The sequence below is a fragment of the Vicia villosa genome, linkage group LG7 (assembly GCF_029867415.1).
Source record: "Vicia villosa cultivar HV-30 ecotype Madison, WI linkage group LG7, Vvil1.0, whole genome shotgun sequence".
Classification (NCBI taxonomy): domain Eukaryota; kingdom Viridiplantae; phylum Streptophyta; class Magnoliopsida; order Fabales; family Fabaceae; genus Vicia; species Vicia villosa.
In genome coordinates, this window is record NC_081186.1 from 114,886,000 (window position 1) to 114,958,088 (window position 72,089).

At 33.7% G+C, this 72,089-nt stretch overlaps 2 protein-coding genes across 2 annotated transcripts; both read right to left on the bottom strand.

Moving 5' to 3' along the window:
* Positions 1-3,721: 3,721 nt before the first annotated feature.
* LOC131620026 (protein FAR1-RELATED SEQUENCE 5-like) lies at positions 3,722-22,313 on the bottom strand. Its single transcript, XM_058891052.1, has 7 exons — positions 22,225-22,313; positions 19,757-21,884; positions 19,487-19,567; positions 19,225-19,392; positions 19,041-19,132; positions 4,087-4,264; positions 3,722-3,964 (listed from the first exon to the last, which is right to left on the bottom strand). Exons 2-7 carry the CDS (start codon positions 21,875-21,877, stop codon positions 3,722-3,724), a joined length of 2,883 nt encoding a protein of 960 aa, XP_058747035.1. The 5' UTR covers positions 21,878-21,884; positions 22,225-22,313.
* Positions 22,314-39,143: 16,830 nt separating this feature from the next.
* On the bottom strand, positions 39,144-42,741 carry LOC131616649 (remorin-like). The gene is made up of 5 exons (XM_058888030.1): positions 42,415-42,741; positions 40,559-40,606; positions 40,130-40,217; positions 39,753-39,834; positions 39,144-39,502 (listed from the first exon to the last, which is right to left on the bottom strand). The coding sequence occupies exons 1-5, from the start codon at positions 42,605-42,607 to the stop codon at positions 39,308-39,310; spliced, it is 606 nt and encodes a 201-aa protein (XP_058744013.1). The 5' UTR covers positions 42,608-42,741; the 3' UTR covers positions 39,144-39,307.
* Positions 42,742-72,089: the final 29,348 nt, after the last annotated feature.

Genomic DNA, 72,089 nt, shown 5'->3' on the forward strand with positions numbered 1-72,089 from the left:
TAATTTAATAGTGAATATGGTTAATTATGATGTTTTTTAGGCATGGCGATGTTGTAGTTTGTTCATTTGGGATGATGAACTTGATGGTCGACCTCCATATAATCGGAAAATAACCATGGATGCAAGAAATGTAATTCTGGATTCGCACGACGCATCAACACACAGTGGGTCAATATGTTGCAGCTGCTCAGAGCTTTTGAAGGATTTGCATTGCATTGTTAAAGAACTTCGAGACAAGACAGGAGAGCAGATGGAGATGAAACTGCAAAATGAAGGGAAAATGTCCAAGATTTTTAAGACTTTGTTTTTATTTTCTTGGATTATTATTGTCATTGCATATTTTAAAATGTCTGATTAATTTATCTAATGTAATTTCTGGAACAATAACCTAATCTATGGTTTTTAATTTCTAGGTTTATGTTTAAGTTACCAATGTTCTAACTTATTTATTATTTTTTAAGAAAAGAAAACTGATAATGAAAAATGAATACCTGTGTTTGTTTTTAATAAGAAAATGATAATCTTGATTAATTTTAAGTATTTAATATATTGAAAAAACATATCACGCCTATGACAAAGGATTCGATATATCATTACTTGGTAAATCGTAACATTGCAACTTTTCATCTGACCAAAGATTTGGTATATCATTAGTTGGTAAAGGTAACATTGCATGCAAACTGTTCGGTTCTTCCACTTTCTTTCTTTTGCATTCTCTCTCACCGTTTAACTGTTGTTCTTTGCGCAACATCCACTCCAACAACAACACTGGATTTCAGACGACATCATGTCTTCTTCAAATAGGTTAGTATCTGTTCTCTTCGTTTTTAACTCATCTCTGCTTTTCTGATATCCAAATCGAAAGGGTTTTAGGATTCATGTAACATGTGTTTTGTTTATGCCATACAATGTAGCGCAATTTTGTTGATTTAAATGTTATAGATTTTACAAATTTTAGGGTTTTTGGTACACATTTACGGTTTATGTAATTTGTGTTTGTTTATGCCATTGAATACCGCGCAAATTTGTTGATTTAAATATCATAGATTTTACATACTTTAGGGTTTTTGATACAATCTTCAGGATTTTATAAACAATTTTGTTGCATGTTATAATGTTGCAGAGCTGAAAAACTCAATCTTCAACATTTTGACGAAAAGAAACTTCAACAGATGTACCTATGTCATAAGTTGTATCTGAAAAAACGATTGCTCCAGAAAAAAAACATCAGGAAAATGTATAGCTACGAAGAATTTTGTAAACAGTTGGTAGAAGTGTGTAATCTTCGAGCAAAATACGGACTTGATCCACCAAAGGAACCTGCCAAGGAGCTCATTCAAAGTGCTCTAGTCAATACTGGTGTTGATGCAAGAAAAAGTTACCATGCATCTGTTTACAGAGCCTCTCTCCAAAATGCTGCATCCAGGAGGTAACTCTGAAGTGTGTTTTATGAATATGAACATGTATTTTACCATAAAAACCTGTATGATTAGAGAGCAAGTAAGATAATAACGTTTCTTTACTTCATTGGACCATTTGTAGGAGTAATAAACATAGTAAGGTGTCGGGAATAGCGAAGGGAAAGGGTGTAGCTGGCGAGGGGGTTTCCCGACAACGCTGTGTGCAAGAGGTTACCAGTTCTACGATCAACGACAGGCTCTCCGTGGAGGTGGAAGTGTGTAATCTTCGAGCAAAATACAGACTTGATCCACTAAAGGAACCTGCCAAGGAGCTCATTCAAAGTGCTCCAGTTAATACTGGTGTTGATTCAAGAAAAAGCTACCATGCATCTGTTTACAGAGCCTCTCTCCAAAATGCTGCATCCAGGAGGTAACTCTGAAGTGTGTTTTATGAATATGAACATGTATTTTACCATAAAAACCTGTATGATTAGGGAGCAAGTATGATACTAACGTTTCTTTACTTGATTGGACCATGTGTAGGAGTAATAAACATAGTAAGGTGTCGGGAAAAGCGAAGGGAAAGGGTGTAGCTGGCGAGGGGGTTTCCGGACAACGTTGTGTGCAAGAGGTTACCAGTTCTACGATCAACGACAAGCTCTCCGTGGAGAAAGGAAAGAATAAACTTTGGCAGAGCGAAGATAGGTTAATTCGTCCGACCCAAGGTGTGGTGATCGATGAGGGCATGGAAGGCAAACGCAAGAGAGGAGGTCATCGCGAAGTTGATGCCGGAGGTAACGGCAAACTAAAGGGTAAGGCTGTAGGTTCTTCCGAAGCCCCCGACACTCAAAGCGTCGACTATGAATTCACAAGTATATCATCCGACAACAATAGGTAAATATATTTTGAACGTATATTATATTGAAATAAGTTGCTTCGATGTTGAGTTGGAAGTTTCTAAACAAAGTTTATATGATGTTTTGGCTTTGGTACAGGGTGTACACTCCGATCATTGTGAATCAGGATGAAGAGTATTGGGTTAGAGAAGTGTTTGATGCAAAGAAGATGCGCAAGAATGTGATGGTATGTCCTGTTTTTATTTGATTTCCTATAACAGCAGAAGTCAGTTGTTAATTTTAAAGAACCTGACATTCGGTGAAAACCTTTGCAGCAATTTCCAGCAAATGTGATTGATAGCTGCCTTCTCCGCCAATTTTCAAACATTGTTTTACTTGACTGTGATAAGGGTGAACCATACTACTGTGAGATAAAGAAGAGGGAAGAGAAGAAGGAGACATATCTGTGTGGGGCGTGGTTTGATTACGTAAGGAAAGCTGATTTGAAGGTCGGTGACAAACTCCATTTTGTCATCCGATACCCACCGGTGGAGGAAATATTGGTATATGTTGAGCGTAGGGCTGCAACCCTATAGGGGCACCAAGGAGGATCAAAGTTGCAATGGTTTTTTTGAAAGATTCTATTTGTAATATTATAATTTTATATTGTAAACAGTGATGGAAGTTTATTAAGTTTTATTTATAATGTTCCAGATACAATGTTAGTTGTGAAGTGAAGTATATTGGGTATTTTGTATGTGTTTGTTAAGTTTTAATGTAAGTGATTGTTATTGCTGGGAAATTTTATGGTTGACCCCAGTTTATTAAGATTGGGCCCTTTTTGTGGTTGTATTAATCATAGCACATTCTGTTGTTTATCTGCATGATTTATATACTTTTTATATCAAAAAGTATTTGTACGGAGTAAGGATCCATGCAAAAACCCATGCAATGCTCAAAATTCAGGGGGTGCAAAAATGAAAAAGCATGAATTATTGGTATGTTAACATAGTTGTTTTGCAACAACACACAATCATGATACAATATGCAAAGTATTTTCCGGATTAAGGTTTCTGTTACTAATGACCTAATTTGTGGTTGCTGTTGTTCACCTTTCTGTTACTAATGATCTAATTTATGGTTTTCTTGTTGTTGTTGTTTATGCTTTTGTTACTAATGACCTTATTTATCAGAAAACAAATTATTCATTTATAGAAAAAAGAAACTTCTCATCTGAAATATTTGTAGTGAGTAAATTGCTAACTGAATGATGCAAAATGCTAAGATTTAATTTAATATTATACACAAGCAATACAATAATTCATTGCACTACAAAAGTACATTATGAAACTCGACATTTGATTCATTCCAACACCAAAACAGACAACATCAAAACAAACTACATACCAACTACTTAACAAAACATCAAAGAAAATTACTTTCCATCTTCAACCAAATTTAATTATACGCCTAAAATTATTCGTATTACATCATAAAACGAACAAACATTCTTGTAGGAGGATCTGCCACAGTGCACTCAAGAACATCACCAGCCCTCAGACGAGTTGCTTTAACATACTCATACCAACCTAAGCAAAGATATCTCTCCCCTGGCCTCCTACCAGTCTTCAACACACATGGGTAAATAGCATCGGTATGAACATCGACAATGTCTATCTCAGTTTGCAACGGCAATAACCAATTGTCAGCAACATTAGATGGAAAGTGCTGCATTTTAAATATGTTTCATAGCACAAAATCATTATCAATACATGCTTCAATATAACATACCAACATGTCGATTAAAATAACCGGTCCAGATTACTTATGAAAACATTTTTTCCTCTTACACAAGCAGCAGTGACACGATAATTGAATGAAATGCCATTTTCTTCGACCACGGGATCACCAAAATTTTCATCCATCTCTTCTTCACCTTCATCACTTTCAATGTCACTGAGATCGACATTCTGTTCAACCTCATCGTAAACGTAATTACCTAAATACTCAGCCCATTGCTCATCCATCCTTCAAAAAGATAAACATGCAACTATTAAAATTACAAAGCAAACAATGAAATTATATGTAAACGCAAATATGTAAGCAAATGATAAACATAATTACGTATCACTTGAAGTTGTTAGAACAAGATTTGTTCTTATCAATTATCTTAGTTTTGATGATAACAATAATATGAATTTTGCTTAAGATAATATGGTACTCTAATCCAATGCAATTTCCCTTTCAGGAAATATATATAAAGAGTACGCATAATTCAGCGCTCAGAAGTTGTGTCTCAAATGGTTCAGCATGCAACATCAGAACATGGTCTGGCAAGACATCAGAAGATGGTCGAAGCAGAATCAGAACATGGGTCTATGGAAGCATCAGAAGAACATGAGATCAGAAGCACTGAAGATCAGAAGATGGTATCACGCTAAGAAGCACTTCAAGATCAGAAGATCAGAAGATGCTATGCACCAAGCTGTTTTGACTCTGATGATATTCAAACGTCGTATTCACAAACATCAGATCAGAAGGAAGTACACGTGGCAGACTACGCTGACTGACAAAAGGAACGTTAAAGCTACTAAAGGCTACGTCAGTAGACACAACGTGAACAAGGCTCGAGGTAGTTGACAAAAGCGTATAACATTAAATGCGATGCTGTACGGAACACGCAAAGCATTAAATGCATTCAACGGTCATCTTCTCAACGCCTATAAATATGAAGTTCTGATGAGAAGCAAGGTTACCAATTCTTAACAACTCTGAACGAAAATAAACTTGCTGAAACGCTATTCAATCAAAGCTCAGAATCTTCATCAAAGCTCACTACATTGCTGTTGTAATATCTTAGTGAGATTAAGCTTAAACGATTAAGAGAAATATCACAGTTGTGATTATCGCTTTTAAGAAGCATTTGTAATACTCTTAGAATTACATTAAGTTGTAAGGAACTAGAGTGATCAGTGTGATCAGTATACTCTAGGAAGTCTTAGCAGTTGGCTGAGCAGTTTGTAACTAGAGTGATCGTGTTGATCAGAATACTCTAGAGAAGTCTTAGGAGTGAACTAAGCCTAGAGTGATCGTGTTGATCAGTAGACTCTAGAAAAGTCTTAGAGGGTATCTAAGCAGTTGTTCCTGGAGTGATCAGTGTGTGATCAGAAGACTCTGGAAGACTTAGTTGCGGACTAAGTGGAAAACCATTGTAATCCGTGCGATTAGTGGATTAAATCCTCAGGTTGGGGTAAATCATCTCTGCGGGGGTGGACTGGAGTAGCTTCGTTAACAGCGAACCAGGATAAAAATAATTGTGCAATTTATTTTTATCGTCCAAGATTTAAAGTCACACTTATTCATTCCCCCCCTTTCTAAGTGTTTTTCTATCCTTCAATTGGCATCAGAGCGCCGGTTCTAAGGTGCAAGCACTTAACCGTGTTTAGAAGAGATTCAGGAAGAGAAAAACGCTTCAGTAGAAGATGGTTGATGAAAGTGAAAAGTCTACACCTACACCTGCATCTACATCTGGCTCTGCTGAGCAATACAACGGTAACAATGGTTATACTAGACCGCCGGTATTTGATGGTGAAAACTTTGAATACTGGAAAGATAAACTGGAAAGTTACTTTCTGGGTCTAGATGGTGATCTATGGGATCTTCTGATGGATGGTTACAAACATCCAGTAAATGCCAGTGGCGTAAAGCTGTCAAGGCAAGAAATGAATGATGATCAGAAGAAGCTTTTCAGGAATCATCATAAATGTAGAACTGTTTTGCTGAATGCTATCTCTCATGCTGAGTATGAGAAGATATCTAACAGGGAAACGGCCTATGACATATATGAGTCCTTGAAAATGACTCATGAAGGAAATGCTCAAGTCAAGGAGACTAAAGCTCTAGCTTTAATCCAGAAGTATGAAGCCTTCAAGATGGAGGATGATGAAGACATTGAAAAGATGTTTTCAAGATTTCAAACTCTTACTGCTGGATTGAGAGTTCTTGACAAGGGATACACCAAGGCTGATCACGTAAAGAAGATCATCAGAAGCTTACCCAGAAGATGGGGTCCTATGGTGACTGCATTCAAGATTGCAAAGAATCTGAATGAAGTTTCTCTGGAAGAGCTTATCAGCGCCTTGAGAAGTCATGAAATAGAGCTGGACGCAAATGAGCCTCAAAACAAAGGTAAGTCTATTGCATTAAAATCAAATATCAAGAAATGCACTAACGCTTTTCAGGCTAGAGAAGAAGATCCTGAAGAATCAGAATCTGAAGAAGAAGATGAACTGTCCATGATTTCCAGAAGGGTAAATCAACTCTGGAAGAGCAAGCAAAGGAAGTTCAGAGGCTTCAGAAGTTCAAAGAAATTTGAACGTGGAGAATCTTCTGATGAAAGAAGATTTGACAAGAAGAAGGTCATGTGCTATGAATGCAATGAGCCTGGACACTACAAGAATGAATGTCCAAATCTTCAGAAGGAAAGTCCCAAGAAAAAGTTTCATAAGAAGAAAGGTCTTATGGCAACCTGGGATGAGTCAGAAGATGATTCAGAAGATGAGCAGGCCAACTGTGCGCTGATGGCGACAGAAGATGACGGATCAGAATCTACATCAGAATCAGATTCTGAAGAGGTATTTTCTGAACTTACTAGAGATGAGTTAGTTTCCGGTCTAACTGAACTTCTGGAACTCAAGTCTCAAATTAGTCTCAAATACAAAAAGTTGAAAAAGCAATTTGAATTTGAAACAAAGAAGCTTGAGTTGGAGAATTCTGAATTGAAAGATAAACTTTTAAAATTATCCAATGATGTTGGATCTCCTTCTAATTCAGAAAAATCCACTCCTAGCCTAAACCATATTCTGAAAGAATATGATTTAAGTTTCAGGAAGTTCTTATCTAGAAGTATTGGCAGAAGTCAGCTAGCTTCTATGATATATGCTGTGTCTGGAAACAAAAGAGTCGGCATTGGTTTTGAGGGTGAAACCCCATACAAACTTGAACCTGTTGATGAAATGAAAATTACATACAAGCCATTGTATGATCAGTTCAAGTATGGCCACTCTCATGATATTAGGCACACTTCACATGCACAAAGTTTTCACATAACACACACCAAAAAGCATGTGACACAACCAAGGAAATATCATGAAACTCATATTAAAAATTATCATGCTATTCCTCCTATTGCTTATAATGTCAAACCCAAGTTCAATCAGAACTTGAAAAAATCTAACAAGAAAGGACCCAAGAAAATGTGGGTACCTAAGGATAAGATTATTCCTATTGCAGATATCCTTGGCTGCAAGAAGGACAAAGCACAACATGTCATGGTACCTGGACTCTGGATGCTCACGACACATGACAGGAAGAAGGTCTATGTTCCAAGACCTGGTGCTTAAGTCTGGAGGAGGAGTCAAGTTTGGAGGAGATCAGAAGGGCAAGATAATTGGCTCTGGAACTATAAAGTCTGGTAACTCTCCTTCCATTCCTAATGTACTTCTTGTAGAAGGATTAACTCATAACCTCTTATCTATCAGTCAATTAAGTGACAATGGTTATGATATAATCTTCAATCAAAAGTCTTGCAAGGCTGTAAATCAGAAGGATGGCTCAATCCTATTTACAGGCAAGAGGAAGAACAACATTTATAAGACAGATCTGCAAGATCTTATGAGTCAGAAGGTGACTTGTCTTATGTCTGTTTCTGAAGAGCAGTGGGTCTGGCACAGGAGATTAGGTCATGCTAGTTTGAGAAAGATCTCTCAGATTAACAAACTGAATCTTGTCAGAGGACTCCCTAATCTGAAATTCAAATCAGATGCTCTTTGTGAAGCATGTCAGAAGGGTGTTGAGGCGGTAAAGCGGCAAGCAACAAAAATTAGGAAGTATTACTCCGGGAAAAATTATCGTCTCCACAGGGATCAGTGCATTGAACTGCCGTTCAACAGTTTCCATAGTTATGAGTTTGGATTGAATTTGTTAAAGATAAAAAATGGAAAAGTAAATATTAACACAAAAAGAATTCATTCTTTAGAGAGAAGAAACTATCAATTATTGCATATAATCTACTCTTCACAAACTTAAACTTATTGACCGAATATACTCAACTTGTAACCTATCAATATTACCACATGTCAACAACACAACCCACAACATTATCTAAGTGACGATCTCTCAGACACCTAAACAACACATGAGAAATCCGAGCTTCCCGTAAATGTCGATCTCTCAGACAAACACGACCACTCAGACGCATTAAGCACTGACACTAAGTGATTATCAACCTAATCCATCTCTGCAATTAAGTTAATAGAAAATCATCCTAGATAAGCATTAGAGCCCTACATCTCTATAGCAACTCAAACACATAGCCACAAAGCAATAATCTAAGACAATAATCCATAAAAATATGAAAGCAAGATTTATATAACATAATAGTCAACAAATATACATGAGATCATAGTAGATCTACACAAAACCCACAAATGAAACCACAAAGAGAAGAAAAGAAGAAAAACCCAAAAATCTCCCGGTTTGTCGGCTCCGATTGATGAAGGATTCAACCCCGGATCATCCATTTGACAGCTCCAATGTGTTTTCTAGCATCTTTCCACTCAAAAAATGCTATTGGATGGATTGGAGCTCTAAAATATCCAACCATCACCTAAAAAATGATTTCCAACAGCTTTATTGCGTTTTCTGCCGACACTGCTTCGCCCGGCGACTAAAATGGTTCGCCCGGCGACTCCAGGCAGTAGCAAATCACATTTTTGGGCCAGTCGGGCTCGCCCGGCGAGCCTAATCCTTCGCCCGGCGAGTGACACCAGTAGCAGAAAAATTCTGCACTGTTTCGGCCATAACTTGAGAACCGTAACTCCGATTTGCGCCCGGTTCGAAGCGTTGGAAAGCTTATTCCATGCTCTATCCAATAATGAATGAATATCAACTAAATTGATGATTTATTTTTATTTGATTTTGAGATTTATTCGACGATTCGTTGGTTCCGTCGCTCAAAATTGTGCGTTTTGAAGCCGTGTCTTTGGCACTTTATTGCTCGTGCTCCAAAAGCGACTCGATATCTACAAAATGAATAGAAAAATATAAAATGGTATATGAATGAATAAAAACTCAATTAAATCCTATTTATACATATTTATACAAAAAGCGGGGAATTATTCAGAGAATATAATACAAAAGAATTGATAAGTGCCACAAAACAATAGTAAAATAACGAATTTCTGGCACTCAACACTCTCCCCAACTTTATACTTGTTTGTCCTCAAACAAGAAACAACCAACTCAAAGAAACGAAAGCGATCAACCAAAGAATCACAAATCGACAAGTTTTGAAAAACGGAAACAAATGTATGGCTCAAATGAAAAATGGTACACACAAAGTAAACACTTACCACTAAACTACGACGATAACATAAACATGAAACAAACGCAAAGTACAAATAATATACCAAACATTCTAAAACAATACTAGTTCAAAAATGAATCACACCTAGCAAAATGAAATCATCGGTAGATGACAAACACACAAAATAAGGTAATCTCACTCATCCACAATCTTGCAAACAAAAGACTAAATTATGCAGTCATCCAAAAATTATGTTAAAAACACAAATGCAAGAATCACAAGGACTTTACAAGGTTGTAATGTGGCTTGGTTAACAAACAAGGGATAATTCCTAAGGCTAATCGAAACAAAATTTTGCCCAAACCTAAGGGAGTGATCAACTCACAAAAGTTCAAACACAAAATTCAAATCAAACTTCCTCATCAACCCACATTTCACACCAAAGCACCATACTTATTTGCACAATTATTCAAACTCTTTTTTTTTCTTTTTCAAAACTTTTCTCTTTTTTCTTTCTTTTTCTTTTCACTTTTTTTTTCACATATTTTTTTTCTTCTTTTCTTTCAACCTCATAGCAATCAACCAATAAGTACACAATCATTCTCTCCCCAACTTGAATTCAACCATAATATCAAAGTGTGAATACTCCCTACTTTCTAAGGCAAGGCAAAAAAATCAAACCAAAAACCATGGGTGAGGGTTCAAGAAAACAAAGAAATCAACATCCATACAAAACTAAGAACCAAACACTCATAGACAAGCATTTAGCAAAAACAACATGGACATTGACAAAAAGCTCAAAGGGGTTACTAATGATCACACACTCACAAGGTGAATTGATAATTTGGCCAAGGTAGTTGTGCTCAAAATGAAACAAAAATGCCTTGATCACTTTCTTACATTTATACAATCAACACGAACAAAAGATTTAACATAATAAAATCCAGTTAAAACAAGAGTTGTGGTCTCCAGCATATGTGAACAATGGAAAGCTACCTCACAAAAAGGTGGGGACTAAAGTGATTCACAAACGAACAAGTATACAAAAGAATGAATGACATAGAAATTGTAAAAAGCCTAAGTAACATGAATATGCTAAAGTCTAGAAAGCGATAAAAACATACCTTGAATGTGTACAAAACTTTAACAAAATCATTACCATACATTTGCAAGTCGAATCGATCAAACTTGACAAATCACCTAAATATCCTCAAGCTATTCACAACAAGCTCAAAGACGAACACAAACGTGAACACAATTAATATACATATACTAAAAGACCGGATGAAATTGTCTAAACAAATTTAAAAGTGAAGATATAAAATTTAAGAACTGGTCCGATCTAAATTTGTTTAGACAATTGCATCACACTACCTAAACTAAACCCAAACTAAAAAGAATAAACATGCTTGTTTTACGTCGTAAGCTCGACGCCTGTTATTAAAGAAAGCTCCTTCAAGTTACTTCCGTCCGGCTATTCCTAACAACACACAAGCAAACGTGAAAAGAACAAACAATGATATAACAAATTCACAACTATAAGTATAAATATAAACAAGTAAGACTATACAAAATGTGCGATATATACAAAACTCAAAACAAAAGAAACTATTGCGATGCAAGTTCAATAAAACACCAATCCCCGGCAACGGCGCCATTTTGTTGAGGCGGTAAAGCGGCAAGCAACAAAAATTAGGAAGTATTACTCCGGGAAAAATTATCGTCTCCACAGGGATCAGTGCATTGAACTGCCGTTCAACAGTTTCCATAGTTATGAGTTTGGATTGAATTTGTTAAAGATAAAAAATGGAAAAGTAAATATTAACACAAAAAGAATTCATTCTTTAGAGAGAAGAAACTATCAATTATTGCATATAATCTACTCTTCACAAACTTAAACTTATTGACCGAATATACTCAACTTGTAACCTATCAATATTACCACATGTCAACAACACAACCCACAACATTATCTAAGTGACGATCTCTCAGACACCTAAACAACACATGAGAAATCCGAGCTTCCCGTAAATGTCGATCTCTCAGACAAACACGACCACTCAGACGCATTAAGCACTGACACTAAGTGATTATCAACCTAATCCATCTCTGCAATTAAGTTAATAGAAAATCATCCTAGATAAGCATTAGAGCCCTACATCTCTATAGCAACTCAAACACATAGCCACAAAGCAATAATCTAAGACAATAATCCATAAAAATATGAAAGCAAGATTTATATAACATAATAGTCAACAAATATACATGAGATCATAGTAGATCTACACAAAACCCACAAATGAAACCACAAAGAGAAGAAAAGAAGAAAAACCCAAAAATCTCCCGGTTTGTCGGCTCCGATTGATGAAGGATTCAACCCCGGATCATCCATTTGACAGCTCCAATGTGTTTTCTAGCATCTTTCCACTCAAAAAATGCTATTGGATGGATTGGAGCTCTAAAATATCCAACCATCACCTAAAAAATGATTTCCAACAGCTTTATTGCGTTTTCTGCCGACACTGCTTCGCCCGGCGACTAAAATGGTTCGCCCGGCGACTCCAGGCAGTAGCAAATCACATTTTTGGGCCAGTCGGGCTCGCCCGGCGAGCCTAATCCTTCGCCCGGCGAGTGACACCAGTAGCAGAAAAATTCTGCACTGTTTCGGCCATAACTTGAGAACCGTAACTCCGATTTGCGCCCGGTTCGAAGCGTTGGAAAGCTTATTCCATGCTCTATCCAATAATGAATGAATATCAACTAAATTGATGATTTATTTTTATTTGATTTTGAGATTTATTCGACGATTCGTTGGTTCCGTCGCTCAAAATTGTGCGTTTTGAAGCCGTGTCTTTGGCACTTTATTGCTCGTGCTCCAAAAGCGACTCGATATCTACAAAATGAATAGAAAAATATAAAATGGTATATGAATGAATAAAAACTCAATTAAATCCTATTTATACATATTTATACAAAAAGCGGGGAATTATTCAGAGAATATAATACAAAAGAATTGATAAGTGCCACAAAACAATAGTAAAATAACGAATTTCTGGCACTCAACAAAGGGCAAGTTCTCCAAACCTGCATTCAAGTCTAAGAATGTTGTTTCTACCTCAAGGCCATTAGAACTCTTGCACATTGATCTGTTTGGACCAGTCAAAACAGCATCTGTCAGAGGAAAGAAATATGGATTAGTCATCGTAGATGATTATAGTCGCTGGACGTGGGTAAAATTCTTGAAACACAAGGATGAGACTCATTCAGTGTTCTTTGATTTCTGCATTCAGATTCAATCTGAAAAAGAGTGTAAAATCATAAAGGTCAGAAGTGATCATGGTGGTGAATTTGAGAACAGATCCTTTGAAGAGTTCTTCAAAGAAAATGGTATTGCCCATGATTTCTCTTGTCCTAGAACTCCACAGCAAAATGGAGTTGTAGAGCGAAAGAATAGGACTCTGCAAGAAATGGCCAGAACCATGATCAATGAAACCAATATGGCTAAGCATTTCTGGGCAGAAGCAATAAACACTGCATGCTATATTCAGAATAGAATCTCTATCAGACCTATTCTAAATTAGACTCCCTATGAATTGTGGAAGAATAGAAAGCCCAACATTTCATATTTCCATCCTTTTGGATGTGTATGCTTTATTCTGAACACTAAAGATCATCTTGGTAAATTTGATTCCAAAGCACAGAAATGTTTTCTTCTTGGATATTCTGAACGCTCAAAAGGCTACAGAGTATACAATACTGAAACATTGGTTGTAGAAGAATCAATCAATATCAGGTTTGATGATAAGCTTGGTTCTGAAAAACCAAAGCAGTTTGATAATTTTGCAGGTTATGATATTGATATATCAGAAGTTGTTGAGCCAAGAAGCAACGCATCAGAAGCAGAGCTTCTCAGAAGCAAAGAATCGGAAGATCAAGTATCAGCTTCTCTGGAGAATCTAAGCATTTCTGAAGAACCATCTGTCAGAAGATCATCCAGACTCATCTCTGGTCATTCAGAAGATGTCATTCTTGGAAAGAAGGATGATCCAATCAGAACAAGAGCATTCCTTAAGAACAATGCAGACTGTCAATTAGGTCTTGTATCTTTGATCGAGCCAACTTCTGTTGATCATGCTCTAGAAGATCCAGACTGGATAATTGCTATGCAAGAAGAACTGAATCAGTTTACAAGGAATGATGTTTGGGATCTTGTTCCTAGACCAGATGGATTCAATATAATTGGTACAAAATGGGTCTTCAGAAACAAGCTCAGTGAGAAAGGTGAAGTGGTAAGAAACAAAGCCAGATTGGTGGCTCAGGGTTATAGTCAGCAAGAAGGGATTGACTATACAGAAACCTTTGCACCAGTGGCCAGGTTAGAATCTATTCGTCTATTAATTTCTTTTGCCACTCAACATAACATCACTCTCTATCAAATGGATGTTAAGAGTGCCTTCTTAAATGGTTATATAGATGAAGAAGTTTATGTCCATCAACCTCCTGGTTTTGAAGACTCTATGTCTCCGAATCATGTGTTTAAACTAAAGAAATCATTATATGGATTGAAGCAAGCTCCCAGAGCTTGGTATGAACGCTTAAGTTCTTTCCTTCTAGATAATGGTTTCACTAGAGGAAAAGTGGACACTACTCTCTTTTGTAAAACCTTTGAAAAGGATATTTTAATCTGTCAAATATATGTAGATGATATTATTTTTGGAACATCTAATGCTACACTTGGAAAGGAGTTTGCTAAGTCTATGCAGGCTGAGTTTGAAATGAGCATGATGGGAGAACTCAAGTATTTCCTTGGAATACAAATAAATCAAACATCAGAAGGAACGTATGTTCACCAAACCAAGTATGTGAAGGAACTTCTGAAGAAGTTTAATCTTCTGGACTGCAAAGAAGCCAAAACTCCTATGCATCCAACATGCATCCTAGGTAAGGATGAGGTAAGTAAGAAGGTAGATCAGAAGTTATACAGAGGTATGATTGGATCTCTTCTATATTTGACTGCTTCTAGACCTGACATTCTGTTCAGTGTTTGTTTGTGTGCTAGATTCCAATCAGATCCTAGAGAATCTCATTTAACTGCTGTTAAGAGAATTCTAAGGTATCTGAAAGGTACTACTAATGTTGGTTTAGTTTACAGAAAATCTAAAGAATACAACTTAGTAGGATTCTGTGATGCTGATTATGCTGGAGACAGAATTGAAAGAAAAAGTACTTCAGGAAGTTGCCAATTTCTTGGAAGTCATTTGATCTCCTGGTACAGCAAGAAGCAAGCAACTATTGCTCTATCAACGACAGAAGCAGAATATGTCGCTGCTGCTGGCTGTAGTACGCAGATGCTCTGGATGAAGAGTCAGTTGGAAGATTATCAGATATATGAGAGTAACATTCCTATATTCTGTGATAATACTTCTGCTATATGTTTATCTAAGAATCCTATTCTTCATTCAAAAGCTAAACATATTGAGATTAAACATCATTTCATAAGGGACTATGTTCAGAAGGGTGTTATTTCTTTAAACTTTGTTGATACAGACCATCAATGGGCTGATATCTTTACAAAACCCCTGGCTGAAGATAGGTTTAAGTTCATTCTGAAGAACATCAGTATGGATTTATGCCCAGAATGAGAAGATGAGAAGTTCTCATGTATGAGTATCTTCTGAAATGAAAATGGATTATTTTTTTTATATCAGAAGTTCTGATTGAAATCTTTTAGAAATTATGATTCGGTTATTACTAACGTTTCATTGTCTAAGTTGATTCAGAACCTCTTTTAAAGCAAAACAGCTGTTACGTTTTATCTCGGGATGGTAAACCTGTCGTTACTATTCATGGATAAACGTGCGTGCAGTTGAAGGGACACCGACCATAGGTAACTGTGCTAGTCACCTCATTTGTCTTTATTATCTCTCCTCACGTCACGTAACATTAAATGCTTTTCATCATTCGTTTCATTTTATTTTCTTTTAAATACTCTTCAAAATGGTTTTTGGTTTCCTATCTCTTTGTTTTCCTTTTAAAAGTTTTTTTTCTTCTCTCTCTCTCTCTCGTTTTTCATTTCTTCTCTCAAAACCTAGCGTTCACCCTAAGCCTGTTGAAGCTCCATGACTCAAAGGCGACAGATCTCTGTGCATCTCGGGATGGCTCTTCTAATACCGCTCAAGTCAGACTCCTCTTTGATGGTGTTATCAACTTTCATCCAAAGACAGAAGACTTTCTTGAGTTATGGGAGGAGGTTAAGAATGATATTCTTGACTTCTATGTTGAGGGAAAGCCCCGTTTGCAACATTAGCTCTCTGTCTGTGAACTGTCCCTCACTTCCTCCTTGGTTCTGGGATCTCTCCTACAGTGGAGGTTTCAGTCTGGAAGACAAGAAGTCCTCCGGGATTCTTGATGGGTTGACACAGAGCGTGTCTAGCTAGGGTTCTGTTTTTAATTTTTGTAGTGATTTCCTCCTTGGAAATTCTTTTTTGTATTTGCTAGGAATGTTTCTCATCTTGTTAAACATAGGAACCTTTTGTAATATCTTTTGATTATCAATGAAAAAGTTTCTCTGTGTTTTACATTCCAGTAAATGTTTTCTTTTGTCGTTTTATGCATCTGAATCTTTTTAAATATTCTTTTTGATGATATGACAAAAAGGGGGAGAAGATAAATGATAAATGATTTGATTAAATCTATCAGTTGCTGGGTAAAGCTCCCACACATTCACTAACAAGAACTGCAAGTTCTATATGGTTTAAGTGTTTTGCAGGTACAGAGAAGTGAAGTGAATCTTCAGAAGCAAACACTAGAAGCAAAACCATAAGAAGCGTTATTCTGTAAAAGGAATAAGCTCTTGGAAACTGAAGCAAGCTGAGTGCTGTCAAGCTTCAGAGATCAGAAGCAAGAAAGAAGAATGAATCAGAAGCACTGATAATAGAATTTGAATATCATTGTCTATCTTGTTCTGACAAAATTCTATTTGCTCTGATACATATAATGTTATGGCTCTGATACATTATTTGCTCTGATACATTATTTCAGCCTATATGGCTCTGATACATATAATGTGTTCAAACATACATTTTATGTTCTAACTCGTTCATGCTGACTTTTGTCGTTTAGTTTTTGTTCTGTAACATTTCAGGATGTAGAGATGCTCTGATGATGCTCTGGTACATTCAACAATGTTCTGATACAAATCTAGCATGAAGTGATGTTGGTAGACATTCAAAGTTCTGAAGCTATCCGAGGGAAGCAGAAATCAGAAGATGTGAATGTTCTAAAAGATCCAGAAAACTCAAGTTCTGAAGCTGTCCTGAATGGAAGCAGAAATCAGAAGCTGTGAATGTTCTGAAGATCAAAGAAATTCAAGTTCTGAAGCTGTCCTGAATGGAAGCAGAAGTCAGAAGCTGTGAATGTTCTGAAGATCAAAGAAATTCAAGTTCTGAAGCTGTCCACGATGGAAGCAGGAATCAGAAGCTGTGAGTGTTCTAAGGATCTAAAGAAATTCAAGTTCTGAAGCTGTCCAATGGAAGCAGAAGTCAGAAGCTATGAATTCTCTGAAGGCAGAAGCTTATATGATCGTCTCTACCGAAATAATCAGGGAAGTCTTTTATCAAAGTTCTTCGAGTATTTATTTCAGGGGGAGATTATTTATCTCAGGGGGAGATTGTTAATCTCAGGGGGAGACATATTCATATGCTTATGCTATAGCTGTGTAATTTGTCTTTTGCCGTCTACTCTTTCTGATCGCAAATTCATATCATTTATATATGTTTTTGTCATCATCAAAAAGGGGGAGATTGTTAGAACAAGATTTGTTCTTATCAATTATCTTAGTTTTGATGATAACAATAATATGAATTTTGCTTAAGATAATATGGTACTCTAATCCAATGCAATTTCCCTTTCAGGAAATATATATAAAGAGTACGCATAATTCAGCGCTCAGAAGTTGTGTCTCAAATGGTTCAGCATGCAACATCAGAACATGGTCTGGAAAGACATCAGAAGATGGTCGAAGCAGAATCAGAACATGGGTCTATGGAAGCATCAGAAGAACATGAGATCAGAAGCACTGAAGATCAGAAGATGGTATCACGCTAAGAAGCACTTCAAGATCAGAAGATCAGAAGATGCTATGCACCAAGCTGTTTTGACTCTGATGATATTCAAACGTCGTATTCACAAACATCAGATCAGAAGGAAGTACACGTGGCAGACTACGCTGACTGACAAAAGGAACGTTAAAGCTACTAAAGGCTACGTCAGTAGACACAACGTGAACAAGGCTCGAGGTAGTTGACAAAAGCGTATAACATTAAATGCGATGCTGTACGGAACACGCAAAGCATTAAATGCATTCAACGGTCATCTTCTCAACGCCTATAAATATGAAGTTCTGATGAGAAGCAAGGTTACCAATTCTTAACAACTCTGAACGAAAATAAACTTGCTGAAACGCTATTCAATCAAAGCTCAGAATCTTCATCAAAGCTCACTACATTGCTGTTGTAATATCTTAGTGAGATTAAGCTTAAACGATTAAGAGAAATATCACAGTTGTGATTATCGCTTTTAAGAAGCATTTGTAATACTCTTAGAATTACATTAAGTTGTAAGGAACTAGAGTGATCAGTGTGATCAGTATACTCTAGGAAGTCTTAGCAGTTGGCTGAGCAGTTTGTAACTAGAGTGATCGTGTTGATCAGAATACTCTAGAGAAGTCTTAGGAGTGAACTAAGCCTAGAGTGATCGTGTTGATCAGTAGACTCTAGAAAAGTCTTAGAGGGTATCTAAGCAGTTGTTCCTGGAGTGATCAGTGTGTGATCAGAAGACTCTGGAAGACTTAGTTGCGGACTAAGTGGAAAACCATTGTAATCCGTGCGATTAGTGGATTAAATCCTCAGGTTGGGGTAAATCATCTCTGCGGGGGTGGACTGGAGTAGCTTCGTTAACAGCGAACCAGGATAAAAATAATTGTGCAATTTATTTTTATCGTCCAAGATTTAAAGTCACACTTATTCAATCCCCCCCTTTCTAAGTGTTTTTCTATCCTTCAGAAGTCACTGAGTGGGATTCACCACTGGACATTTCTCAAGAGCAATAACACTTAACAATTCACTTTTAAAACAAGATTTTTTTTCCTTATGTTATTTTTTCCTCTCTTGGTGGTACTACTACTATATATATTGGAAAAAATATATAGGTATAGTTACACCTAACCTAAACCTCATTCAATGGCATTAACTCTAAGTGAAGAAAAATATTAATGCATGATGGTAATATAACCACTACTGCACTCATAGAATTAGGTGACTGACAGTAGAACTATTAAACTGTATCAGTGTTGATTTGACTCCACTGAACTTACAAACTATATGCTAGGACACAAAAAACTATATAGATGCATGTATTCTAACCTAAACCTTGTCATACCAATAAAAATCACCTCCAAATTCATGCCTGGTCAAATTACAGCTACTTCTTTGCTCGTTCAAGTACCACCATTGTTCATCGGTCGTTGTAGCCTACCGAAACACGAACCCAAATTTTCTGCAACTGTCGTTGGATATAATGGGATTAACGGTTGTAAGTGCATTGGATGCTGCACCGGTTGTACCACTGGCAACACGGGTTGCAATCCATACACTGCAGGCATGGGTATGCTTGTGCTTCCAACTTCCGCGCGAGAAGCCGCCGTCACATCAGCGCCACGAGAGTTCGGTGGTTCCGTACATTTATTTTGCACACTACTTCCCCCAATGCGACCTCTTTTTCCATTCTTGTTCTGTTTTAACAAACAAATTATTCTTTTAATACAGATAATAACACGTTATAATTAATACAGCATATCAGTGCTTGTATTAAAAAAAACATAATACCTTCACAACTTGGCTGAATGAATCAGTTACTGGCCGCGACGTCATACCAACATTTTGTTCAGATGGCGCGTTTTCCGCAACCTGCAAATTATACAACAGAAACTACTATGTTTATCAAAAGAGCAACAGATTGACTCAAACGAACAGAATATAGCTTTTGAAATTACCAAACAACTCCTTGCATTATGAGTTCTACTATTGCATTTAGAACATCGCCTAATAGCTTTTATGTCATTCTTTTTTTTTCTTTGGAGCACCTTTGCTACTCACAATATTTGGATCACCTACGGCTGAGTTCGATGCCAAAATAGGATCGTCCGTACTGCAATACTTTTTTTGTAACATCAGAATATCACCCATTATGTCCCCATAAACACCTTCCTTTTTTGAAGCTTCTCTGCAAAAAACAGTAAATGCAGAACAATATGCACCAAACCGAGCTAGCTCAATCATATTAGGATCATCAGAACCATTACAATTCATGTTCAAGTATTGAATTTTTGCATCCTTCGTCCACCTCGACAAAATCAAACCGGTGGGAATGAGACTAACATGTTCTTCCTTCATGACACCAAACATATGAGAACATGGAATCCCACGAGAATCCCATAACCTACACTCGCATTGAAGTGTTTCACCATCATACACAACCTCTACGTCATAGTTATCACAACAATATTTTGTAAATCGATAAGTCTTAAATCCGTTGCGAATTAACCTTTCCTTAACAATCAATGATCCAGCCTTCACTATTTCATCTCTGACTTCCTTGAAAATCTCTGTAGTATAAACTTTCGCAGCATGGCTCTCAAGGGCACGCAGTTGAGTAGTCATCACAGGTTCTGAAAATATTGATTTAAAATCGGCAATCAGTTCATTGTTTCTATAAGATCTCATAGCCTGATCAAAATTGTGCATAAATTCAAAAATGCAGCCTTTCTTCCTGACATAACTCTTGATGATTGCATTGACGGCTTCACATTGAGACGTAGTTCTTATACGTGCAAAAAACTTCTCACGTAGATATGCAGTTGCCCATAGTGACCTGTTCTCGTACGTTTTTTGAACCCAAGGATTTCCTTCAAGTCCGTTTTCTTTAATTGTTTTTGACCAAAACTCTTCAAATTCATCCTTTGTAAAATTAGAGTACATGGCTTTTTGAAAATCTTTCAAAAATTCCGAGTTCTTTACATTCTCAGTCGCATTCTTGTTCAAATGCCAAGCGCATAAACGATGTGTCGCATCCGGAAACACCTGTTTTATAGATTCCCTCATCGCCCCATCTCCATCTGTTACAACTGCTTCTGGGTATTTATTTTCCATGCACTCTAAAAAACACTCCAACAACCACTTATACGTTTCTGTCGTTTCATCTGACACCAATGCAGCACCAAAAATAACTGTCTGAGAGTGGTGGTTACACCCTGAAAATATAACCAATGGGTAGTTGTATTTGTTCTTCTTGTAAGTCGTGTCGAACGCAATCACATCGCCAAAACAAAAATAGTCAGATCTACTGCTTCCATCAGCCCAAAAAAGGGACTTCATTCGTCCATCCATGCCTACGGCATATTTACCATATAACATGGGATCAGTAGATGACTTCACATTTAGATAATTTATAGCAGCAGCAACGTCACCATCTTTAATAGTAGCACGCATTTTACTATCAAAATAATTGTACAGATCCTTCTTTGTAAACCCAACACGATTGTGTCCACCCTTCTGAGCAACCATGTACCCCATTATATGACAAGTTCTAATTCCATTTGACTGTAGACCGTCAATCTGAGCTCTATCTGCTGCAGTAATCTCACGATAAATGGGGTGTAAGTGGATAAACCTAGATGGTGTTAATTCATGGTTGTGAGCCTCTTCAAAACATGACACTACATAACTACCCTTTTGGGGGTTGTAATGCACACGAAGCCTAGCGGGACAATTAGTGCGGGTCGTAGGTCTATGTTCTCTTTTTCTATCAAGCCTCCTTAAGTGTTTTGTATCTCTTAGACCGCGTTTATTGCATACAAACTGCCTCATTATAATTGTTTGTCCACCCCCAGTCGATCTTCTCCTAACATCACTTTTCCTAATGGCAAACCCTTTACATTTAGCATACTTGAAATAAAACAAATTAGCTTCATCAACTGTACCGAATTCCATAGCACGAATTTCATCAGCATTAAGGGCATCAATTTTCACTATTCTATCACCTACAACTGCATCAAATTCATGGAATTTTTCATTGTGACTATCACCATCGCCATCGCCATCACTTGAACTTTGGTACGCACTGGACACCGAATTACTGTCATTGTCCGATTCAGAATCAGATGTTCCACTGTCACGGTATCGATAGTAGTTGGAATCATAATGGTCGGTGTTTTCCATGGTACACCTGAATTAACACATTTGTTAACACACCAAAAATCAACACAAATCACAGTACATAATTTCCTATTCAAATCAAAGGTACTTAACATAATTGAAATTTCCAAATCATCAAATAGGGAACCCATCTACAGAAAACAATTTCAAGCATCAATCACAATTCCTTATTCCCTTATTAAATCAATCGACCTGATTCAACGGTACCCACCAAAAGTGAAATTTCGTAATCATCAAATATAAAACACATGTAAATAAAACAGATTCCCAATCCTAAACCCTAATTGTAAATAAAACAGATTCCCAATCTTAACTATTCAAACAAATATAACAACCATTTTCTCATTTACCTTTGCAGCAGCGTGCTCAATACGAACACAAACAGATTTGTGGTCCTGTTACGTTTGACGAACCTGTGAATGGGACGATTACTGTTGTGTTGAGTTTGCAGTGTTGGGAAAAAATGCTAAGACGAGACGATAACTGTTGTGTTGAGTTTGTAGTTGGGAAAAAAAATGCCAAGATGAGATGATGAAGAATTTTTATTTTCAACTTCTGTTCACGATGATGAAGTGAGGGAGATGGAGATGAGTTGATTAATTTGTTGAGTTAATTAATTTGTTTTAATTTAATTGATTTTGTTTATAAACATTACATTTTAAAAACAATATTAATATGTTAGGGACTAAGTTGCAATATACAAACTATAAAATTACCACAGTAAGTGACAATAAGGGTCATTTAATGCTTCAGTCCTATGTGGCACTATTAGGGCTTAGGGCTTAATTCTGATTGGTCAGACAGTGACTTCACCACTGAAGTCAAATTGGCAACTGCACCATAGAATTTCTCATATTTAAAAACATCAATTTAGCACAAATAAGATAATAGATTAGACGAATTAGACACTTTTTCATTGGGGCTAACTATAAAAGCTGCAATTTCATCAAATGTCCTGTGACGAATCAACTTTGAACAAATAACACGAACGAATCAGAACAAGGTAACATCTAACTCGATCAGTCCCTAGATATTATACTAATCAAATATAGATAACATGATTCTCACATCATTGTCGTTTTGAAGTTGCATGTTAGTGAAGCGAACACATCCATCATCAAAGATTGACAGACAATGATACTCAACACTTATCACCCTTCTTGTATTGTGGAGGGTTGGGACGATGATTTAGTTGATCAAGTTGGTCGTTCAAATCAAACAATGTAACATCATCGTTGGTCCTAAAAAATGGGGGAGAAGTCCTTTTGTGGTAATAAAAAGCTGTTAGGTTAAAGTTCATTATGATTGGTTATGGATAAAAATAGTTCTCTTTTTTTTTTTTTATGTGAATTTCAGATGAACGAAACAAATAATTTTATACAAATTCATATGCACTCTAGTCCACATAAATTAATGTCAAATCAAACTAGATCATACACAAAAAGTGACGTTGCAATCCATACCACACAATAGAAATCAATGGCTTGCCAACTTTCACAATGTAGAATCTGAACCATATGAAAATTCCCTCAGCTTGGGTCTTGATTTTAGAATCCATATTGAAATGACACCTCTCATTACAGGTTCAGGTTATAGAATCTAAAGTAAAATTATACATCTCATTACAGGAGGAATATAAGAGTTGACCCATATAATCAATAGCAACAAATGCTCCTTTTTTTGATAACCATACCATGAGGACTCCAAAATTTTCGTGCTCAACTCAAAGAACCCCAGGGATGGGCCACTATTTTAGAAAATTTTCATGAAGTATGCGAGTTAGGACAAAGCATACTAAAAATAATCATGTTAGTTGTAGAAATCAGTGTCGATACTTACGAGTCATATGAGATGCTGCAAAACAAATATTTTTGAAGGAGTCACAAATTAGAGGACGAGGCCATTTGAGATCAATTGGAATCCATTAGAAAACTAAGTATAGACTGAACACACTCGATCAATCAATGTTTTATGACTAGTCAGAACATATGGGTTAGAGTCAACCAGAGGTCTAACTCAACCACAACCTCAAAGAAGGGAGCACAATATGCGTCCTACGAGAATGAAAAAGAATATGGGAGAAGCTACAACAATGAATCAAGATACGCATTAAGCTATCTAAGATGCGTCAAGAGATAAATAATGTAATAAGTTGCCAAGAATGATATCAGATATACTGAGGTCATAAAACCAAGCTTGTATGCAGATATTTGAGGATCGAACGTTAGAATTTAGAAAAGTTATACAACTATTAGAAATGTTAGAATAGTGCAATGGAAACGTAAGGAATCCTTTATGCAAAAATAATAACAATCAGGCTGTAGACTAAGAATCTTCAGCGGTTTACCTAGATTGAACCAAGCAAGTTTTCAATAGTTTGACTCAATTTACAGAATCCCTTTTCAATGGATAATAGAGTAATGAGTCAGGCTAGCTATCAACAATTTACTTGGAAAGAAGGCAAGTGTGCTTTAAGAATGGAAAAGTTTATTCCAAGCACCGTGGGCTTGCTAGTTCAATAAGCCTTTCCCGTGCAGCAGGAAGGCAGGGAGAACCGTTCATCCAATAGAGAATGGATAAAACACCATTTGAGAACAAAATATCGCTTGAGTCAATGATGTAATTCATCAAATTATGGACCATTCAGAGGTTGTAGTACTATGAGAGGAATAACGCGAGGAACTCCATAAAAGTAGGCATAATATATCTCAAACTCATTCAATTTAAGGATAAGAAAATATCATTATAGAAAGTCTTAATAACATGTTTGATAAGGAGTAAGATCAAGAATCAATGAGTATGCAAAGTATTATGAAATCCTAATATTTGAGTTAGGATTAAATGAAGGCTGTAACGCCCGTAATTTAAATAATTATTTAATTAAATTAATTCAGATTATTTGTTGATAAGTTGTCATATGATTGCGCTGCGTTGCTAAGTCAGTTATTTAGTTGTGTAGTCGTTCGATTTTAAATTTTTTAATTAGTATTATTAATATTAGAAATAATATTAATATAATAATAATTATTATAGGAGATTAATTGTATTGGGCTTATTTTATAATTGTGAGTAGCAAAGTGGGGGTATAGAAATATTAGGCCCAAAGAGAGAATAGAAAATTATATTAGTTAATTAGAATAAAAGAAAAATTAGAAGTATCAGTAAGGGTTTTAAGTGCTATCAGAAAAAGAGGAATAAGGGTTTGGAGAGATACATAGAAGTTGTAGAAAGAGGAAAAGCTAGGAATTTGATCGGAGAAAAAAATTATAGAGCAACCTTCAATCCAAGGTAAGAATGGGGTTCTAACTCTATAATAGGGTATATGATGGATAGTATGTGGAATAGGGTTTATGAAATTGTTTCTGTTTGTGTTTGATTGTTGTGGCTGATACTGAAAATTAGTGATTGCCAAGGAATAGTTGTTGAGAAATTATTCTATGTTGATTGGGAATGATTTTTATGTTGCCGTAATATTGTATTGTGTTGTATTGTGTTTGTCTGATATGTGAGCGATAGAAAACTGGGCAAGTTTTGTGTAGGTAGTAAGTAGAAGAAAAGAACGAATAAAAAGGAAACAGGGCCCCCCACCCCTTATGTAAAGGAAGGAAGGGGCGTCCACCCCCATGAACAGGAAGGGAGCGTGAGCTCCCTGGGATATTAAGGGTGGGGGCGGTCACCCCTTTATGTATTGGGGGCCACCATAAATTTCATTATGTGCTTACTTATACTAAATTAAAGTAATTCCTAGGTACTAGTAGTAGCAGTTAGTAATACTAATTATCTAATGCTTAAAGTAGGTAGTTAGTAGTAGTAATAATATGCAGTAGTAATAAGTTAATTAATTAAATTTATGTTAACTAAAGGAGGAATATGGTTTAGCAACAGTAATCGAAACTCAAACATAAGAGACTAGTATTTGGCTATAGGTACTGATAAGAAAATAGATTAGCAGAAGCATTATACAGTAGCAGTAGAATATCAGTAAATCTGCGCAGCAGAAGGTTAATCAGCAGGTTTGAAAGATTTATTTTAATAACAGTATAAGTAGTAGACTTAATTAAATTAAATTAATTGAGACTTAATACGACGCGTTAGTACGAAGTAGAAATAATAGAACTTTTAACCGATAATTATTTGGCCGGTATAGTTGAGTTGTCCGAATATTTACGAAACGTTTGTAGCATATTTCGGTTGATTCATTGTGTTGTATATTTTCCCAAAAATGAGAAATTCCAGGTGATGTTGAATTTTGTTGAATTGCCTTTGATTATTGGCAAATATCAAGTTGCAGGCTTATGGCCAGTGTTGTATTGTTGTTGAGTCGCCGTTGAAGTGTAGTTGTTGTTGTTGTGTTGATGTCGTTGTTATGTTATTGTTGATAATTGTTGCTGTTGTTGTTTTGCCTCTACTAATTGGCAAAGAAATTCAAGTTGTAGGCTTATGGCCAATGTTGATGTTATTGTTATGTTGTTGTTTAACAATTGTTGTTGTGTTGTTGCATTCATATTATTGTCGCATACATAGCATATCAAGTTGGAGCTGAAGCTCGGTAAGTTGGCATGAATTGACAAATATTAAGTTGAAGGCTTATGCCTTGTTTTAAAGTTGAAGGCTTATGCCTTGTTGATGCCTGTATTAACTGGCAAATTTTAAGTTGGGAGTTTTGCTCTATTGGTACCACATGCATGTGCATTGTACGAGTCGCATTCTGAGTTGCATTATGAGTTATTGTTGTGATAATAAATTAGTCGTTATATTATGTTGATAATTGTGTGGTAGGGGTGGAAATAGGCCAGGCCGATAACAGGGGCCTACAGGCTAGCCTATATAGGCTCAGGCCAGGCCACACATTATTTTTAAATAGAAAAGGCCTAGGCTTTTTTATAAGCCCATTTAGTTAAAAAGGCTTGGCCTCAGGCCCTAAAAGAAGCCTTATAAGCCTATCAGACCGACCTATTTAAATAAATATGAATATTTTTTATTATCATTATGATATGTTTTATACTTTGAATTAAAATACATAAATAAAATTTGGTTATCTTGAAGAACTTATAAAAATAAGATGAAAACATCTGATGAACATTGTTTTCATAAGTTCTCTTAAACAAATAGTCTCCTAAAACTTATGCTAAGAGGTAAGTTAAAATAAGTCAATGCAAATAAATTTTTAGTCTCTTGGTCTTTTAGTTAGTTAGTCTATTTAAACATTATTTTAAGTGCTTGTATACATATGTCTAAGAGGTAAGTTAAAATAAGTCAATGAAAATAAATTTTTAGTCTCTTGGTCTTTTAGTTAGTTAGTCTATTTAAACATTATTTTTGACAGGCCAGACTTAGGCTTGGCAAAGCCTATCTCGGCCCAGCCTATTTCCACCCCTATTGTGTGGTGATGATTCATGTTGTCTGAAAGTTGTTGAAGTGGTAATTTTATATAATCTGATCTAATATATTGTTTATCATACACTCAATTATATGGTTTGATATCTCATCCCTTCTGTTTGAATGTTACCCCTATGTTGGTAACGTGCATGTAATTCAGAGTGAAGGCTACTTACCTTCATTAGTTCGAGTCAGGTGTTAGTCGCTCTGATACGTAATACTTGGGGGGATGAACGCATGTTTTCTTTATTGTTGGTTTTATTATGTTGCTGAATTTTTAAGTTTTTTCCGTTAAAGACTCGATGTCTTAAATTTTTTTTGAGTTGGACAAAATGTTATGGTATTTTCAGTTGAATTTATGAATCTACTGCGTAGTAACGAAAGTTGTTTTATTTTTAAATACTAAACAAGTTGTTATCGGTTCATCTGAAAATTATGTGTTATGTATCTGATTTATAGGTGATTGATTGTCGTTGTTTTTACGTTGAAAGTGTAGCATCCCATGTTTTGTTGGAAATTTTGTAACTATGATTTTATATATTCGACGGGTAGATTTGGGGTGTTACAAAGACTATTTGGAACAATTTGGAGTAGAGTGCCTAAGTCTGATGTAAAAAAACTAAACTTTAAAATAGAGAAATTTTGACCAAAAAGGTTTTCAAAAAAAAAGTGAAAGAGGTAATTTCCTCAATAAGTGGAAGGTAAAGAACACATATGTAAAAGGAGATTTTGAAAATTCTAAGGATTACAATATACAATCCATAGAAAACAACCACTAAGTTAAGCCGCAAAAGATAGGAAACATATGGTTTCATTGAGGAACACCAATGAACATCATATTTTCATTATGATATAAATAAATAATTTTTAATGAGTTATGACAAATCTTTCACATTAGCCAACGAACAACCGATGTGCAAATCAAATACGCGCCACATTTTATTTCATTCTTTAAAAATACTACCTATTCTCTTAGTTACGCTTACAAGCAATGAGAAAAGTAATCAAGAGACATGCCTTCGAATCCCAACAACTGCATTTTAGAAAATTTTAATTTTATATTTTTGTTTATGACCTATTACCTTGATTGAGTTGGCAAACGAGGGAAAAATTATTTAGGGGACAAGCCTTCGAATCCCAACAACTGCATTCTAGCACCTTTTATTTTATATATTATTTTTGTTATGACTTATTATCTCAGTGAGCTGGTAACCGAGGGGAAAAGTATTTTTTTTATTTTTTATTTATTTATGACATATTACCTTGGTTGATCTCAATTGGGCTAGCAACCGAGAGGAAACGAAGGGAAAACTTTTGTCCAATTTGACGAAAAAATTAAGTAACAAATTTTTGTCTTTCATTTATATAATAAAAACGGTCAAAATATTTCCAAATCATCAATCCGCATGAAACATCAGTGATCCGCATGAAACACTCACCAACCAATCAGAACGTGAATGCCTTAACAATCTATCTTGGATGCTAAATGATGAAATGTAAATTTAAAATAATGAAAACAGTTATAGTGAAAGCAGTCGAATAAAGTACAACACCATTCTCTAAAATTGATTACAAGAGTATGAAAAAATTTCAAGGTTGGTGTCTTATGTAATGTTTTCTCTTATAATTGCTTGTTAAAAATGTTTAATGTTAGGTAGGAAAATATGAATGTAACTTAGAGCATCTCCAATGGTGCAACTTACATTTGAGTTCTTTATGGGACCCACTAAGCCACATCATATTAAAAGAATTTATTTAATTTTAACTTTAATAAAAATCTGATATGGGTCCCACAACTTTACCTCATAACTTGATTTGATTGGGTACTACAATCTTTTAGTTGTTGCATTGCAATGCAACTCTATTATGACATGGCAAATTTTTTAAATATTTAATTATTAAATTAATGGTACAAGTGGAGAACTCAATAGAAGAAACTACCATTGGAGATGGTCTTAGCAATCTTAGTTGTTGTTGTATCAAGTAAAATGTTAAATGTTACTAATGTTGAGATTAAAAATTTAACGATTCTATTGATTTTGTTTATATTTTGTTGTTATTGTTTTTGAAATTTAATGTTTAAAGATTTTATGGATCTTGTTGTTGTTGTTGTTGAGATTTAATGTTCAACGATTCTATTTATTTTTGTTGTTGTTATTATTATTATTATTGTTGATGATGATGATGATGATGATGATGATGATGATGATGATGATGATGATGAGGAGGAAGATTCAAAATTTGTCAACAAATTTGATGCTTTGTAGATTGAAACGGAAAAAATAGGTTAAAACAAAATTTATGTAAACAGTCTATTTTATCTCGGGTATTATTTCCAACTGTGATAAAAAGTAGCACAATTTTGAAAATCCAAAAAACATTGTTGTAGGGGATCAAATCCATGACCGGTACAATTTCCCCTAGGTGGAACTTTACTTGAGGAGAAAAGAGGCAAGTTTTCGTGACGCCATTCGTTATCTCACCTATTAATAAAATCCCCTTTCTAACCGAGGTAAAAGGGTGTTTTTTTTTTTTGTAGTAGTGAGTATAGAACATAAAAAATATTTTTTTTCAATTATATATTCAATTTAACCAATACCTTTATTTGAATTAGTTTTTGTTGTTTAAACTTTATTATATTAGTATTTGGTTTCATATATTAGTCTAGAAATTCAGAATTTATTTAAACTCAGAGAGTTTCTAATAAACGATATGTTATTTATGTGTTTATAATAAATAGAAGAGTGAATGTCCATTTTAGTCCCTCACAAAAAATGCAGAGGACAGATTAGTCCCTGAGAAAAAAAAATCCCTATTAAATCCCTTACAAAATTTAACCGAGTCATGTTAGTCCCCTAACTAATATTTTTTTCAAACCAGTTTTTTTTCTTACTTTTGAACCGTGATTGGACTGCCAATGAAGACCCATTTTAGTCCCTTACAAAAAAGAGAAAGTCCAAATTAGTCCCTAAAAAAAATTCTATATTTAATCCCTTACAAAATTTAACTAAGCCATGTTAATCCCTCTTTTAATATTTTTTTCAAAAGATTTTTTTCTATTTTAAACTGTGACTGGACTTGACAAGATAGACCTACTTTCAGAAATTGGAAACTCAAACAAGATAAATCAATTTTTTTCCGTAACATATCATGTGCATTATTTTTGCCACAACTATTATTTACAAAAGTAAGACATTAGCCTAAATCACCCCAGTAGCAGAACTAAACCTTCTTAAAAGATCATTAACAACTGAAATAATAACAACACCTAATACACAAGAATACATAACAAGAAAAACCGTAGTCACCCATCAATAAGAATGATAATAAACCCAACAAAAAAAAACATTGTGGTATCGCGATGATTTATCTACAATCCATTCATAAATAATTTAAAATCGATAGTCGTAAAATAGGAGTCCAGTCACGGTTTAAAAATAGGAAAAAATCGTTTGAAAAAAATGTTAAAAGAGGGACTAACATGACTCAGTTAAATTTTATCAGGGATTAATTAAGGATTTTTTTCTCGGGGACTAATTTGGACTCTTCATTTTTATTGAGGGACTAAAATGGGTCTTCAGTGGCAGTCCAGTTGCAAGTTCAAAAGTAAGAAAAAAAACGGTTAGAAAAAAATATTAGTAGAGGGACTAACATGGCTCGGTTAAATTTTGTAAGGGATTTAATAGGGATTTTTTTTTCTCAGGGACTAATATGTCCTCTGCAGTTTTTGTGAGGACTAAAATAGACCTTCACACTAAATAGAAACTTTAGTTTAGTTATTAATGTGTATTTTAAATATATTAGTTATTAATGAAGGCTAAAAACATGAGCACAACACCCAGAAATGAAATACACAACATAAACATAATTTACTTAATATAAATTACAATTTTTATTTGATACATCATGTGACTATCATTTATTACAAAAATTAACATCAAGCTTACATTAGATGAATCGCGATGCAATGATTCCAAACATTTGAACACCTTTTTAAAATATTTGTTTTATTTTTTGCATATGCTGGCAATTGTGTTGCATATCTTGTCATGTCAAAATGACAAGATTTTCCAACGTCATTCACAAGGCTATGGCAACAAGAGTCACTAACAATTCCATTTCCAACAAATACACTAGAGAATATCTCTTTACCACATTCTTTCTTTAATTTGCTTGAACAAACAGTTAAATATTTCTCATATGATGACAATGGCCTTGATGCATGACCAATATCATGTGAAGGAGCTGCAGAAGGTGGTTGTGGAATCTCAGAGCACGATGATATTCTCAAAACTAAAGTAAAACTTATCATAAAGATCACAACTACATTAAATCCATTAAATAATGTCATGGCCATTTTAGAGTGACACTTTAATCAAAGTCGTAATGGAGATTTGATTCGCTTAGTCAATTATGAACAAAATCTTATTTATACTGTATGAGTTATTATCTTAAACGTTAAAATGTATTTAATACTTTGTTCTAACTCTCATGAAACCTAAGTTTTTTTAAGTTATTTTTTAATGTAAGATGTTGAATTTTTCATAAAGAGTTGGAGTTAATACAATATTATTGAACTTAATCATTCCTTTTTTTGGCTTTAAGTTTTTTCTTTGATATTTCTAAGTCTATTTCAAACAATGGAAACAATACAATTATTTTAGAAGAGTTATAAGACTTTATATTAAATTTTACTAATTTTATTAAAAGTTAGAGTTTTCTTCATTGAGACATGATTATATCATAATTAATAAACAATACTCATTGGATTCAAAAATTATATTGGTTTATAACTTAAACTGTAGGTCATTCACTTAAATATAGTATAAAGTTTAAGTTAATAATTTGATATTCTTTTTTAAATAATTTTAAATTCTTTTTAGGATCTGGGATATACCTAATAGATAATGTATTAAAATATGAAATTAAGAACAACTTATATAAATATTTTATCAAATATAAAATTAATTCCAAATTTTTTATTAAAATAAATACTTTAATATGATATAATTGCAAGTTTTTTAGTGCTAACATTTCTCATTTTTAGTATCCTCCGTATTTTATGTTGTATTTGTGATATATTGTTCTTTTAAATATTTCTTACCATTAGGCCAAATATAAATAATACCTATATATTTATTTTAAATCTTTTTAGGTAAGTTGAATTTATACATTTCTCAAAATTTGTGATTATATTTTAGGGTTTGTTACAAATTGGATTCCTATTGTCATATATTGTTCTGCTAGGGTTTGTGACATTTTGCCTCTAAGTTTTGGATAACCTTAGTCATTTCTTTTGGGATCATTTCACAAATGAGTTGCAACATTACTACTGCTCAAGTAAATTTATTATGCATTAAATTTTATTAGTTAAAATTGTTACCACTAAAGCTAATCGAATCTCACAACAAGTATTTTGTTAAATATAAGGGATGCGAATCTTTAATTGGTTTATTATTATTTGAACAAAATTTATTTTTGGTTGCGGTGCAACGTGAGATCTCACATGGTTTAATACTTTTTTTCGTCCCGTATCTTTGACCCGGAGTCCAATTTCGTCCCTTAATTTTTAAAATGACTATTTGGATTCCTCAACTTTTCAAAATGTATCACGTTAGTACTTTCCATCCAAATCTCATTGACGACGATAATTTTCGCTCATTTGGCAGATGACGTTTAACATAATATTTAGTGATCGATTTAGCGATAGAAAAAATGTCACAAAAATTGTTTTTTTTCAGGTTTTGGAAATTTTGTTCATCTTCTTCATTAAACTCAATACCATATCAATATTGTTAACAACACATCATTCAAAAATCTCAACCATTCCTCTATTCTGTTTTTAGGTTTCAACCGTTCCTCTATTTCATTTTAATGGTTTTAATGACATTAGCATAATAACCTTGTCACAAGACCATAACAATTTGCAACCATCTTTGTCCAATGGTAGCCATTATTCTCACTCAACCTCAAGAACTATGAGTAATTCCTCAAGAGATATTGTTAACAATTTGAGAGACCTACATTGACACTCAGGCCTAATAACCCTTCAAATATAAGGTACCCTTCCTCACAAAAAAAGGATTAATCTCTTTCCTACACTATTTGTTTTAACAATGAGAATCCAAAACTAGGACTAGAACCAAAAGGTAACATTTTGAATCATGGGAATCGTTTAACTTTAAATGGTTATTAGAAAATCAGAAAAAATAACCTAAAAAAATTATTGTAGAAAGCAAAAAGACTGATTTAGTTACAAAACATGCTCAAGATCACATGATTGCTGAGAAAAGAGAAGAGAAAAACTTAGTCAACAGTTCATAGCTCTTTCAACATTGATTCCATATTTAAAAAGGGTTCAATTTTATGCTTAATAATAAGGACAAAACTTATGTACAATTCTTTAGGTGTGGTTCTTACTATTTTCCAATGAAAATATGACAAATATACTTAAATATCATTTAGTGAGTGAAAATAGGAGAAATTTGTATACGTAAGATGAAATTATACACTTGTCATATTTTTATTGGAAAATAGAAAAAACCACATCTAAAGAATTGTACCTAAGTTTGTCCTAATAATACCCAGATTGATTTTATCGTTGATTTATCAAGTGGGTTCATAAAGGTTACTATTAATAATTAGTAATTATTTGGGTGTGTAGATGGATAAGGCTTATGTGTTAGGATATGTGATAAACCACATGGAACAACTTCAAGAATAAGTGAAGTTATTGGAACAAAAGAATCAAAGGAAAACCATAGAATCTATGGTTTATGTTGAGAAGACAAAGTCACGTTCTTCATATGAAGATGTTTCATACACTTCATCAAATTCCGAAAATGGTCATTTTTGTCGCTTGAATCGTTCGTTGCTAGAAGCTGAGGCAATAGTGTCAGAGAAAAAGTGCTTAGACGAATTCACTGTGAGAAAGAAATGGGTGTGTTCACGAAGATGAATCCACATCCTCGACCGTTGACTACAACCACACACTCAGTAAACCACAACCATACACTCAATAAAAAATAATCCACTGTCCACCGCCTCCACTATGTTAGAATGAACAAACTCCTCCCGTTGCGACAACGCTTACAGTGAAGATGAATCCAAGAAGAAGAAGCAATAATACATCTTCTGGTTCTTTTTGGATATAGAGAAAAAATGTAACTCTAAGTATCTTGTATATGGAAGATCAAAATGCAATGGATTTGCTAAATTACTTATCCACATCAAAATGAAATGGATTTTCTAAATTGCTTCTCCATATCCTAAATTGTCTTTCTGCATTTTAAATTTGTGGGTTTTGGATTTGTTTGGATTTAGGGAAGAAGATGAAGATTAAAACCTAGAAAATATTTTAGTGACAAATTTTTCTGTCGCTAAATTAGTTTAAGCCACATAGTATTCCACGTCAAAGCCATCTAGATTTAATGATTGATTTTGACTAACAAAATGGAGGGAAAGGATCAACATGGTCCAATTCACATAATTAAGGGACTCAAATGGTATTTTTAAAGATAAGGGACCAAAAAGAACTCGAGTACAAGATACAAGACGAAAAAAGGTATTATACCATCATACATTAATGAGAGGTGCAATTCGCAGTCTTTCGTGGTCGTATTTAAAAATTCATCAAAATATTTTCAATTCTTTTTCGTTTATAATTTTTGATCTAATTTTGAATAAATTCAAGAAAGTTTTGAAGATCATTTGCATCATTTCTCTAAAACAACTACCAATTCCTTGTTTCAAAAGGAGTGAAGTAGCCATGAAAATTCTAGAAACAACTATGTTAATGACCTTGATAGTTGGAAAAGATTCCTTCATTGAAGGATGATATTGAAGAAAGGGAAATCTTCTCTAACAATTGAGAAAGTTAAATGCTTTTTAAAATGTTTTGGGAAAATGTCTCACATTTATTTGGTAAGAGTTTTTTCTTCGTGTTTTTATTTTCATATTATGAGGATCTAAGAAGGGTTTTGGAAATAGGATCGTGAACTTTGTCTCTTGGTATCCTTCACGTATTCACATGGACACTAGAATTAAATCCTATTTTGGTTTAAAATAGTAATATATAATGCTGTATTAGAGTTCATGGTCTTATTTTTGAATATTGGAGACCACAAATTCTTTTTTCAATCACAAGAACTATTGATAACTCATTTTATGTGAGATATTTAATTCTTTTATACTTGAATTTTAGGGTAATTTATATCTTGGGTAATGTCATTTATTGATGTTTTATGTCACTTTAGTTAATATAGGAAAGAGCACATTAGCTGCTTTCTTTTATCAATTTGATGTGTTTTGTGTTTGTGCAAAATTGACTCTTGTGACAAGTTTTTCCACGCCAGGAATCCTTGAACAACATCCAGCAGGCCTCGATCTAGAAGATGCTAGTATGAATTCTCAACTTTAATGTTAATACTGAATGGATAAGGATGAAACACTATAAGAAAAAATTGTGAAAAAGCTGTCAAGGCATGCCGCTAATGTACTGCTACTGCTCCTGCATTGCTGCAGTGCTATCATAGTACACCACAAAGGAATATGCTTTATTCTTAGCCTTAAGTTAATGGATCATTGCAAAGGCCAAAGAAACACACACAGAGAGAGAGAGAGAGAGAGAGAGAGAGGGGTTATGCATCTAGAAAATCTCTATAAAGAAATATGCAATGCAATGAAGAAAGACATTCTGAAACTTGGAAAGGATTCTCCAAAAGTGAAATAAAGGAAGACGAAGAGTTCTCCCGCGACGCTGGTCTTGTCAGGCTGAAGGAAACAATGTGGGAGACGTGACGAAAGATGTCACTAGCTAACTAACAAATTGCAAGTGACTGAAGTGTCATCCTTAGGTTTATCATTTCTATCTTATTGCTTAGAAAATGTAACATAATATTTTTTGTTGTTGTGTTTATTTTACTCATTTTGAGTTAAACTTGCTTTGCTGGATAATGTGAAGTTTTATGAATTAGTAATCTTTTGAATGTTATGAATGAGTTGTCTTGATATATTTTATTCATGTGAATTTATGCCATATGTTTATTCCTTTGTCTGTCCACCTTGAACTTATGTCATAAGTCCACCATGTGTCCCTTATGCACCTTCATACATGTTATGCAAGCTAGAAGAATCTTGAATACTTCGAACACTTCTCCATGTGGTAGTACTATTATGTAATAATATATTTTTTTGCGGGCTAATGTTTTAAACATGTGGATTTGACTGCTGAACAAAGATAAGACTTAGTTAGTAGAAATTGTTTTTTTCTTATCAAGAATCGATAGTTTCTCCCCTTCTTAAAGACTTGATTTTAAATAAAGTAGTTCATTCCAAGGTTTCCCTTTTTATTTGGCAGCTACTTTGAAATAGACTTCCTGTTTTGACTAATCTAACTCGTCAAGGTATCATCAATTCAGACTCTATTGTCTACTTGAATGGTGATGGATATGAAGAAAATTATTAACACTTATTTCTCATTTGTCCACTCGTCGAATGCATTCGGTCAGGTTTATTGAACTTACTAGGTCTCTCCACAACACTTGTAACAATATTTTCAAATACACCGCTCAATTTTCTGAGTTTCGTTCTCACTCAAAGAAATCTAATGTATACTTTCAAGCTATCTAGTTGTGCGCTTTTACATTATTTGGCCATAACACAATAATATAGGAGTGACAAATGGGCACGCACGCCCATTTAAGTCTGTTAGGAAAATAACAAACATAGAGAAAAAAGAGGAACACAATAACAACACAAGAAAATAACGTGGAAATTCCACAACCGGAGAAAAACCACGACCGTTGTCAAATGATAACCAGAGAATAACACTATGTGAAAATTGTTACAACACATAATATACCCTCAAATACCCCAGACCCCCAGTACCCCCACACCCTCCAAAATAAGTATTTAACTACATCTCACAACACTCTAATACAAGAGAATAAGAGAACAAAGAAAGTCAAATACAAGCCTAAAATGCTTTTGACTGGTGCATCTTACAACGAAGAACTTGAATCCTTTATATATCCTTGGACTCCCTCTTTCTTCACAAAATTAAGCGATGTGAGACTTCTTCAACATATATATTTTCAACCAAATCCAACAATCTCCACCTTGATTGAAAATAATATAAGCTTTCATTGTCTTCACCGACAATAATACTCCACCATAAAGAGTATCAACATGTATATTTTCAACCAATCTCAATAATCTCCACCTTGATTGAGAATAATACATCAAATTTCATTGTCTTCACTGGCAATCATACTCCACCATAAAGAGTATAGTCACTTGAAGTTACACCACTCCAAGAATTTTCACATTGTCTTCACCGACAATCATAGTTTTAAAAACTATCATACTCTCATGAAAAATATATTTCACTTAAAGCTAAACCACTCTAAGAATTTCACATTGTCAACACCGACAATCATATACTTTATCATGAAGAATAAATTCCACTTGAAGTTAAACCACTCCAAGAATTTCACATGGCAAAAATCAACTTGAAACTTTATGGTGTAACTTCCTTGTTGGCAGGAAGCTCTTCAACCACCGGCATAATCTTGCACCTTGTGTAATCTTAATTGTATCAACACATCTTTGACTTGAACTTTTCACAAGTAAAAAACAATTCTTCCATCAATTTTCTCTAATCCAAACTGCACAGCGGAACTTATGACTTCAGCTCAACAACTCTTTCACAATACCACCATTCTTTTCTGATGTGGAAGATCAGACAAAACTGCAACCACATAGCATACTAAGAACTCCTATCCCCGGATCGAACAAAAAAACTCTGATACCAGTTGTTGGGAAAAATAACAAACATGGAGAATAAAGAGGAACACAATAACAACACAAGAAAATAACGTGGAGACTCCAAAACCGGAGAAAAACTACGACCGTTGTCAAATGACAACCAGCGAATAACACTATGTGAAAATTATTACAACACATAATACACCCTCAAATATCCCAGGCCCCAGTACACCCACATCCTCCAAAACAAGTATTTAACTACATCTCACAACACTCTAATACAAAAGAATAAGAGAAAAAAGAAAGTCAAATACAAGCTTAAAGTGTTTTTGACTGGTGCATCTTGCAACGAAGAATTTGAATCTTTATATAGCCTTGGACTACCTCTTCCTTCACAAAATTAAGCGATGTGAGACTTCTTCAACATATATATTTTCAACCAAATCCAACAAAGCCCACCCTGCAAAAGTTCACAAAAAAAGGGGCGAAGTGTGACAAACATATATAGTTGAGAGTGCGAGCCTAAAACTTTGACTTGTCTAGTAAAAAATGAGGACTGGTATGGGAGAGCATATGAAAGTTGCATTTTTAAAACCTAAAAATGCAAAAATTTATGTTATCTCTCGCGCCCGCAAAAGTTCGAAAAAAAAAAACAAAGTATTGCAGAACTGCCACATTAGAGGGTGCGAGTTTAAACTCTTACCTTATTCTATATTTAAAGTGCGGGTAAAACTGACATTTTCAATAGATCAAACCTGTTTTGCAACCTCTAAAATAGTAAGTTCAGTGATAGTAAATTCTTATCTCCTTTGCTAATTTTAGAATTATGTCAAGATTCAAGTTGGTAAGATAAAACTTCTCTTTCCACATTCACATCATAGATAGTGCAACCCTTTAAACTGACTTGGATTCTACCTTTCATCATATTATTTTTTATACATTGCAATCTTTTATTTCTTCTCTTGTGTAACTTTTTGTATGTAGTAACTTTTTTTTTAATAAATTTTTTAATTTATTAAAAAATAGGCATCTTATTTTCCCCAATAATGTATACTAATTCCAAAAAAAAAAAAAATTCCTCGATAATAATTATAAATAAACAAATAACATTGGATCCTCCAACTAAACAAAAGATCCTCTGACCTGTCCAACATGTTTCTCATTGTATTCTCCCTTTCCATTACTTTTCACACACATACACAAACAACATTAAAAACAAACAACAAGAATAATAACATGAACAACAACAAATATAGACAAAATTTCATAATTGATAACACCATCATTTCAAAAGCATCCAAGAAGTTTCTTTGGAACAGTTCCAGTTGCACGATGCTTTGCAGCTATTTCCTCTGCTTTCAGATTATCTTCACCTCGTTTTGCTTCAACCATTGCTCTTTTTTCCTCTGCTTGTTTATGAATCATAGCTATTTTGTTCTTCATTCTCTCTCCATATTCTGCTTTCTTTTTCTCTAATTGTTCCTAAAGTTTCCAAAAATAAATATTTAATTTTATACTATTTGATTACAGCAAAAGAATAATTGATACTATACGACAAGAACAAAAAAAAACATTATTAATTTTTTGATGTCAATAAAAGCATATGCTATATCATGTATATAATTATTATGACATGTAATGCACCAACATGCATTATTATTTATAATGCTATTATATCTTAATCAATATTAATTAACTCTAATAAATGATTAAAAAAAATTAGGTATAATACCTCCATTTTTCTGAGTCTAGCTTCAAGAGCTGCTTTCTTGCTGTTTTCCCAAGCAGCAACAGTAGATAGCTGCTTTTGTGCTCTGTTAAGAAATCCAATAATTCATAAGTTTTAGAATACTAAACACAAAGGCGCGATTTCGGTTTCGGTCAATTCAAGTGTTGCGATATTGATTGCGGTCACTGTGGTATAATTAACCACAAATTCCTTTTCATCGTAAAAACGGTAAATAACATTATCGGTATCACACCTTCCGATACTATTTAGTCGCAGATGTTTTTGCTGTAACGGACCGTTTTTGTAGAACTCTACTTTTTAAATTTTTTTTTAAATGTTTTGTACAAATATTTGAAACAAAGATGAAAATAAATTCTTACTTATTATCTGCTTTGGATTTTTCACTTTCTTCCCATGCCTTCACATTAGATAATCTTTTCTCTTTCTCGATTCCGGCAAGAACGATATCTGTAGATCATAGAAATTCATAAGTTGAAAACAAAACAAGTTATCGATACTGTCATAAGTTGTTTGCATGAGTTCTCTGAAAAAAGTCTTACACAAATTTATGTCATTAGATAAATTCAAATAATTTTCTCCCTCAGATCTTATTTGTAATTTTTAGATTTATTAAATAATTAATATATCTGATTTATATATTGTTTAGATACATTAATTATTTAATGTATTTAAAAAGTGAATTTTTCTTATAAGTAAAACCGGAGGTAGTATTAAATACACGAGCATCGTTTAATGGTGCAAAAACATGAAGGATAATTTACTAAGTAGTGAGAAAAGACAATACTAACCTCTATCATGGGATCCTCCTGAAACTTTCTTAACAGGATCTGGTGTCTCTGTATATCAAAAGAAAAATGGTAAAGAAAAGTAATGATCTTTAGGAAATATAGCAAAGAAAAGCAATGATATGTTTAAGGTAATTTGTTTTATTGGATTCTAATAAAGATGCTCATTTTCATAATGTTCAATAAATTAAATTAAAGATGATTGTGAGACATGATAAATGATTAGAGTAGCTTTTCCTATAATTCAAAGCATCATTTACATAAAGAAAAAGACTTTTCCTTGCAACATGGGGGACAACTAATTTATAAACAATTTAAGGTGCTAATGAAAATCACTTTAATAGGGACCATGGAGAAATTATTTATTGACGTGTAGAACAAGAAATGATGTAACAAGTAAGTATATATGAATAAATAGCTTAATTTTTTTTCTAATAGTTTAATAGCCAAAATTTTAGTTAAGTAAGAAACTTAGAATAAGGTAAGTGTAATAGAAATGAAGATGTTGTGTTGAAAATTTGATAAAATTAAACGAAATGAGATTAGAAAGGATAATATATGAGAGTGTTGAGATAACCCTTAAAATAGAGTAGATAATGGAAAAATAGATTTAGGTGGCTTGGGCATGTAAATAGACTTGGTTTGTGCATTTAGAAAGAAGAGTTGTAGATTTTATTTTAAGGAGAGTAAATCAGATGGAGAGGAGTCAAACAAGTTGATGTCGATTTTGTTAAATGTAGAGAAGTAAATCAGATTTTGTTGCATGATCTTGTTAAATGTAGTAGAATATTATGACGAAATGTGATCCATGAACCGATCCAAGTAAATAGAGTAAGACCCAGTATTCTAATCTAATAACTAAAATTTCACTCTTACAATGAATAAGTAAAATGTTGCAAGTTCAAACCCACTCAGTTTCTAATCTAATCAGATGTGATTCTATTTATCAACTAAATTTAATTAAAAACTCAATTTCAATATAGTAAATATCAATTTAGTTATCTTGTGAACCAAAAAACTATAGGTAGCTAGATATTCTCTCCAAGATCCATTGAATAAAGGAGAGACTAATCATTTATGTTCCTATAATGAAAATAGAAAGAGTCAAACACACTTTTGGAAGGCAATGAAAATAAGGTACCCTACCCATATTAACAAACAAGTCACATCATAGAAAGCATCCAATACCATAACTAATAATTGCAATCCATACCTAATTACAGATCATTGATTGAAAATGTGAACTAAGCATTTGGATAATTGAGAGAAAAGGGAAAGTAGATTACTTAAAATTGAAAACTTTCTCAATTCATAAACAAAATCTCTCAAAAGAACAATGAAAATTGAAAATCATAAGAAGCCCATAAATAAATAAATAAAACTTAAATCCTTCCATCCCATGAACAAAATCATTGGATAAAACATCTAACAACAAGGAAAAAAAATCATGCTTTGAGACAATTATGATAGTTAAAACATTAATGATTATATACATAAAAAAAAAAAACCATAGTTTTTTTTTACGAAATGGTAATAACTATTAAAAACTCACCTACGTAACCGTGAGTATCAGAGTTCAAACACAGATGATTATAGTTCACCTTAGTAATATCGATTAATTTAGTAATATCGATTAATGCCAATTGAGCTAAGATTTGCATATAGTTAGACTCTTTCAATTTTAGTTTTCAAAAACTTTTCTCATAAACCTAAGAGTCCCTATCAAAACTCACCCTATGAATCTACTATATATTGATTCAATTATAAAAATTAAATTTTGACGACAACCCATGATATCCAAAAGCCAAAAGATTGAAAATTCAAACATGGGTGGAAGGAAAAAAGAGAAACAAACTCACTCTCATTATCCACAACAACAAGAGCCTTGGTTTCCTCCGCCGCAGGCGGTGGTGGCAGTGCAGCCGCTTTCTTATCAGCAACATCAAGTGGCGGCGCCTCAGCTAGCTTGGGTGCCGGAATTGGCGCTGGAGCCGGAGTCGGGACCGGAGCTGTAACTGGAACTGTTTCTTGTTTGGCTTGGAGCTCAGCCATAGGTTCGGAGTTTGGTTCGGTAGAATTTAATTAAAAAATAAAATTTATATAAAGAGAGAGTTAGAAGAAGTTAAGGTTTGTTATCTGAAAAAAACAAGAACAAAAACAACGTATTTGTAGCAACGTTAAAGAAGGTGTGTGTGGCTTTTCAACTTAAAGAGTGTCTTTTTTTTTTTTTTATTGAAAAGTGAGACCGTGTTGTGTGTGTGTGTGTGAGTACCGTGTTTTTCTTTTTGGCGGGCATTGGGAGAATTAGAGCCGTTGATTTAAGTTGGGGTTTGATCGTGCGGTGGTTGTGGAATGCCGACAGGGTAATAATTGATATGTGAATGGGATTGTGCCACGTGTTATTGAAAAATTGAAAAATGTATGGCGAGGTGGAGGACAACGTCGCCTTCTACTACTACTTCTTCTTCGGTTGGTGGGTTCCATTGGGTTAACGTGGGACCATGTTTTAGAGATTTTGATAGTGTCGACAAAATTATGAATAATTTCATGGTTGGTCGTGGTACTATTTTTTATGAGATCTTTGTACCTTTTATTTTATTTATGAGATTCACATAAATATATGTTTGGGAATAAAAATATTTTAGATATTATAAAAAAATTATAGGTAGCCTTTGCGCAGCAACATTAATTGATAATTTTTTGAAATAGGTAAAATAAATAATAAGTAAAAATTGAATACCTTTTTTCATCTCTTGAATCTTCTTTTTATGTTTGCTTTTATTAGAAGTGAGAATTGGATGAGTTAAGTTTTGTCAAATTTGATTTTGACTTTATTAAAATTTTTAAAGCATAAATAATTAAATATGACATGTATAAACTTACTTTTAGGTAGGTTTGAATCTGACATTTTTAAATGTCAGATGGATCTATTACCCTATATAAAAATTTATTTTATTTAAACATTTGTAATAATCAATTCAACTAATGACTAAATAGACTAACAAATTAAAAGATCAACTCGACTAAATGCTTATGCGCATTGATTTATTCGAATTTTCCTATTAACATAAGTTTTGTGATACTATTTGTTTGAGAGAACTTATGAAAACAACTTATGACATTGTTTGTATGGTTTTTTCAGTTTATTTTCATAATTTTTTCAAGATAACGACACTTTATTTTTTATATTTTAATTCAAAGTATAAATATAATATAATAATCACTACTACGAAAAAGGCATTTAACAACGGTTGAAAAAGATATATAATCACGCAGGTCCTGACGTTGTTATGTAGAGTGTTATTGTAAATGCGTTACTTACAATCACAGTCATGGGACCATTGTAGTATATTAGAAAGCGCGCGCGATATCACAACGATGAGTTAACTCAACCATTATAATAGACCTAAAGGCCACAGATTCGATTCTCAGCAGAGTTGAAGGAATATCAAAGAAGGGAAAAAGAAATTTGAAAAGACAAAGAGATATAATTATTCAACAGCTCGAGGTAGCTAGTCATCCAGAAGATCTTTCCAACTTCTAAGAGAAGAAAACGTGGAGATTTAAAGAAGCAATAATTAGAAGGAAACTTGACATGCGTGAAACCTTTTGGCTTTTAGACTTTCAAAGATAAGAGAAGAGGAAGAATCAGAAGAACAAATATAAAAGCTGAAAACCTCTTTGAACCAAAAACACAAAAAAAAAATTCATCCAAAGAAATCAGAGAAGAAGAAGAATTTAAATGAGTACTTCTGTTGAAACTCCATCCAAAGAAATTAGAGAAGAGGAACAACCAAAACACATGAGTTAGAAGATGCTACTGAAACTGGTGTTGGTGTTGTCCCATGAGTTAGGTTCTCATGTGTTTTTTTTTGTTTCCCGGTTTTTGGTCTGTAAGGATTAAATGCCCAGGATTTGTTTAGAATTTTACACTATATGTTAATATACTTGTGTGGTTGTTCTTGTTGGTTACTTACTTATCTTGCTTTGTCCTATTATGGCTAAAAAGGGAGAGTAATATTGTGTGTGATTGTACACTAACAATTCTCTCGTGTTGTTGATGAGCTTCTGTTGAGGAAGAGAGTTTTGCTTTTCCTTAACAAGTTTGAAGATGAGCTTGATTGGAATGTGTTGCAGAGATGTCTGGAAAAATGTCTTGACATCATACTGAGTGGTTGAGAAAATCTTCTCTTAACTTCTGTGTGTAGATTCCACTGACTCCTAACATGTTTACATGTTTGTTTTTCTGCTGTATCTCTGATTGTGGAATTTCTGCTGTGTATTCTCTACAGGACTGAGAATTATTTTTGTGTTTGATTTATTTTCAAACATTAGGTTATTAAGTTGTTTTAGCCAATATAAGCCAAAGGGGGAGATTGTTAATTCTCTGTTGTATGGTTGACATTATGTTTGGTAAAACAAACTTATGGGAACATGTTGAACAAGATGTTCTATTCACTTCCCCTAAAGAAGACATGTCAAGAAATATGTTCTATGCAGGATCCATTCGGCATCATGTCTATTAAGTAACAATTGGATCTGTTGAAGTCTGTTTTATTTACAAGTACAAAATATTTTGGAATATTTTGCAATCCTATGTGGCGTTTGATTTAGGGATAAGAGATTGTCTTTGTTTTCAAGATATTTAATTGGTTTCTAAATATGAAGAATATTTAGGAAACTAATGATTGAAGCCCTATCTTCATGGAGAAGATTGTTGAATATTTTCTTGAGTGCCCTGTTGCGATTTGATGCCTAAGTCCAGTCCAGAAGATTGCTTTAAATAGCAAGCAACAAACCTAGTTATTTTGTGTAACTTACATTGTAGTTTGTGTTAGGGTTTGTGCAGTATTGTGTTTATTATGATTCTCTCTAATATCATCTTGATAGAAGAGTTGGACGTTTTCATTTAGTTGTAAGTTATGTCATTTACTCATAAGCTTTTAAGTATCGAGTGTTTGTGTGTCTTAGAAGTGTGTCTTCTAAATTCTTGTAATTGATTATCACGATTGTGATTGAGGGGGATTGAGAGGGGTCTTATACCTAGGTGAGTCTTAGGTCTAAGTATAGCATAGGTAGTGATTAAGTGAGAAGGCAGTAAATCAAAGGTTGTTTACGTGTGAACCAGAGGTTGCTTGAATAGTACTTCAAATTGATTCTATCATAGTGGACTTATCCCTGGCTTGGTAGCCCCCAGAGTAGGTATTGTTTATACCAAACTGGGTGAACAATTACTCGCGTTCTTTAAAGTTTTTGCACTACCTTATTTTAAACCTTGTCATTGTGTGTTGTTTAGAGATCATTGTCTCGACATCCTTCAGGACATTTGAGATCTAAACACCGGAATTTCACAAATGAATAACAATAAACATCATTAAACTGTCAAATATTACAGAAAAAGGAAGATGAAGAGTCTTTAATGGCAAATATCCCTTGAAGATGATACTCCATCTTGATCTACTGCATTCTCCAACTCATAATTCATACTTTTTCATCAAAAATCAAGTGTCAACCTCAAAAATCACTTCCTGGCATTTAATAAATATGAAATTGGGCGTTTTTTCACTTATGGGCTTCCATACATGTATTAACCCATGCCATACGTGTATGGCTTCAATTCTTGTACAATATACGCGTATGACAATGTATGGCAGCGTATTAGTTGCGTGGTTGATGCTTTCTGATACACATAAGGTCATTCTTCATGCATCGAGTGATACACATATAGCCACTCCCATACGCTTATGAGAAGAGATTGCTTGTTTTTCCTAGATACGCGTAAGGCAACATATTGGCCTGCTGAGCTTCTTCTATACGCGTATGAGCAGATGTATCTTACATTTTTCTCCTTAGGCTCCAGCTTTTGTGTTCCTGGCTCACACTTTGATCTGATCGCTTTTCTCTTTTTTTCCAAATTAGTAAAACACATTCAAACCTTCCCAAACAGATAAAAAATGCCAAAAATCATTAAAACATTGAAAAATACGAAATTTAAAGAAACTGACCACTAATTGACTCAAACAACATAACAAATGCAGATAACTCACATATTTTTAATGTTCTAATGATGATAAATACAACAAAAATGGTGAATGATCATTTAATGATTTGTTCCTCCTCCCTTATGGGAGGAATATTTATAAAGACCCTTCGGGCCTATGGTTAGAGTAACTCTGGGTGGCGACAACCGTTCCCCTAAATTAGGAGAAGTTACTGACCACCTATCCTTCAGGAGTTACTGGAGGACTCCTTTTCCTTTGACTAACGTCCTTACACGTCATCAATATACCCATGTGAGTCTTCAAGTTATCGTCTGGTCGATACGGTTATCGGGCGATGACGCCCTAGTTTAGAACCTTCACAAATATAACACTATAACTTTGATCAATGCTTATGATTCAAGAAAACCACCAAATCATGGTAGTCCTCTTCTCTATTTAATGGTTTTAATAATTTCAAGAAATTCAATAGAATGTGCCCTTAATTTTAAGGTTACTCAATTTTAAGGTTTGTACAAGCTTTTGATTGATCTTGGTTTCCTTGCCGGAGATATATCTATGTCTCAGACTGGTATTCATAGTATTTCCCTTTTAAAACCTTGTATGTCTCATGTTTTTGCTAATAATTGTAAAGTGATTCCCAACCAACCCATGTGGAATTTTAGATTGGGTCACTTGTCTTGATAGACTCTATACAATTTCTCAACTGTAACCCTAATTTTTTAATCATAATAAATCCATGTGACATTTGTCACATTGCTAGACATAAGAAACTTCCATACCATTTAATTTGTTCAAATGTTGATCATGAGTTTGAACTGTTACATTTTGACATATGGGGCCCTATTTTTATTAGTTCAATACATGGACATAGATATTTTCTCACATACCTTTATGATTATAGTAGATTTATTTGGATTATTTTACTTACGTCCAAATCATAAGTTTATAAGCATGTTCATCAATTTTTCACCCTAGTTGAAACCCAATTCTAAACTTGTGCCAAATTTGTCAGGTAAGACAATAGACATAAGTTTCTCATCCCTCAATTCTATATTTCCAAAGGTATCATTCATAAAAAATCATGTGATGAATATCTTTAGAAAAATAGTAGGGCGGATAAAAAACATCAACATCTGCTTATTGTAGGAATATCATTGTTTTACCAATCCAAACTGCCAAAAATGTTTTGGTCATATGCAATATCTTATGTTGCATTTATCTTAAACAAAGTTAATACTCCATTACTCAATAATAGACAACCATACCAACTCATATATGGTAAACGGGCATGCCTGTCCCATTTAGATCTGCCCTGTAAAAGCCCCCATGAAAACACGATGGGAAGGGGCAGACTTTATTGAGGGTGTAAGGCTAAAACCTTGCCTTGCCCCGTAAAAAATAAGCGTGGGACAGGACGGGTCCACGAGAATTGCACCTTTAAAGCCTAAAAATTGCAAATTTTTATGTTGATGCATGTGCAGGAAAAAAGCTTGCAAAAAATTGAAAATTTTCATGTTAATGTCTGTGCCCGCAAATTTTTATGTTAACTCACCATGCTTTTTTACATTGTGAGTTACATGAAAATGTTACATGATAGTTCCTCCTGGTGTCTAAGCTTCAAAACCAAACCATGTTTGCAAATTATTCAAATCTCTCTATTGATTAAAACAAGCAAGCAACAATGGTATGAGAAATCATATTTACTTCTCATTCATCATGGTTACACACAAGTAGCTTCATACCATTCATTGTTTGTAAAAAAAAAGTTTTTTCATCTACAATATTACTTGTTTATGTTGATGATGTCATTTTGGCAGGTGGCTCCTTAGCTAAATTTCAACATATGAAAAATATTCTATACCAAGATTTCAAGATCAAGGATCTTGGCACCCTCAAATAATTTCTAGTCTTTGGAAATATAACATTCAAAGCCAGGGATATCTTTATGTCAAAGGAAATATTGCACTGATTTATTAACTAATTCAAGATTTTTTAATTCTAAATCTGCTACCACACCAGCTTATCCATAAATCAAATTGTGCCATGATAAGAGTCGTGCATTTGAGGATATACCAGCATATTGAATACTTATTCGGAGACTGATGTATCTCAACACAACCATGCCTGACATCACCTTTATCACTCAATAACTCAGCCAATTTTTTCCCAAACCATCCATGGTTAACTATAATGCAACTTGTCGAGTTTTACGATATTTGAAATATTGTCCAGGTCGAGGTTTTTTCTTCCGCGGGAAATCATCCTTCCATCTTAAAGGATTCCATAATACAAATTGGGCAAGTTGTATTGACACAATAAAGTTTGTATTGGGTTCATGCCTCTACATAGGATCCTCACTCAGTTCATGGTGACCTTAAAAGCAAAACACAATGTCACAATCATCATCTGAAGTTGAATATAGAACTTTGGCTGTAGTAACTTGTGAATTACAATGGAACATGTATTTGTTGCGTGATCGCCAAGTCAAAAGCTCCAAATCATCGATTCTTTTTTGTGATTGTCAAAGCGCCCTTCATATAATTACAAACCCAATTTTCCATGAAAGAACTAAACACCTCAAAATTGATTGTCATATTATTTGAGAAAAGTTCCTTGCAGATGTTACGAAGCTCATTCCCGTATCCTCCAATAGTTAACTAATTGATTTCTTCACTAAACTTTTACTTCCAAAACCATTCAATACACTCATGTCCAAGTTGAATTTGATAAATATTTACCAAAGTTCAACTTGTGAGAGGCTAGTAACTTATTCCAAAATTGGTTAAAAAGTACTTATAGTTAGTTAGAATTCTGTTTATAGTTAGGAAGTTTACTTGTATCTTAAATAACTAGTTCATATCAAACTCCTCTTGTTTTTTTTGGGTTAAATACGTTTTTAGTCCCTATAAATATGCGACCCTGCATTTTTAGTCCCTATAAAATTTTCCTTCAATGAATGGTCCTTATAAAATTATTATGCCCCTAGTTTCAGTCCCTACTGTCAAGTCAATGTGTATTTTAAAATGATTATTTTACAAACATGTTCATAATGTTTTAAAAAGTTCCGGAAAAAAAAGAAACTCAAAATTTAATTTCTAAGTTGAGATTTTCATTACTTTTATCATTATTTTTTTAAATTTGAAAAATTCATATTTAATTTTTCTCGTTTTAAAAAATTCTAAAACTTGGTAAATAAATATTTTATAGTATTCTAAACATATATAAAAAAAATATTTAAAAATTTAAAAATTAAAGGGTAATTAAATAATTTTTAAAATTTTAGAAAATAGTAGGGACTGAAATTGCATGCATAAAAATTTTAGAAGGACCATTTATTGAAGGAAAATTTTATAGGGACTAAAAATGCAGGGTCGCATATTTATAGGGACTAAAACCATATTTAACCCTATTTTTTTGGTGTAAGCACAAACTTCTCTTGTATATAAACAATATCATCCTTTGATCAACACATGTGAATTCTCTCCATTTTCATGTTCATCTTCATATTCAATATCACGAGCATGTGTGAGAAGGTGCCAAACCCTCTCAAATAAGAGGCACGATAGGGTCACTAGCCCGAGAGTTACATTCACTAAGTCTAATTGCAAAAAGGGGAAATAGCTCGAAGCAACCGAGTAAACACCATTTTTCCCATGACGCAACCACCAAAGAACAATATCCATGGAAATAGTAGTACCATGTAATAAAAGAGTGAAATTACTAACCAACTCATGTTCCCAAACAAAAGGGTTTTATCCTTTACCACGAGTCTCAAACTATAATATCATCTTTCCATTGGCCTGTGTCGTCCACTTTCAAGATATGATTTAGGAACATTTGATAGAGTATGGAGAAGATGGTCTTCGGGGAACAATGACTGGGCCACATATCATATAAAAAGAGGTTAGAAGACCCCAACCGAACCCACCATTTTAATCATTTTTTCCACAAAACAATTAGACTGAGCTGTAGGATCTAGACCAAGAAATACTATAAATAGAATTTTTAATTTTTTTAATTAAATCTAATGAAATTTTATCTATGTTAATCATTTACTTACCAACTTATTTTTGATTATGTTATATTTTCTATTTTTTTTCTCCATATTTCGTAGAATCTTCAAATAAAACTCGCAAATATTAAACAAAGTGGAGAAGAGTTCGTTCAAACTTGACCCTCAACTTACCAATCACCACTATAACATTTTATCATATTATGATACTCTTTGTAACTTTAAAAAATTAATAAAATTAAAAAGTGTTGCCAACTACTATTTTTCTTAAGATAGCCAAGTATCTTTCCTTTTGCCAACGGATTATCTCTTTTAATATTTGTTCCATTATTTTAGGCATTAATGGTATTTGCAAGATGCCATGTTTCTCATAACTCATACTTCAAAAGTTACATGCAAATAATAGCATGGATTCTTTATAACAAATTGACATTCCAAAAAAGAAAGAGTGGGGTTGGATGACAGCAAAATTAAGTTGGAAATGTGTGATACAAGATGCCATGAGTGTACTCATGCACTTTCCACTCGTCACGCCTTGTGTTTTTCTTTCTTTCTTCCCCCTTCATGTTCTCTTTCTTAAATCAAACGTGTTGTCCAATTAATGGATGATTGGGAACTAAATTAAGATTAAAATTGCATGTGTACTTCACGTCTTTGTTAGTCCAACTTATACATGAGCTGCCATTTAAAGAGTTAGTACCATATTTATTCATAAAGATATGTAGTCATATTTTTGAGACAAGAGCTTAGACCATCTCCAGAGGAAGTCATTTAGCATAGTTTGCCAGTGTGGAGTTTGAAAAAGTGTGGATTTACCATGTGGAAAGGAAATAATTTTGCCATTGGGGAACCATTGCTTCATCAAATAACGTAGCATTGCATCATTTCTTTTTAAAATATGAATAAAATATTAATATATAAGATAAAACTGTGGGATTCAATATGAGTTGTTTAGGGTTGTATCATTGAAGTGAATATTGAATGAATTGCTTTAAAATGATGTGGTTTAACTCTATAAAGAATTCACAAATCAGTTGCGTCATTGAAGATGCTATTCTAAATATTAATATAAAATGATTTAATAGCATTAGCAATGTTACGAGTCGTACGTAAGGTCCAACAAAGGAAGAGCTCAATTTCCATTTTAGATGGGGGAAGTTATTGAAGAGTAATTCAATATTCAGAAGATGAACATCAGAAATTCTGATGTGGACTGATCTTCTGATGGTTACTTAGAAGATAGTGTTGACCATAAGATGTTACCTTCTGGGTCCCATTAGCTTAGCTGTTTAGTAGTAAGAGTACTTTAGTATTTCTTAGTATTGTACTGTTTGTACCTTAATCTTGTTCACTAAGTTTAGTCTGTTAGGGCCTACGTGGCAAGAATTTTTCTTTTGTATAAATAGCCTTGTAGTAGCCATCATTTATTAAGATCAACAACTTTATTCTCTCATTAATCGTTGCATCGTTATTCTCTTTGTCATCATCTTTATTCTTTGTGCACCAACAATTGGTATCTAGAGCTCCGGTTCCAAACACAGGGAAACACGAGTGAACGTGAGTTTGTGGGACTGTGTGATTGATTTTGTTTCTGGGAAACAAAGTTGTGTTGAATCACATTTTTCTTGGTTGTTTGTGGGTTGGAAAACACTGTGTGAGTGTGAGTGAAATCTGATTTTTCTGCACAAGTTTAAAGATGAGTGGAAGCAACTTGAATACCAAACTTCCAGTTCTTGATGGTAAAAACTGGAATAGATGGATGATTCAAATGCGTGTATTATTTGGTGCTCAAGATGTTTTAGATCTTGTCACTAGAGGATATGTTTCGGTTGCAGCGGATGCAACGGAAGAACAAAGAGAAGCGCAGAGGGAAACGAACAAGAGAGATCAAAAGGCGTTGTTCTTCATCCATCAGTGTGTGGATGTGAATGTGTTTGAGAAGATTTCTGATGCTATGACGTCTAAGGAGGCGTGGGATATACTGGTCAGGTGTTACGGTGGTGACGTATCAGTAAAGAAGGTGAAGCTTCAATCCTTGAGAAAGCAATATGAAAATCTCAACATGAAGAACAATGAGAAAGTTTCTGAGTATATCTCTAGAGTGATTGTGATCACTAATGAGATGAAGGCTTGTGGAGAAACTCTTTCTGAACAAGTAATCATAGAGAAGATATTGAGGTCTCTTACTCCTCAATTTGATTATATTTTTGTATCTATTGAACATTCTAAAGATCTGGAAACCATGAGAATAGAAGAGTTGCAAAGCAGTTTAGAAGCACAAGAGTTGCGTCTGACTGAGAGAACTTCTGAGAGAGAAGTTGAGCAAGCTCTGAAGGCTTCTTTTGTCAAGAAGGACCAGAATCATAGACGTGGGGATAGATTCCAGAAGGAAGCCTCAACTTCTGATGAGAAGAGATATCAGAAGGGAAAGGATAAGAAGAAAGTTCAATGTTATTGTTGCAAACAGTTTGGCCATTTTGATAGAGACTGTTTGGCAAACAAAGGAAGGAAATCAGAAGAAGCAAATATAGCTAGAGGTGATTCTGATAACGAACCTGTGCTATTGATGGCTTCAGAGTCTGACGGAAGATGTTTGTCAGAGTGGTGGTAGATGGACACTGGGTGTTCAAATCACTTGACTGGAAACAAACAATGGCTGATAGACTTTGACTCTGAAAGGAGGACAAAGATCAGATGTGCTGATGATAAGTATCTTATTGTAGAAGGTATGAGAAATGTCAAAGTCAAAGTGAAGAATGGAAAGACTGTTCTGATCAAGGATGTTTGGTATGTTCCTGGAATCAGAAGCAATCTGATGAGTGTAGGTCAGCTCATTGAGAAAGGTTTCTCAGTTGTTATGAAGAACAATCTCTTGAAGTTGTATGATTCCAATCAGAAGTTGATTATGCAATCTGAACAGGGAAGCAACAGAAAATTCAAGGTGAATGTAGAAACAGTTGAAACAGAGTGTCTGAGTGTTGAAGGCTCAGAAGGTGATAGTAAGCTGTGGTACAAGAGGTTGGGGCACTTAAACTATAGAAGCCCGGGGCATCTAAGTTTTAAGAAGCTTGTACATGGCATTCCAAAGATTGTGAAGCCTGAGAAGTTATGTGAGGTATGCATGAAAGGCAAACAACCCAGATTGCCATTTGTATCAGAAGTTACTCCAAGAGCAAAGCATGCTCTAGGAGTAGTGCATTCTGATGTGTGTGGACCATTTCCAGAACTTTCACTTGGAGGAAATAGGTATTTTGTGTCTTTTGTGGATGAGTTCACAAGAATGACGTGGGTAACACTTATCAAGTTTAAGACTGAGGTGTTCACAGAATTCCAGAAGTTCAAGGTGAAGGCTGAGAAGCAAAGTGGTCAGAAGATAAAGATTCTCAGAATGGATGGTTGAGGTGAGTATAACTCTACAGAATTCCAGGAGTTCTGTGATGATAATGGAATTGAGCATGAGGTTACTGCTCCTTATACTCCTCAACACAATGGTCTTGCTGAACGTAGAAACCGTACTTTGCTTGATATGACGAGAAGTATGCTAAAAGAGAAGAAGCTTCCTCATAATCTTTGGGGAGAAGTTGTTGCTACTCCAGCATATGTGCTCAACAGGTGTCCAACGAAGAGGCTGAAGGAAATTGTTCCTTTAGAGAAGTGGACTAAGGAGAAGCAGAGTGTTAGTCATCTGAAGATTTTTGGTTTTGTGTGTTACAAACACGTTCCAGAAGCTAGAAGGAAGAAGCTGGATGATAGAAGCAAAGTGATGTTATTGGTGGGGTACCACAGTACAGGTGCATACTAGCTCTATTGTCCAGAAACTAACAAAGTTGAAGTCAGCAGAGACGTTATTGTGAAGGAATCAGAAGTTTGAGATTGGAGAGAGTCTCAACCAACTTCTGATGTAGAGATAACTTTTGAAGAAAAGTTAGAGTCAGAAGATGAAGAATCTTCTGAAGACGAGTCAGAAGATGAAGCATCTTCTGAAGATGAGTCAGATGGAGAATCTGATTCTGATCCAGATTCTGATGATGACCCAGAATCTGGATGTAGTCATGATTCTGGAAGGGAAAACTTTGAAGACGTAGAGTCTGGAGGACAAGCTTCTGGAGATGATCATGAAGGTGGAGACTCTAGAGGTGGTGACTCTGGAGTAGTTGACTCTGAAGTAGCTCAACGACCACAAAGAGTCAGAACAATACCTAGAAGGTTTTTACAGATTTTGACATGTTGCAAGACACAGAAGTTGACTCAGAAGGAGATGTCATTCAGTGTGCCATGTTAGTAGATTCTGAACCAGTGAGTATTGAAGAAGCGCTCAAGAAGAAGGTCTGGCTGAATGCCATGAAAGAAGAACTTGAGGCTATAGAAAGAAACAAGACTTGGAAGCTGAAAGAACTTCCAAAGAAGAAGAAAGCCATCAGCGTCAGATGGGTTTTCAAGGTAAAGCTGAAGCCAGATGAATCAGTTGGTAAACACAAAGCGAGGCTAGTGGCTAGAGGTTTTCTTCAGAAACCTGGACTAGATTACTTTGAAGTGTTTTCTCCCGTAGCTAGACATGAAACAATCTGACTGGTGATTGCGTTAGCTGCGAATAGAGGTTGGTCCTTAATGCATCTGGATGTAAAGTCTGCATTTCTGAACGGTCCATTACAAGAGGAGGTATATGTGTCACAACCCCCTGGCTTTGTGAAAAAGAATAAGGAAGGGACGGTGTAAAAATTACATAAAGCTCTGTATGGATTAAAGCAAGCACCCAGAGCTTGGAATTTGAAAATTGATTCATTTTTCAAGAAGCAAGGGTTCCAGAAGTGTGAGATGGAATATGGAGTCTGTGTGCAACATTCTAAAAGCAATATGATTCTGTTGTGTCTGTATGTTGATGACATATTGCTTACGGGGAGTTGTCCAGAAGATCTGATGAAGTTCAAGAAGGTGCTGATGAATGAGTTTGAGATTACAGACCTTGGGAAAATGTCATATTTTCTAGGGATGGAGATTCTGTACTCAGAAGATGGTATCATTTTGCATCAGCTGAAGTATGAGTTAGAACTTCTGAAAAAATTCAAGCTGGAGAATTGCAAAGCTGCTGTTACACCGTCAAAAATGAATCAAAAGTTGGACTCTGATTCTGAAGGTGAAGATGTTGATGCTAAAGTATTCAAATAGTTGGTTGGTTCTCTAAGGTATTTGTGTAATACCAGGCCTGATATATGCTATGCAGTTGGATTGGTTAGTAGGTTCATGAGTAAACCTAAGTGGTCCCATTACCAAGCTGCTGTCAGAGTCTTGAGATATGTCAAGGGAACTCTGAACTATGGCATATTGTTTCCTTCTGGGAGAAAGGAAGAATCAGATTTATTAAGTTATTCTGATTCTGATTGGTATGGAGACAGAGTCGATAGAAGGAGTACTTTTGGATATTTGTTTATGTTTCTGGGAGGTCCTATTTCTTGGAGTTCCAAGAAGCAACCTGTTGTTGCTCTATCAACCTGTGAAGCTGAGTACATCGCAGGCGCTGTAGCTGCATGTCAAGCTGTATGGCTTCTAAACTTATTAGAAGATCTGAAGATTAAAGTGAAGAAGCCTCTAAAGCTGATGATTGATAACAAGTCTGCAATCAATCTTGCCAAGAATCCGGTGTTACACGAAGAAGCAAGCATATTGAGACTAAGTATCATTTCTTGAGAAGCCAAGTCCAGAATGGAACATTAGAAGTTGTGCACTGTAGCACCCAGAAGTAGATGGCTGATGTTCTGACAAAGGCAATCAAGACGGATCAATTTCTGCTCTTCAGGGATGGAATTGGCGTTGTCAGCTTTGATTGAAGAATATGAATTAAGGGATGGTATTGAAGAGTAATTCAATATTCAGAAGATGAACGTCAGAAATTGTGATCTTCTGGGTCCCATTAGCTTAGTTGTTTAGTAGTAAGGGTACTTTAGTATTTCTTAGTATTGTACTGTTTGTACTTTAATCTTGTTCACTAAGTTTAGTCTGTTAGGGCCTACGTGGCAATAATTTTTCTTTTGTATAAATAGCCTTGTAGTAGCCATCATTTATTAAGATCAACAACTTTATTCTCTCATTAATCTTTGCGCCGTTATTCTCTTTGTCATCATCTTTATTCTTTGTGCACCAACAGAAGTAACCACAAATTTCGCCTTCAAAAGCATATTAGAATCATTCATTTCATAACTACCTCTGATCCTCGTCGTAGAAACGATCAACGAAGAACTACCTCATAGTTCTCTCGAATTAACACAAATCAAGAAGCGGAAAAAAAGATAGACCAATCTTAGGGTTTAAAGAGCCCGAAAAGGTAGATGGGATTCCTAACACGACTCTTCTGCTACTCGTAACTGCTACCATAACAAATCACGCTATATTAAAACTACATGAAAAATGAGTTTTGCGATAGTTTTTAGTTGTTGTGATGGTTTAAACCGCCTCAAAACTAGGGTTGCGTCAATTTGTCAATCATTGCAAAAACGTGTGTCACCAGCATATTGTGTGATAGTTTTGAAAATCGCCGCTCCAACCACCTTTACAATTTCCGGCAAATATATATCCATAATAACATATTTGCGACAGTTTTAACCGTCATCAATTTTACTTGAATATTTGCGACAAATATGAAACTGCTGCAATCATACATTTTTGTTTTAAATATTTATTATGACAATTGTAACAATCACAAATGTTAAATTGTGATAGTTAAAACCTTTGTCATTTTTTGTGTGAAACCTTGTACATATAGTTTGTAACGCTTTAAATTGATGCTAATTTTAATATTAATATATTTCTTGCAACAATTTTAATATTTAATATAAAATTAGTTTTTTTCTTCATATTTTGTTATTTAATATTTTTTTAAACTATCATAAATAATATTTAAATAATTATAAAAACTATTATAATTCAAAACATTTATTTAAAAAATAAATATTTGTAACATAATTAATCCTCTTACAGTTTGCTCTGCAAGTAAGACAATTAAATAATCCTGCTTAAAGTACTTTACTTCTTATATTCAGCTTTTATAGGTAATAATAATAGAAGAGAGAAATGCTCTTATTAGGGGTGTACATGGTTGGTTATTTTCAAAAACTAAACCATAACCATTTTAAAACTATTTAAATAGTTTGGATTTATAACCACAACTACATTTTAATCAAAATTAGTGTCTTACCCGTGCGTTCGCACGGGTACCCGTCGTTTTTGCGCATTGTGATTGTGAAAAATAAAAGATATTAGTAAAAGACTAAGTTTTGGGTAAAATTAAAAAAGTTATAAAAATAGTAATATTTTATTTGACAAATTATAATGAAGGGAAAGTTTTAAAATTGCAAATTCACAAATTATAATGAAGAAATATTCAATCAAATTATATAATTCAATTAGTGATAACTATTTAATATAATTGATTAAACTACCAACTATTAGTCCAATCTCAAACTATCAGATAAGGAGAATCGATTATTTTTGGCTAGCTAAGGAGAAAATTAATTATTTTGGCTCAATTATAACTACAAACTATCAGCCCAATCTCAAACTATCAGCTCTCTCTTATAGGCCAATGAGAAACCACTACAAACTTCATTTATAATAATGATTCATTCAAAATACATAATTAATAGAAAAATACTTTGACCACTTACTTTATGTTCCCGTTAATATTCATTATTTTGATAAGTAACTTCGTATTCCCGTTAATATTTCAACTTTCTTCCCGTTAATTTTCAATATTTTGATCAATAACTTCATGTTCTTGTTAATATTCATTATTTTGATTAGTAACTCCTTGTTCCCGTTAATATTCATTATTTTGATCAATAAGTTCGTGTTCCCGTTAATATTCCAAATTCGTTTCCGTTAATATTCAAAAAAATTATCACTAACTTAATGTTTCTGTTAATATTCAAAAATTTATCAGTAACTTCGTAATATTCAATATTTTGTCAATAACTCCGTGTTTCCGTCAACATTTATTATTTTGATCAGTAACTTCGTGTTCCCGTTAATATTCAAAATTTGTTCCCGTTAATTTTTAAAATTTGGATCAGTAACTTAATGTTTCCGATAATAATCAAAATTTTGATCATTAACTTTGTGCTCCCGTTAATATTTAATATTTTAATCAACAACTCCGTGCTCCCGTTAATATTCAATATTTTGATCATTAACTCCGCGTTCCTTGTAATATTCAATATTTTGATCAATAAACTTCATTTCCCGTTAATATTCAATATTTTGACCAGTAACTTCTTGTTCCCTTTAATATTTAATATTTTGATCAGTAAATTCGTGTTCTCGTTGATATTCAATATTTTGTTCAGTAACTTCATGTTCCCGTTAAATTCAATACTTTGATCAATAACTTCATGTTCCCGTTAATATTCATTATTTTGATCACTAACTTCGTGTTTCCGTTAATATTCCAAATTTGTTCCTGTTAATATTCAATAGTTTCATTAATAACGTCGTGTTTCCGTTATTATTCAATATTTTTAGCAGTAACTCCATGTTCCCGTTAATATTATATACTTTGCTCTGTAATTTAATACTCACGTTAATATTCAATATTTTGATTACTAACTTCATGTTCTCGTAAATATTCAATATTTTGATTAATAACTTCATGTTCCCGTTAATATTCAATATAGTTTGATCAATAACTTTGTTTTCCCGTTAATATCCAATAGTTTGATCAATAACTTCGTGTTCTCGTTAATATTCAATATTTTGATCAGTAACTTTATGCTCTCGTTAACATGCCATTTTTTATCAGCAACTTCATGTTTCCGTTAATATTCAATACATTTAATATTTTGATCAGCAATCTAATATTGCCTTTAATATTCAATATTTTGATTAATAACTTCATGTATCCATTAATATTAAAAAAAAAACTATTAATATTCAATATTTTGATTAATAATTACATGTTCCCGTTAATATTCAATTTTTTTATCAGTAACTTCATGTTTCTATTAATATTCAATATTCAATATTTTGATGATATTTTTAAAACAAAAATAAATTAATTTTAACATTGTTTAAAAATATTTGATGATAATTAAAATATTTTATAATAACAAAAATCTTAATTTGACAAATTATAATTAAGAAATATTCTATCAAATTATATAATATAATATTTAATATAATTGATTAAACTCAATTTACAAATCAAATATATTATTCCATATATAAAAATATTTGAATCAATAGTTAATTATTCCTATATATAAATATTTTTGTTTTGGAATTATTTATAAAACTATTTAAATCAATTGTAAACTTATTCTCGTTATTATTCAACATTTAATTAAATGTGTTAATATCAGTACCATACGCGCGTACCATATAATTACCCGTGTGTATCCGTAATATATTATTTTGCATTTGGTTAGAATTGACCATATAATTACCCGTGTGTATCCGTAATATATTATTTTGCATTTGAATAGAATTGACCCTATTAAAGTTTTAATGGTAATATTTCAATTATATTATATTATATATAGATAAATATATATTGATTATTGATGAACTTGTCCAGTTAAAATTTTAAATTTTATAAATGACAAACAAATTGTATGATTAATAAAAAATATCATACAATTTTGATATTATTTATTCATCTATTACTTATGTTTCATTCTATTACTATTTATTCATACATTACTTATGTTTCATTCTATTACTATTTATTCATACAGTACATATGTTTCATTCGATTACTTATGCTTATTAACACCCATAATTATTTTTAAATATGTTTTTAAAAAAAATAGTCAATAGATCTAATATATTTATTTTATTTAATAATCTCTAAAAAATTTCATTAATATATATATATATATATATATATATATATATATATATATATATATATATATATATATATATAACTTTCAGATTTTATATTTTAAATAAATTTGTAGTATTAGTAAGAAATCTTATTAAAGTGAAAATAGAAAATAGTAGTTAGTTTTTCTATACAGAGAATGACGATGGCACATGTTGTATTTTAAATATTTTAAAAATATACTTTTATTAACTATCTAAATAGAAAATTATTATATATTAAATACTTTTATTTTTATTAAATATTTAATATAATATACATAAGAACCAAATATTATATAAATAAATTAACCATTATGAATCTACATAATTAAAATAAATATATCATATAATATATATTAAAATATTAAAAAAGTATGATATCTTATTTGAAATTTGTAATTATTTATTTGTAATTTTAATTATTTAAATTTCAATTAATGTTAATTATTATTTTATATAAAACATTCTTAATTATTTTATAAAATTCACTACAATTAGATTACAAAGAATAAATTGTTTGTTTGGTGGAACCTCCTTACTTCGAATTTTACACCAGAATTATTCTTCACCATGATATGAATTCTTAAAACAACTACTTACAACTTACTACTAGGTTATATATTTTTTTATGTAATTTAATATAATACCAATACCAATAATGTGATAACTTTTTCATGATAGTAATTATATATTTTTTTATGAAGAAAATTCATACAATATATAAAGGCAATGATATGCCTAAAACACTTTATTTTTATAATAATAATTATGCATTTTTTATCAAAAAAATTCATACAATATATAAAAACAATGATATGCCTAAAACACTTTATTAAAATATGTATCTAATAATATTTATCCTTTTGTTAAATGAGAGGTTATAAATCTTCTAACCATATGAAATTTCGTTTCAAAATCATGTTCATAAATTCATTATTTTGGAAAGTTTCTATTAAATAATTTTGAAGGAAATCAAGTGAGATAAAATATTTTTATTAATTTTTAATGATAATTTGATTCACTCAATTTTTGGTGATACAACATCAATATAATTGGAGTACTAAATATATTTGTAACATATTTATTTTATACCAATTAAGATATTGATAAGTAATTGATATGATTTTAATGTATTGATTCTATATCAATTAAATTATTCCCAACGTAATGATTTTAAATGGGTCGTTAAAAAGGTTTTTACATCTTACAAAATTAGATAATTTTAGGTAAATCATACAAAAGTACAATATTTTCTCAAAATTATATTTTTTTAGGTAAATCATACAATATTGTAAAAACATTATAATTTTGTAAGATACAAAAGTACAATATTTACTCAAATCTAATAATTTAAAAATACATATGGTAAGTACTAAAAGAATAAGAAATCAAAATTTGCAATCACATGCATTAAATCATAAATTAAAAGTTGCAATCAATCAATCAATGATTACTAAAGGTAATTATGATATTTAACTTTTTTATAGGTAAATGATTTATGTCTTGTCATTCTAAACTCTTTATTTATCTAAAAAATGTACTGTTTTTTTCTTTATTCTTTGATTCTATTTTCTTATACATTTCTAAATTATGTATATATTTTTAATTTGTAATATTTTATTATATTCTATCTTTATTTTTGTTTGTTTGTTCGACCTTACAATAAATAAATATCAATAATATTTTATAAAACTAAATTTATAAATTATATATATATATATATATATATATATATATTGATAAACTTAATTTTTTAAATTGACCTAACTAAAATTTTCTTTAGTTCTATGAATTAATATACAATATTATGTTATTTATATATTATAATATCTATAATTTTTATAATTACTAAGATTTAATATAAATATCACTCAAACATAAAATCAATTAATCAATAAAATTTATTTATTAAAATTTACAATAATATACCAATTATTTCCATATCAAAAAATTTGCAATAATATACCAATTATTTCCATATCAAAAAAATAGGTGTGCTGCTTCATTATTTCAACAAACCATTATTTAAAATCACGTTGACCATATTGCTTGGACGGGATAGGAAGTTAAAAATTGCAATCACATTAAATAAAAAATCAAAATAATAAATCAAAAGTTGCAATCAAATTAAATAAAAAATTAAAGTTGCAATCAATTAAAGATGATTATGATATTTAATTTTTTTTATAGGTAAATGATTTATGTCTTTTCATTTCAAAACTCTTTATTTACTTAAAAAAATATACTGTTTTTTCTTTATTCTTTGATTCTATTTTCTAGATGGAATATGAAACGATGTAGAAGCGTGAAATGCAATGACCTAAGTTCTTGTTAGTTGTTGTTCGTCTGACCCCGAGTGAAGCCATAGAACTACGCTTGGCGTTGGGCGTTCAGGCGAGTAAGAACTAAGATCTATCTGGAACGTCAGTAGGATGGTCGTTGTTGAGTTGGTTGTTAGGAACCATAGTATTCCTATCTGGACTGAATTATCCTTGGAATCTCATGCATGCGTGGGACGAGTGGGTACGTGCACTGCATGGTGATCCGAAGTTGAACTTCAAATCTTCGTGCTTGCCGTGTTGGCTTTCCGAGTAAGTAAACCTTGGTGTGTAGCACTCTCAGGTTTTAGCATCCTGAGGAGTGTGATTCGAAGGACTTGAGGAACGATGAGCCTATTGGAAGCCTGTTCAGACACTTGTCGGTTGTGACAATAGGATACTCGTGGGGGTTATTATACGCCACTGAGGTAGTTTACCTGGATACATGGCCTCGGAGTTGGACCACCATGTTGGTACTACCAGACGGGTATAATGCCACAGTATCGCTATCGTGCACAAAGATGCGTGAGCCATCTTTTTCCGACATGTGTGAGACAAAGGTGATCTGAAGCTCAAGGTAGAATTCTGATTTGGCACTTGTGAGATGCAGATCCAGACTCTCATAAGGTATGTGGGATAAGGATCCATACGTCGCGCTAGATAGTAGAGGAATAACTAGACAGGCGATGGTGAGATGGATCAAGATCCGATACCATGCTTATAGAGACTCGGAATGATCGTGCTCGCGCGAGTTAGAGTCAGATTATACCTTGCAGACGTTCTCATTTCGTGAAGTGTTAAGTTGGAAATTTTGCATGAGTGCCTACGGTGGGACTCATGTGCGGTCATGATATCCTGGTCAGCATGGTGAGTGGCTATCATGTACCGTTGGCGATCGGTGATGGAATATGCAGGTTGTATCTTGGATCGGCTCGATGTGAGATGTGTCCGGTAAGGTGTTGCTAGATACTCTGAATGGAGAAGTGTTAATTTTTGTAAAGCATAAGCGTTTTTGGTTTGAGAACTTCTGAGGAGTCTGTAAAAGAGAGATGTTCGAAGTGCAAAGTGCAAAGTGCAATTTCTTGCATTGTGACTACACTCAGACCGTTGGAAGCACTGCAGTGAAGGATGCAGCCGCTGAGGAAGTCAGTTCAGCGTCTGATTCAGAGGTGGAACATACGTTAGATGACTGTGTGAATGGAGTGTGGCTATGGGAGGATCGTTATATCAGTAAGTCGCACGAGTTATCGGAGGTGATACTACGCTAAGAGAATGAAGGTGTATGGTTGGGTAGAAGTTGTGTAAAACTGCTAGAGTTATCATGAACTGCAGTATGTCGTGAAGGATTCGATATGCCGGTTGAGCGACAAAGATTTGTTGGAATGAAAAACATAGCAGATGTACACTGTGGAAATCAGTGACAAGGACGAACCTCTAAGTTAGTGAGTGTTTGGGTTTCAATGTCCTGAGGATGAAACGTGTACCTAAGTTATGGTAGATGAACTATGTGGAATGGCAGAGCAAGTAGAAGCTTGATTCTGGAGAGTACGGAACTTCAAAGAGTAGTAATCGATGATGGATGTATTTAGAGTTCTGGCACGTGTTGTAATTGGACGACTGTAGATAAGGAATTATTGTGTATTAATGGGAGCTAAGTGAATTATGGATATAATGTGACTCAGAGGATTTCAAGGTGTGTGACTTGTTGGAATCAGAGTAGCGCAACGTGTAATTGCAAAGCATCTCAAGCATAGTTTGTTTTGATGAAGACAATATGGACATCAAGCTTTCATAAAGGATGTGCAAAAAGAATCTCAAGTCTTAAAGCAAAGAACACACAATTTCAAAGTCTTGAAGAAATAATAAAGATTCAAGAATCAAGCAATAAATGGCAAAGGTATAAACAATACTCACTTTGACATATAATTGTTCACAAAATATATTCTCATGCATATCATAATCATGAACAAGTCTCATATATCAAAGAGTTCATTTAAAACCTTTTTCATAGTTAAAATTCAAAATAAAGGTTTTAGGAACCGGGTTGTCCCTATGGGGGAACCGGTTCCCAGCATTCTCAAATTTCTGCAATCTGTGGTTTACTATGGGGAACCGGGTTGTCCCTATGCAGGAACCGGTTCCCACGTTCAAAATTTGAATTTTTCTGCTGTAACGTTCAGCAGTTGCATTTTACACTCAAACGAAATTGTCTTTATATCTTTTAAACATTGCATTGTTTCATGGAATAATAACCTTTTGAAGAGGTGTTTTACACACTATATATTACACATCTTTCATATTCAACAATCACCTTCTTCATTAACAATTCATAATCATAAATTTCATTATTTCCAAGTGTCCACAAACCAGAATTTTTTTATATGAAACTTTCTACACACATTTTCATAGAGAATTCATTCAAAGTTTCATGCATACATTATTTGTGAACACTTATATTCAGTTTGAGAATTGTTTATTTGAAGAAGAAGATCAATCCAAGATTGATAGTGCTATACAAATTTCATCTAAATCTCTTGTATAAATTCAAAAGTATTATCTCCTTACTATCCAGGATTGTTGGAAGTAAGTGTTGTGTTTGAAGAGGATTGTTCTTCATTCACATTAGTATTGATTTGATCTTAAAGGTGTTAAGAACCTTTGATCACCCTATAGGTTAGATAGTTGACATAGGATTGTACAATATTTCTAACTATAGTGAAATCTCTTTCGTGTTTGAAAGGGGACTGGAGTACTCTCGGATTGTGAGGGGAACCAGTATATATCGTTGCGTCCTTTACTTTTCGGCACTTTATAGCTTTTATCACCATTACCAAAGAAAAGAAAAGAACCTTACAAAACCTTCAAACACTTAACCAAAAAGTATTAGAAATATTCTCATAAAACCGATTAAATTTTTGAAAACCTAATTCACCCCCCCTCTTAGGTACACTCGTATACTTACATTTGGCATCAGAGCAAGTTATAGGTAACTTGTTCCTAAAGATCCAGAATGGCTTCCGCAAATCAAAGACCGGTTTTCAAAGATGGTGGTTCTAACAACAAGCCTCCATTGTTTTGTGGTGAATATTTTGACTTTTGGAAAATCCAAATGAAGGCTCATCTAGAAGCACAAGGAGAAGAAGTTTGGGAGGCTGTCCTACAAGGTCCTCATGTTCCTACAACGGTCGTTAATGGTGTTGGATCGGAGAAACCTAAAGCGTCGTGGGATGATAATGATAGAAAAAGGGTTCTTGCTGACAAAAAGGCGATCAGTCTCCTTCATGGTGCTCTTAGTATGGATGAATTCTTCCGAATATCAACATGTACAACATCAAAGGAAATTTGGGATACTCTTGTAGAAACTCATGAAGGTACCGCTGAAGTTAAAAGATCAAGGTTGAATACTTTAAGTCAAGAGTACGAACTGTTTAGAATGAAGCCCGGAGAAACTATTCTCGATTTGCAAAAACGATTCGTACATTTGACAAATCACTTGAAGGCACTTGGTAAGACTCTTACTACCGAAGAACTTAACCTTAAAGTGCTCAGATCCTTAACTAGAGAATGGCAACCGAAAGTAACAGCGATATCCGAGAAAAAGAATCTATCTAGAATGACTTCCGCAACATTGTTCGGTAAACTTCAAGAATATGAGACGGAACTTGGAAGATTAGAAAAGCATGAAAACTTAGAGAAGAAATCCAAAGGCATTGCATTAAAGGTAGATTCAAAGGAAAGCAAAATGAAAGATACATCGGATGAAGATGAAAACTTCATGCTTCTTGTAAAAAGGTTAGGCAAATTTTTTGGTAATAAAAATAATATTGATAATGCTAACTTTGTCAAAAGGAAGAAATTCTCAAAGCATAAAGATAAAGAAGCATCCACTTCATCACAAGAAGTAACATGCTATGAATGTGGGAAACAAGGACACATAAAGCCGGAATGTCCAAAACTTTCTAAGAAGAATGGTTTCAAAGGCAAGAATGAATTCAAAAAGAAAAGGGCCTACATAGCATGGGAAGATAATGAAGTAAGTTCTTCATCGGACTCCGATAGTGACGAAAGTGCAAATCTAGCATTGATGGCATCACACCACTCCGATGATGAAGAAGGCGAGGTTAGTTACGATGATTCTCTTTTTAATAATGGTGCACAAGGTGCAATAAATGAATTGTTAAATGAGTGTAAAATTCTCTATAAAACTATCTCATCTCAAAAGAAGATAATATCATCTTTAGAAGAGAAAGTTAAGATAATTGAAGAAGAACATAAAAATGACAAAGAAAAAATGATTAGTGTTCAAGAAGATAATGTTGCATGCAAGAATTGTGAATCACTTTCCTTCCAAATTGTCCAATTAAAACGTGTTTTAGAAAGATATGAAAAAGGGCAAATTGGATTGGAAAATGTTCTTAGCACACAAAGATACTCCAATGATAAGAGCGGACTTGGTTTCTCTAAATTTGATAAACCAACATCCAACAAGACTATCTTTGTCAAAGCTAGTAACCAACCAATTCAAGAGAAAGTGATCAAGCCTAAAGTAATGCAACATTATCCTAAAAGGAAGAACTTTATTAAGAAGAAATCTTATCCTCCTAGATATAGAAGTAACTTTGAACCTACTTGTTTTTATTGTGGTATTATTGGTCACACACCCAATGCTTGTTATGTAAGGAACTTTAGTGTTCCTAGTGGACATTATGTATGGGTGAAGAAAGGAACTAACTATGATGGACCCAAAGCCGTTTGGGTACCTAACAAAACTTAATTTGTTTTGTAGGTTTGCTTGAAGACCACTTCAAACCTATGGTATCTAGATAGTGGTTGTTCAAAGCATATGACGGGTGACCTAAACCAATTTTCAGATCTAAGGTTAAAGGCCAAGGGTTTTGTCACTTATGGAGACAATAATAAGGGAAGAATTCTTGGCAAAGGCAAAGTTGGTGCACCACCTTTCACATCCATTGAAGATGTTCTTTATGTTGAAGGACTAAAGCATAATCTTCTAAGCATTAGCCAACTTTGTGACAAAGGCTTCAAGATCAAATTCACTAAGGAAGAATGTTTGATCATCGATGAAGTCACCAATGAGGTAAAACTCAAAGGTACAAGAATTAATAACATTTTTATGATTTCTTTAAATGATTTATCTTTGAAAGTAAAATGTCTTTTGGTAAACAATAATGAATCATGGTTATGGCATAAGAGAGCAGCCCATATTCATATGGATCATTTAAATAAGTTAACCAAACATGATCTTGTCATTGGCTTACCTAAGATAAAGTTTGTCAAAGATAAACTATGTGATGCTTGTCAAAAGGGAAAGCAAACCAAATCATCTTTCAAACCAAAGAATGTGGTGACTACAACAAGACCACTTCAATTGTTACATATGGATTTATTTGGTCCATCAAGGACAAGAAGCTTCGGAGGTAATGTATACGCTTTAGTTATTGTTGATGATTATTCTAGATATTCTTGGACTTTGTTTCTTGTGCAGAAAAGTGATGCGTTTAGAGCCTTTAAGAAGTATGCAAAACAAATCCAAAATGAGAAATCATTAAAGATTGTATCCATAAGAAGTGATCATGGTGGAGAGTTTCAAAATGCATCATTTGAAGAATTTTGTGAAGAACATGGTATCTCTCATAATTTTTCAGCACCAAGAACTCCACAACAAAATGGAGTAGTTGAAAGGAAAAATAGGTTTCTAGTGGAACTTGCAAGAACAATGCTTAGTGATGCAAATCTTCCTAAATATTTTTGGGCGGATGCGGTTAGTACGGCATGTTATGTTGGAAATCGAGTAATCATTAGACCTATCTTAAAGAAGACTCCATATGAACTCTTCAAAGGAAGAAAGCCAAACATTGCTCACTTTCACATTTTTGGATGCAAGTGCTTTGTTCTCAACAATGACAAAGACAATCTTGGTAAGTTTGATGAGAAATCCGATGAAGGTATATTTCTTGGTTATTCTCTTTCTAGTAAAGCATATAGAATTTATAATAAAAGAACTTTAACTATTGAAGAATCCATGCATGTATCTTTTGATGAGACTAACACTTCCAAAGAGGAAGAAGTTGTTTGTGATGATGATGATCCTTTAGATTTACCCCCGGAAGAACCTTCAAATAATACAATTGTAAAGGCACCGGAAGAACTTTCAAATGATATAATTGAGAAGGCACCGGAAATACAACAAGAAAGTGTTCAACAAGAAAGTGTACAACAAGAATCAAACACCAATGATCTACCAAAAGAATGGAGAACTCATAGAGATCATCCTATTGATAAAGTTATTGGTGATATTAGTCAAGGAGTTGCAACAAGATTAAATCTCAAAGATGCTTGCTTACACATGGCTTTTGTTTCTCAAATTGAACCTTCAAAAGTTGATGAAGCCTTAGGAGACGATCAATGGATAAATGCAATGCAAGAAGAATTAAATCAATTCGAGAGAAATCAAGTTTGGGAACTTGTTCCTAGACCATGTAACAAACACATCATAGGTACTCGATGGGTGTTTAAAAACAAACTTGATGAGAATGGTATAATTGTTCGAAACAAAGCAAGATTGGTGGCCCAAGGTTACAATCAAGAAGAAGGAATCGACTTTGAAGAAACATTTGCTCCGGTTGCAAGGTTAGAAGCTATTCGTCTTTTACTTGCTTATGCATGTTCATTAAATTTCCAGCTTTATCAAATGGACGTCAAGAGCGCATTCTTAAATGGCTACATCAATGAAGAAGTCTATGTCAAACAACCCCCGGGATTTGAAGACTTCAAGAATCCTTCACATGTCTTTAAGTTGAGAAAGGCTCTTTATGGATTAAAGCAAGCACCTAGAGCATGGTATGATAGACTTAGCAATTTTTTGTGTGAAAAGGGTTTCGAAAAGGGTAAGGTTGATAAAACTTTGTTCATTAAGAAAATCAAGAGTAACACTTTATTGGTTCAAGTCTATGTTGATGATATCATTTTTGGATCGACTAACAAAGAAATGTGTGAGGAATTCTCATTGATGATGCAAGGAGAATTCGAGATGTCTATGATGGGAAAGATGAATTACTTTCTTGGACTACAAATTAAGCAACTCAAGGATGGAATCTTCATTAATCAATCCAAATACTGTAAAGAACTATTAAAGAAGTTTGATATGGATAATTGCAAAGCAATGAATACTCCAATGGGCTCCGGTACATATGTTGATCAAGATGAATCCGGTACTCCAATTGATATTACTAAGTATCGAGGTATGATTGGTTCTTTATTATATTTGACGGCAAGCCGTCCTGACATAATGTTTAGTGTTTGTCTTTGTGCTCGCTTCCAAGCAAATCCAAAGGAATCACATCTTATGGCGGTTAAAAGGATCATGAAGTATCTCAAAGGAACAACCAACGTTGGCTTATGGTATCCTAAAGGTAGTGTTTGCAATTTAATTGGTTATTCTGACGCGGATTATGCAGGATGTAAAACTGATCGTAAAAGCACAAGTGGCACTTGTCACATTCTTGGAAATGCATTAGTATCATGGGCTTGTAAAAAGCAAGCATGTGTTGCTCTTAGTACGGCCGAAGCAGAATACATAGCAGCGGGTAGTTGTTGTGCACAAATTCTTTGGCTTAAGCAACAACTTCGTGACTACGGACTTGATCTCGGATGCATTCCTCTTCGATGCGACAATACAAGTGCTATAAATATTACAAAGAATCCGGTCATGCATTCAAGAACCAAACACATAGACATTCGACATCATTTTCTTCGCGATCATGTGCTTAAAGGAGATGTTGAAGTCACTTTTGTAGATACTCATAATCAACTTGCGGATATCTTCACCAAGCCTCTCCCAAAAGAATCATTCTACAAAATTCGTCGAGAGCTTGGAATTTTAGATGAAGGTGATGTTTAAAATTTGTTCATACATCAAAGGTACATGTGTCTAATATTTTAGGTAATAAAAAATGCTTTATAAATGTTCATTTATTATAACTTGGTAATTATATGAGGTATATATGCTTTATATTTCATAAAATAAAAGTTTTTTGAAATTTTCACTCCAGGAACCGGTTCCCATGTAGGGACGAACCGGTTCCCCATACTAATTTCCAGAGGCGTGTTTTCTTTGTGTCTCAGGAACCGGTTCCCATGTAGGGACGAACCGGTTCCCACGTACTTTTTTCCAGATTTCACCTATTCCTTTTTGGCTGTACGTGAAAGGTTTGTGTGGTTAATCTTTCTCTTCCTTATTTTATTTTCTTTTCTTATTTTATTTAATACACATTATACCACTTCACACCACACATTTATTCTCTTTTACTCTCATTCACACACTTTTACTTTCATTATTCACATTCATTCATCTTCATCTTCTCCAAACACCCTTCCACCTCCATAGTCAAACCCCAATCAAAGCTCCATTATCTCTCCATAACTCTCCAAATTTAATTACCCACTACCTCTAAACACTATATAATCCTCCACTCTTTCACAAAATTCACTCAAATCCTTCTCCACTCACCAAATCCTAAAATCCCAAACCCTAACTTTCAACTCCTTTCAACAATGGCACCCAAAGTTTCAAGAAGTGCAAAGGGAAAGAACAAAATGGGAGAGACAAGTGAAGATCCTCAAGAGATTCAACCAACGGTCAAGAGTCGGAGACTCACATTCAACATCCGGAGTCGAAAACTCCTTGCGGCAAAATACGGTAAACTACCCGATTTCCCTAATCACAGCTTCAATTTTCCGGGTAGACTAGCTAATGCAGGGGTAGCTAATTTTGTGCTTGACCATGGTGATTATTATCCGGATTTGGTTAGAGAGTTTTACCACAATCTTAGGATAGTGACCGATGAATTTGATGATTTCACATTATTGTCAAAAGTTTCAAATAAGGAAATATGCTTAGATGTTGAGGAATTTGGAAGAGTATTAGGAATTCCATCTCAAGGCTTAGTGCTCCTTCAAGGTAACATACCGGAGGATTGGCAACCGTATAGTAAGATTGATGTTTTTGTGGATATGTGCCGACCAACTCAACGCGAGTCAGTTCGCCAACAGCTTGCTATCAAATTTAACATGTTCGGTTCAAGCTTATCGGTGAGTGATAGGATGCTCCATCTTATCATTGCTTATGTTTTATTTCCAAAGAATTCTAACCATTCCAGGGTCAATGAGTTCGAGTTGATGGTTTTGCTTGCTCTAAGGCGGGGCATTGAAGTCAATTGGGCGCTTTCAATTATGCGCCACATGCAGCTTATGGCTTCCCTTAAAGGAGGCTTACCTTATGCAAGGGCCATCTCTCATATTGTTCGGAATGCTGGTGTTCTCCTCCAACG

Bases quoted from the DNA above. Each gene is read 5' to 3' on its own strand.
- LOC131620026 (XM_058891052.1), bottom strand. From the start codon at position 21,877: ATGGAAAACACCGACCATTATGATTCCAACTACTATCGATACCGTGAC. The intron at 19,393-19,486 runs GTATTATGTTTT...TTGTTAAAACAG, and splicing joins CATTCAGCCAAGTTGTGAAG to AACAAGAATGGAAAAAGAGG. The intron at 3,965-4,086 runs GTAAGAGGAAAA...TTTAAAATGCAG, and splicing joins ATCGTGTCACTGCTGCTTGT to CACTTTCCATCTAATGTTGC.
- LOC131616649 (XM_058888030.1), bottom strand. From the start codon at position 42,607: ATGGCTGAGCTCCAAGCCAAACAAGAAACAGTTCCAGTTACAGCTCCG. The intron at 40,607-42,414 runs GTGAGTTTGTTT...TTTGATATACAG, and splicing joins TGTTGTTGTGGATAATGAGA to AGACACCAGATCCTGTTAAG. The intron at 40,218-40,558 runs GTTAGTATTGTC...TATGATCTACAG, and splicing joins AGGAGGATCCCATGATAGAG to ATATCGTTCTTGCCGGAATC.